Genomic DNA, 51,690 nt, shown 5'->3' on the forward strand with positions numbered 1-51,690 from the left:
TTAATTCCGGCTTCGGATTCCTCCAGTCCAGCCTTCCGCATGATGTTTTCTGCATATAAGTTAAATAAGCCGGGGGACAATATACAGTCTTGTCGTACTCCTTTCCCAATTTTGAACCAATCAGTTGTTCCATATCCAGTTCTAACTGTTGCTTCCTGTCCCACATATAGGTTTCTGAGGAGATAGACAAGGTGGTCAGGCACTCCCATTTCTTTAGGGACTTGCCATAGTTTGCTGTGTTCCACACAGTCAAAGGCTTTTGCATAGTCAATGAAGCAGAAGTAGATATCTTTCTGGAACTCTCTGGCTTTCTCCATAATCCAGCGCATGTTAGCAATTTGGTCTCGAGTTCCTCTGCCCCTTCGGAATCCAGCTTGTACTTCTGGGAGTTCTTGGTCCACATACTGCTGAAGCCTACCTTGTAGGATTTTGAGCATAACCTTGCTAGCGTGTGAAATGAGTGCAATTGTACGGTAGTTGGAGCATTCTTTGGCACTGCATTTCTTTGGGATTAGGATGTAGACTGATCTTTTCCAATCCTCTGGCCACTGTTGAGTTTTCCAAACTTGCTGGCATATTGAATGTAGCACCTTAACAGCGTCATCTTTTAAGATTTTAAATAGTTCCACTGGAATGTCATCACCTCCACTGGCCTTGTTGTTAGCCAGGCTTTCTAAGGCCCACTTGACTTCACTCTCCAGGATATCTGGCTCAAGGTCAGCAACTACATTGTCTGGGTTGTCTGGGATCTCCAACTCTTTCTAATATCAAAATACAATATAACTGTGTTCCCTGATCTTCTACAGAGGCTACTAATTTTGCTCCAAATGCAAAACTTCCAACAGCATGTTTCAAAAATTATGCTAGGGAATAGAGATAGACACAAATCACAAAAATGGTAGTTTGTTGTTTGTGGCTACCCATGAACCACAAACATTCTGTACTTAAAAAAAAAAAACAACCAAAGCATGAACAGGTTCATTTTTTAAAAAAGTTCATGTCCGGGGGTCAGGAAAACTAAACATCCACCCCCACAGCCTGCCCCTGTCTCCTTCTGAAATTCCAATGGATGAATGGTATAATGAAATATGGAATATAGTTATAAATTATAACTTAACTTGTAATCTAAAGGTTAAGAAAGGAGAGTTGAACAAGAATACTTTTTATGAAATATGGGGCAGATTCTTGGAATATGTATTAACAAGAGGAAAGGGAAAAGCTCCAAATCAAGAATCAATGCAATACTGGAGAAGAGAACAATAAAAGAAGAGGAAGAATATAGATGGAGGAAGAAGATTATTGCAAGAGGTCCTGTTTACGGTGGTGGGGAACACCATGAGCCTCGTGGCGCAGTGGTTAAAACGCTGTACTGCAGCTAAAACTGTGCTCACGACCTGGGGTTCAAATCCCAGGTAGCCGGCTCAAAGTTGACTCAGCCTTCCATCCTTCCGAGGTCGGTAAAATGTGTAGCCTGTATAATTAAAAATTGTAAACCGCCCGGAGAGTGCTTGTAGCGCTATGGGGCGGTATATAAGTCCAATAAATAAATAAATAATAAATATTGTATTTTGATTTGTGTATTTTATGTTTATTTTTATGTTTTAGTTAGGGAATTGATTCTATGGTCAAAATGTAAGATACTGAAACCCATCTGATGTAGTCTTGTTTTCCAGGGTAGAAAAAAAGTCTACCTGACAGTCCTTAAGGTTTCTGAAGAGTGCATCTTAACACGGTCCAGTCATCGCTAAGTGCATCCATTTCCTTCAACAGAGTACTTCTTCTCATAGACCTGATCATTACTGTCACGATCCTCAGCACCTAATACATTCGGTCCTTATCCTTTTAAAAGTGTATTTACAGTTAGTAAGCAGTTTACAAACACCAAGCATTTTTAGGCTCAAGTCATTTGTGGATTAGGACTGTTGACCGCATTAAAAGGTTTCCATAGACTGGAACTCAGTTACATGAAATCATTGTATAAACATTACTAGAGTTGCATTCGTCTTCACTGGAGTGCAGATCTGGTTCATCAGCTCTTTCTGTTTCTAGACTAGAATAGCTAAGTGTCAGACTTGATGATTTTTTGACTGGATTACTCCCTTGTAATCTAGTTCATATACAACAACACCAAATTGAGGATTGTCCAGAAGTTGCATTTGGTGCATAACTGGAGTCAGTCTAAAGGATTCTATACAGATATTGGAATTTGGTAAACATAAGGTACATCAATAGTGGTCAAATTGATAAACCAAGCTGAAATAAAATACATAAACTCAGTTTAAATATGAGGAGTAGAAGAGGTTTTCTAGCAACATATGAAAAGAATAGTTCATGCCAAGGAGCAGGGAAAACCTAAAAGAGAATACTGCAGAAAAAAAATTAGGTGCAAAACTGAAGAAACAAAATTGTGAGGGAAGGGTAGCTTCGACATTGCTTTCTAATTAAGTGGATTGGTCTTTGTGGAATGAGATTGCAAGAATAACAGGCTGAAAAGCCTTCTCCCCAAGGCGTGCTACAATTATCTCTTGCTGCAAATGTTTTCCAGTGTTTTCACATGTGAGGCATTTCTAGTTCCAGTGAGTCCTAAAGAAAGGATAAATAGGCCGTCATACCACTGCCATATTATGCCTTCTAGCTACAGCTCATCACTTCAAGGTACCCAATCTCATCCTGCTTAAGAAACAAACCAGGGTCACAACTGGTTATTAGTTGGATGACAGCCAATCACAGAATACCAGGAATTTTCAAGTAAAGGTAAATGACATTCCTACTCCAGATTCCAGAGATCTGTTGCAAATCACAGTGACAATACTGGGATAGGTGCACCAGTGAGCTAACTCAACACAATGCTCAAGCCCGCACTGAGCTGGACTTCAGTAGCGCGGCTTGCCTTTGCCTCCCTCTCTGGATAACACAAGACTCCTAGTCTCACGAGAAGGACATAGGGAGAGAGGGGGGAATGTTATGTTATTTAAGGGATGTTCCCCCTTCTCCTCACCCTCTTCCTTTCCTGGCATTCGGTAAGGATGGAGTTCCCCTGCTTGGTTCTTCACCAGCTGCGTCACTGAGCAAGGCTACGAGGAACAGCATTCAGGAAGCTGGGAGAGTAGCATCGGCTCCCTCCCGGGGTTTGGTTACCAATTTTGTTTTTCTTATACTTGAAATTTGTATTCAGTTTTTGTTAATTCATTCAAGTTTGAGTTACTGTTGCATATTTTATTGTTGCCGGGACTTAGCAGGGTCAAGGAAAGGCGGGGGTGGGGGCGTCTGCAGCTGTGCGGCTTGTGCAAGTTCCGTTTCGGAGTGATTGGAGCACAGGGACTTCGGGAGTTCCCCCCCCCCCAGTAATAGGAAATAAATAAATAAATTGTATAATATATAAAGAAATAAGCAGTAAAAAGACAGGAAGGAAGAAGGGTTGGCTTGAGCGAAGGGGTTTGATTGTAGGGCTGATGCTTGAGTCGGCATTCAGACTTACTGGGCGAGGTTCGGGTTGGCGTGAGGCAGCTGAGGTGCGGAACAGCCTCTTCCCGCTCCAACCGTTTGGCCACCCAGCCAGCCACATGGATCCCAGGCTGCTAGGATATGATTTTACCCTCTACTCTTCCACCTTCCTTTCTTGCAACGGTCAGTCTTTAGTATATCTTGGAGCAGAGCTGCAGATCATGCAATTGCAGTGTATGGGGGGGGGGAGATGCATTGGGGCCACACCCAGAACAAAAGTCAACAGGGAGAAGCTGGTTTGAGGCCTGGGGGTAGTCAAATTGGGGCCAGCCGGGTTCTCGTTGTCTCTAAGACCGTGAAAACTTGGGGCCAGTGACTCACCCATTTGTTGCGTAAGGGGTCTTTTAAGACCTCTGTGCTCAAGCCTGATTCCGCACTATGGCAGGACGCCCCTTTGCCAAAAGATGGCAAAATTGATTATGTTTAATAAAATGTGGTCCATGATTAACTCATACTGTCTCACATTTTTTCCAGTGTTGGGAGGGCAAGACACTTTCCTATGTTCCTAAAAGCTGAACTTTGCAATGCAAGTGTTTACTGAAAGCCATTCTGAACTGTGTGAACGAGTTTGTGGATTTTATGGGTTCCAGAAATGTTTGTCAATGTTTTCCTTTCATATTTTTGCCTCTCTGTCTACCTTTCTATTCATGCTAATTAATATATGAAATGGTTCCTCAACAAAGTACCCTAACTCTAAGAAAATCTTCCACTATTGGACTTTCCATAGAATGTGGCATGTATTCCACACCTGTTTCATTATCCATTTACCTACAATATTTCAAAACACTTTTTTAAACCTAGGAAACATGAAAATGCTGAAAAAGATTACATTAGACCATTTGGTTTGGGTTTATTGTTGGTTTGGCACAGTATTACTGAAACAGAAAAAATAAATCGATTAATTGAAAGCAAAAATATGCCATTGAGGCTATACCTCTAAAGAGCCAGCAGATTCCATTTTTTGCTAGGGCAGTCAAGTGGTGTGTATTTGAACAAAAAGAAGCCTTGAATTGATGGACTTAGTCACAGGCATGTGGGACATTATCCTCAAAGGGAAAAAAAAAAGGAAAAGAGAGGATCTTACTATCTTTAATTGGGTTGAAGCTATGGCAGAAGTAAGGAGAATCAATATGCACAAATTTATGCTTTGATTGTTTGTTCACCATAGATTTAATGAAGAAATACGTTTGAATAAAAACATTGCAAATAGGTTTTAATAGATACTCTTTTCCAGGTACAGATGGTGTGCAGCTGTAGAAGACCAAATGAACAATATGACTTCCATGTCCACAGTTCTGTTGCTGGGATTCTCAGATGCCCAAGAACTACAGATTTTACATTTCTTTTTGTTCCTAGTGCTGTATCTGATGGCAGTAACAGAGAATCTTCTCATCACCATTGCCATAATCGTTAACTATCACCTGCATATCCCTATGTACTTCTTCCTGCTCAATTTGGCCATGGTAGACCTTGGTTCAGTTTCAGTCATAGTCCCCAAATCAATGGCTGTATCCCTTATGGACGACAGGTCCATTTCTTATTCTGGATGTGTTGCTCAAGTTTTCTTTTATGTATTGTTTGCATCTTCTGCTCTAATTATCCTAACTATAATGGCACATGATCGTCATATTGCAATCTGCTACCCACTTGAGTATGAGAGAATTATGCACAAGAGAACCTGCCTTGAGATGGTGGCCATAGGGTGGATAGTTAGTATTTTTTACGCCATCTTGCATACAGGTGGCACCTTTGCAAATACCTTTTGTTCTAATCGTATCAGTCAATTCTTCTGTGAAATCCCACATTTATTAAAGCTTTCTTGTTCTGATATTTATTTAGTTGAAGTTGGGTTTCTTGCACTAAGCTCTGGTGTAGTACTAGCATGCTTTGTCTTTATTATCATAACATACCTGAAGATCATTGCAACTGTGCTGAGAATCCCATCTGTACATGGTCGGAAAAAAGCTTTCTCCACTTGCATTCCTCACCTCACTGTTGTCTCTTTTTATGTGTTGACTGCAGTCATTGCTTATGTAATTCCACCCAGTGATGTTTCTATGCATATGGCTTCTGCTGTAATGTATTCTATAATTCCTCCCACACTGAATCCTTTCATCTACAGCATGAGAAACAATGAGATCAAGGCTGCTTTAAGGAAACTCTTAAAATTGGTGTTTTTCTCTAAAAGGTTTACTAGGATTGTTTTCTAATCATCAGAGTGTACCTTTGTATGGTAAACATTTCTCTCTGCTAATTTTTAACTTGAGCCCTAGCATTTGGTGTTGAGGAGATACCCGTTTCTCGCAGGATTGTGCTCTGAATGTCCTTTATGCTTTATTGTTCACTTTTCCTACTGAGTCATTATCTGACATTCTTCATGGCTACCTGCAATACTTCATCCAAATGGAGAATCATTGTGTTATTTTAACACAGGAGGGTTGTTGCTGTTGTCTAGTTGTTTAGTCATGTCTGACTCTTCATGACCCCATGGGCCAGAGCACGCCACGACCCCATGGGCCAGAGCACGCCACGACATGGGTCAAATTCATGTTTTTAGCTTCATTGACACTCTCCAACTATCTCATCCTCTGTCATCCCTTTCTCCTCTTGCCTTCACACTTTCCCAACATCAGGGTATTTTCCAGGCAGTCGTCTCATGAAATGGTCACAGCATTGGAGCCTCAGCTTCAGGATCTATCCTTCCAGTGAGCTCTCAGGGTTGATTTCCTGCAAAATGAATAGGTTTGTTCTCCTTGCAGTCCAGGGAACTCTCAATTCAAAAGCATCAATTCTTCGGGGATCAACATTCTTCATGGTCCAGCTCTCACTTCCATACATCACGACTGGAAAAAACAGCTTTGACTATGCGGACTTTGTCGGCAAGGTGAGGTCTCTGCTTTTTAAGATGCTATCTAGGTTTTTCATCGCTTTCCTCCCAAGAAGCAAGCGTCTTTTAATTTCATGGCTGCTGTCACCATCTGCAGTGATCATGGAGCCCAAGAAAGTAAAATCTGTCACTGCCTCCATATCTTCCCCTTCTATTTGCCAGGAGGTGATGGGGGCGGTGGCCATGATCTTAGTTTTTTTGATGTTTATCTTCAGACCATTTTTTGCATTCTCCTCTTTCAACAAGGCTGTATATTATCCCATGGCTTATTTAACATATATGGAGAATACATCATGTGAAAGGATGTACTGGAGGAATCCCAAACCGGAATTAAGATTGCTGGAAGAAATATCAACAATCTCCAATATGCAGATGATGCCACTCTGATGGCAGAAAGTGAGGAAAAATTAAAGAACATCTTAATGAGGGTGAAAGAGGAGAGTGAAAACATCAAGATCATGGCCACTGGTTCCATCACCTCCTGGCAAATAGAAGGGGAAGATATGGAGGCAGTGACAGATGACCAGATGATCAGAGCCACAATCAGCTCCAGGTCTTGTTTTTGCTGACTGTATAGAGCTTCTCCATCTTCGGCTGCAGCGAATATAAACAATCTCATTAGAGTATTGCCCATCTGGTGATTTCCATTTGTAGTCGCCTCTTGTGTTGTTGGAAAAGAGTGTTTGTGATGACCAGCTTGTTCTCTTGACAAAACTCTATTAGCCTTTGCCCTGCTTCATTTTGAACTCCAAAGCCAAATTTTCCTGTTCCTTTTATCTCTTGACTTTAGCATTCCAATCCCCTATAATGAGAAGAACATCTTTCTTTATTGTTAGTTCTAGAAGGTGTTGTAAGTCTTCATAGAATTGGTCAATTTCAGTCTCCTCAGCATTGGTGGTTGGTGCATAAACTCGAATTATTGTGATTGTGAAAGGTCTGACTTGGATTCATATTGAAATCATTCTATCATTTTTGAGATTATATCCCATTAAAGCTTTTCCCACTCTTTTGTTGACCATGAGGGCTACTTCATTCCTTCTATGGGATTCTTGCCCACAATGGTAGATTTGATAGTCATCTGAATTGAATTCACCCATTCCTGTCCATTTTAGTTCACTGATGCGCAGGATGTCAATGTTTATTCTTGCCATCTCCTGTTTGACCACATCCAGCTTACCAAGGTTCATAGATCTTACATTCTAGGTTTCTATGCAGTATTTTTCTTTGCAGCATCGGACTTTCCTTTCACTTCCAGGTGCATCGGCAGCTGAGCGTCCTTTTGGCTTTGGCCCAAGCACTTTATTAGCTCTGCAGCTACTTGTACTTGTCCTCCACTCTTCCTCAGTAGCATGTTAGACACCTTCTGACCTGAGGGTCCCATCTTCTAGTGTCATATCTTTTAGTTTTTTGTTTCTGTTCATGGGATATTCTTGGCAAAGATACTGCCAGTTCCTGCTCCAGTTGGATCGCATTTAGTCAGAACTCTCCACTATGACCTGTCCATCTTGTGTGTCCTTGCACGGCATAGCCGATAGTTTCTCTGAATTACTCAAGCCCTTTCGCACAACAAGGCAGCAATCCATGAAGGAGATTACAAGCATACACCTACTGAAAATGCAACATCATACTTAACATTTAAAATAAGTAAACCAAACGTTAATGTTACTCCTTCAATGTTATTTTTACAAGATTAAATCCATTAGAGGTGTTCCCTCCCATCAGGAAAATAACATATTTCACACTCAAGCTCTGATTACAATGCAGTTTTCTATGTTCTATCCAAATGTGCTAACACCTTATAGAACAAAAAGATTCTGAGGCTGAAAATAGACTAACTAGAAAAAACGGATTGAATCGCCAATGACCACTGTCATAGCACATAATGCCAAGCTGTACAGAGGTTCAAAATAGTGCCCAATCTGGTTCTTTTCTACTCATTTTTCCAGATCAACTGTCATTTTGGATGGTACAGGACCATGCTTACCTCTGCACCATTTGTCTACCTGCCCTTTTCCCATTTCTCCCATTTGCCACACCCTTGCTCATCTCACAACTCCTGCCATAGCCATGTCTTGATTTTTACCCCTTTGTGCCACTGTGCACACATACAATTGTGTGATTCCATTTGTTAAAACCTGTAGTTTAAGCCAGTTATTAAAAGGGTACATCTGAAGTTTGTCAATAAATAACCTTTTCTAAGATTAAATAAAAAGAGGGGCTGGAAGAGGGCATTTTATTCCCACCTTGTGACTTTTTCTCCACTGGCAAAATGCTCATAGAACACACCAAAGCATAACAGAATAAAACATGCAAAAAGTATATCTACTTCAGCATGTGTTACAAGCAGAGACACATCTGTTTGTGACTAACTTGCAACAGATACATTTTCCTAGTTCACTGAGACACTGTCCAGGAGGCATACAGTAAGCATATTGCAACCTTCACTCAATGATTCTGGAATTTAAATTCACATTTATGCACATTTGAACATGGTTTTACTGATTTTATTTATTTTGTTCATAAACCGTTCCATTCAGGATGGTTTGGGGTGATAGACAGCAGATTAAAAGAGACAAATATTTAAGAGTTAACAATAAGTCAATAAAGGCTTATATGAAAAGAAAGTGTTTCATCAAAAACCTCAGACAGTAAGGGCATGTACAACTTTAGATTTAACTTCATCAAAAGGGTACCACAGCATACTAAGGATTATAAACCTGGGAGTCATGACTTCAAAACATTATCACCATAAAATACATTCAAGGGGAAAAAACTTTTTTCTTCATTGAGTGATCAGAACAAAATATGCAGTTACACACGAATGCATCCTCCTAGAGAGGATTGCTAACAGTGTTTTTAAGCAATAGGGAAGTCACTTGCAATAAACTTGAAAAGATTCACTATTTTGAACTAAAATAATACTAACACAGGCAATGTGATATTGTTACCTTGATGATCCTGCTCAATACAATCTAACTTCTAATTTAAATGGCATATGGAGTACATTTTTGTGGACAATGATGCAGTGGTAAAATTAGAAATGCAGACACTAATTGTGACAGTATCCATAACCATCACACTATAGAACAATGGTCCAGATATTCAGGTGACTTGATAAGTGCATATCAACAGGTGAGCACCTGTCTTCTGTATACTATCAGCAAAAGTCATATGTGCTGATGGAGATAAAGATATATGTAGATCCATTTAGGGCAAATTCACTGTTACATAGTTTGTATTACAACTGGGGTAGCTATCAACTATAACAGGGAAAATCTATTTCATTCTTAGCTACTATAAGGACTGCAGCTAAGCTCATCCCAGCCCTGGGGAGTGATAATGTCAGAGTTACTCATACACAAGGTTCCAGGCGCAGGAAGGACATTGCAAGGTCCTTGAGCTGCGGAGCCGTTTTTGCCCTCCCCGGTTCCAGAGGATGAAAGGCAGCTCCGGTGACATGATTAAAAGGGAGGGGGCTAGTGTTTATTTAAGGAAACGCTAGCTCCTGATGCGTCTTCTTTCTGTTCAGGCAGCGTAGAGGTTGCGAACAGAGCGAGTTTGATTAATTACATTAGATAAGTTTATCTAGTATTGGCAAATAAAGGGTGCAATTCATCAACAAGGGGGTATAATTTAATTACAGTATTTAAGTAAGAGAAGGGGAATAGTCCCATATTTAAAAAAAGAAAGGAAAATAAAAATAAAATTAAATAATAAATTATAATAAATAAATAAAATTATAAAATAATAAGACTATACAGTGGTGCCTCGCTTAACGAGCGCACCGTATAACGATTAAATCGCATAGCGATCCGTTTTTTCGGATCGCTAATGCGATCGCACAACGTTGTTCCAATAGGGAAAAATTCGCTTTGCGAAGACCGGTAAGCGTTTCGCTTACCGATCTTCACAAAACGACCCCCGCCGATCAGCTGTTCGGCGGCCAAAATGGCCGCCGGAAGCCAGGAAATGTCCTAAAATGGCCGCGCGCAGTGTTTTCGCGCCCTCGGTAAGCGAGGCGAGGGCGCGAAAATGGCTGCCGGCCATCCTGAAGCTTCGCTGAACGGTGAGTATTTGGCCTATTTGGAACGCATTAAACGATGTTTAATGCGTTCCAATGGAAATCGCTGCCCCGTTCAGCGATGCTTCAGCATAGCGAAGGTTAATCCAGAACGGATTAACCTCGCTATGCGAGGCACCACTGTATACAAAAGGGTTATAATTCACAGGTCATTAAGGACAATACAATTGATGTAAAGCTAATAATTACTATAATTTTGAAAAAAAGAAAAGAAGTCAAAGAAAATAGAATAAAATCAGAACAGGGCCATAAGAAGCCATCTACTGGGCAAAGAGCCAGGTGGACTGATTCTGCATAAACCCTTCATTGGGTGTAGTGGACTAATTTGATTAAACAGGATCAGGGATCATCTCCAAAAAAGCCCCAGGTGAATTTAGGTTAATACATCACTTATCTTTCCCAGAGGGGACATCAGTGAATGATGCCATCCCCCCGGAACTTTTTTCAGTGAGATACACCTTGTTTGATGAGGCAGTTAATATGATTAGGACTTCTGGAGTTGGCGCTGAATTGGCAAAGGCTGATGTTAAATCGGCTTTTAGAATTTTGCCCGTCCACCCATTGGATTTCAATCTTGGGCTTTCAATTTCAAGGGCAATATTACATCGATAGGGCCCTCCCTATGGGGTGCTCAATTTCGTGCTCAGCTTTCAAAAAGTTTAGCACCTTCATTGAGTGGCAGGTCAGGCAGAGGGCGGGCTGTAATTCTACAGCATACTACCTCGGTGATTTCCTTTTTTGAGGAAAAGCAAACTCCAGAAGGTGCCGATTGATTTTGGACAAATTCCGTGAACTGGTCCTTGAAATGGGTTTGCCCTTCACTGAAGAAAAAACTGAGGAACCAGCAATATCCCTTTCTTTCCTAGGGATTGAACTAGATACACTACAACAGACTTCAAGGCTGCCGAAGACAAATTACTAAACATTAGGACGATAGTGAGCAGATTAATAGGGAAGAAAAAGGTGACACTTAAAGAGTTACAGGAAATAGTAGGGCATTTAAATTTTACCTGCAAAGTCACCTTTTTGAGGCAACTCTGCGGTGCCATGTCAGGTTTAAAGAGGCCAATGCAGACAACGAGAGTTACCAGGGGTATGAGGGAAGATCTCACGGTTTGGAAACAATTCCTAGACCAGTTCAATGGGTTTTCCTTCTGGAGATCTGAACTTAGTTTAAAAGTGGATGTTCAAGTAAATCCTGACGCCGCTGGGGCACTAGGGCATAACGAGAGATTTGACATTTTTAGAATTCTTCCCAATTGTAGGAGCCGTTTGGCTCTGGGCGGAAGAATGGGCAAATACAGTAGTCCACTTTTGGTGTGACAACCAAGCAGTGGTGCACATCTTTAACAACCTGACATGACAATCAGAAAGGGTCATGGAGTTGGTTAGGGCTTTTACTCTGCTGGCACTGCAATTTAATGTAATAGTGCATCCCCGTCACATCCCAGGAATTGACAACAGGATAGCTGATGCTCTCTCATGCCAACAGATCGAGCGTTTCAGGGAGCTGGCACCAGAAGCCAGGGATCTGCCAGAGGTTCTTCCAGAGGAGGTCTGGCAGATTGGCGGGAAGAAGTGTCCAGAGCAATAGGTCTTGCATTGGCCCCAAGGACAAGAATGGTTTATTTAGCTTCGGGTACTGAGTTTTATGAATTCAGGAAGTCAACAAGGTTACAGCAAACATGGCCGGCTCCAGTGGAGGACCTCCAACAATTTATAATATCTTTACACAGAAGGGGCTTAGCGACAGGCACTATTCAGGGTAAACTTGTGGCCCTGGCATTCTACGCAAAAGCGAATGGGCACAGAGATTTTTCTGGTGACTTTCAAATTAGGAAGATGTTGGAGGGATGGTCCAGGGAAAGGAGGAGAGTGCAGGACAATAGGACACCTATATCCCCAGCTCTCCTTGAATGACTATGCGAACAATGGAGAGCTTTATGTAGGGTCCATTATGAAGCGGCATTGTTTCAGGCAGCAGCCTTGGTGGCCTTCTTTGGGGCCCTGCATATTAGTGAACTAGTGGCATTAGGTAAAGCGGATATTTCTCAAAAGGCATTACAACTGGGGGACATTATAGTTCAGGAGGGGCAGCTAAAAATTAAGATAAGGCAGTCTAAAGTGGATCAGCGGGGAAAAGGCAGGCAATTAGTCTTAGGGCAATGCAGCATGAAAAACTATCCAGTAAGGGCAGTACAGGAATTCAGTGAAATTAGTGGTCCAAAACTTAGGTACTTCTTCCAGCATGTAGATGTGTCACCACTCACAAAATACCAATTTTGGAAACTTACTGACATGGCGCTGGAGAGGATAGGTATAAAAAATATGAGATTCGGGACACATTCCTTCAGAATAGGAGCAGCCTCAACAGCAGCAGCCATGGGTTATAACGCAGACCAAATTAAACAGTTGGGGCATTGGTCGTCAGATTGCTACTGCAAATATATCAGACCTCTACCTAACATATAGGCAGGGGCTGTTTATATCATTTCAGGTGACAAGACACTGGAAGGCCGAAGGCACGTAATGATCATCAGCCACAGTTATGTTTATTGGGCGGCACATTATGCCACATCTTCCCCGTGGGGGAATGATTTGGGGCTTGGTGCCCATGCGTTTATTACATGGAAAGGCATGCGTGGCATGCATTGGATCCAGTTCAGCAGGATGACCTCTTTTGAGCATATGCCACCAGTCATCTTAGTAGTGCATTTAGGAGGCAATGATTTACCTAGATCACCTGGTAAGGCACTGATACTTGATATTCTTAGAGATCTTAAGAAGCTGAAGGAGAGGTATCTTGCCATGCGGATTGTGTGGTCCACGATCATCCCGCGTTTAACCTGGCGTGGAGCTCTGAGCATTGCCAATGTTAATAGGGCCCGCCGACGGGTCAATAGGGAAGTATGTAGAGGTGTCTGCAGCGGCAGCCTCGGATCTGTGATTAACCACCACAGGATCCAAACTTCCAATGCTGAATATTTTCGTAGTGACGGCGTCCACTTGTCCGATGCAGGCTTGGACATTTTTCTTGAAGATAGAAAAGGGGGCCTGCTTTCTGAGCTCAGACGGCTCGATGGCGGGCATAGGACTTAGCCAGGTCTAGTCCCTATGCTGTGGCGGGTAGTGTGGGGGAAAACTGGTTGTCTCGGTGTATCCCTTTGATAATTATGCTAAGCCAACAGCGCATCCGACCTCCCGGCTCTGCAGATCATGCGATTACAGGGCCGCCGGTGGGAAGATGCGCTGGGCCACTTTCGGACCGACAGTCATCAAATAAAGATGGCTCGAGGTCTGGGGTGTTTAACAGAGGTCGGCCGGGTTCCTGCTGTTGTCAAGACAGCTGGAACCGGGGGCCTGGGACTCGCCCATTGACTGAAAAGGGTATCATGGATGCCCTGCATCTCTTTCTCCACACTACTGCATCTCTTTCTCCACACCTCTGAACGGAGGTTCATGCCCATCTCCACTCAGAAACCTTATTGCTTTATCCTCGTATATATTGAGATTATCAGCTTAATTTTATTGGAGATTCACTTATGTACACATAGATATTCTTTCATGTTGTATAGTTTCCATTTTTGTTGCCACTTTTCTTCATCTTAAAATTATAGAATCATGAAGTTGGGAGGCACCTATAAGGCCATCCAGTCCAATCCCCCATGTAAGAATGCAAATCAAAGGATATATTCCAGGTGGTTGTCTACATTTCTCTTGAATGCTTCCAGTTTTGGAGCACTCACTACCTCTTCTCCTTATTCTTCTCCTTCTTTTGCTATTCAGTTTCCTGCATTCATGAGAAAAGAAGACTCTGGAAAAGATGCTGATGTTAGGAAAGTGTGAAGGCAAGAGGAGAAGGGGACGACAGAGGATGAGATGTTTGGACAGTGCTACCAACATGAATTTGACCCAATTCTGGGAGGCAGTGGAAGACAGGAGGGCCTGGCATGCTCAGGTCCTTGGGATCACGAAGAGTTGGACATGACTAAACGACTAAACAACAACAACAACATGAAGTGTTAAGTTTCCTGATAAAAATTAGCATAGAAAAATATATGAATGCAATATATACTGTAATTAAATGTTAACAATATAAAACCAGCAAGGTTTTTTAGAAGAAAAAAACAGCTTCAAGACTTTCCACAAGGCAGCCTTGATCTCATTGTTTCTCATGCTGTAAATGAATGGATTCAGTGTGGGAGGAATTATGGAATACATTGCAGCAACAGCCACATCCACAGCAGAAGAAGAATCACCAGGTGGCCTTGTATAGGCGAAGACTGCAGTTAACACATACAATGAAACAACAGTGAGGTGAGGAATACAAGTGGAAAGAGCTTTTTTCTGCCCATGTACAGATGGGATTCTCAGCACTGTCCGAAAAATCTTCACATATGTTATGATAATAAAGACAAAGCATGCTAGTACTACACTACAGCTTATTGCAAGAAATCCAACTTCAACTAAATAAATATTAGAGCAAGAACACTTTAATAAGTGTGGGGTTTCACAGAATAACTGATTGATACGATTAGAACAAAAAGTATTTGCAAAGGTGCCACCTGTATGCAATATGGTGTAAAAAACACTAAATATCCAACCGGTGGCCACCATCTCAAGGCAAGTTCCTTTGTGCATAATTCTTTCATACTCGAGTGGGTTGCAGATTGCAGTATGGCGATCATGTGCCATGATAGTTAGGATAATTAATTCCGATGTTCCAAAACAGAAACAAAAGAAAACTTGAGCAACACACCCAGAATAAGAAATGGATCTGTCATCCATAAGAGACACAGCCATTGATTTGGGGACTGTGACCGAAATGAACCCAATGTCTATCATGGCTAAATTGAACAGGAAGAAGTACATGGGGGTGTGCAAGTGGTAGTCGACAACAATGGCAATGATGATGAAAATATTCCATGTTACTGCTGTTAGATATAATGCTAGATATATGAAGAAATGCAAGATCTGTAGCTCTCGGACATCTGAGAATTCCAGCAGCAAGAAGGTGGGTGTAGACGTCAGATTTTTCATATCTTCTTCAATAACTGGATACTTTCTATACCAGGAAGAGAAGATCTATTAAAATTCATTCAGGATACTGTTATTCAAATGTTATTCCAACTGATCTGTGAAAGCTGTACATGGAATCAGGAGGGAGAAGACAATTATATTTCTGAATTGTAACCCTACTCATTCATTTTTACAGTAAGGAAATTTAAGGTAGTATACAGCACTGGTTCTTAACCTTGGGTTACTCAGGAGTTTTGGACTGCAACTCCCAGAAGCCTTCACCACCAACTGTGCTGGCTGGGGTTTCTGGGAGTTGCAGTTCAAAAACATCTGAGTAACAAAGGTTAAGAACCACTGGTATACAGTATAAGTTAAAAATGCATCAAATATACATATTGAAAAAGTAAGCCAAAAACCCTTTAGGAATAGTGAACAATACAGCTTTTAAAACTCCATATTTTTTTAAAAAAAGGTCAGTGTGACAATTCAGAAGCCCGACCAAAGAAATGTATTTTCCAATATAAAATGCAACTGACATATTACATGGGCATTACCCCCCACCCCACCCAGTAATAAAGACATGAGACAGATTGTTATAGAACAAAACATGAGCCACACTTTATTAAATATTAATTAATGCCTATAATGAAAATGGGGGTCCTGTGGTAGTATGGAACCAGGTTCTACAGAGGGGTCTCAATGGACCCCAACCAAGATAATGGGTGAGTCCCGAGCCCCAAGTTCCCCCAGTCATGAAGACACAAGAACCTGACTGCCCCAAATTTGACCACCCCTGGACCTCAAGCCCCCACCTCATTGTTGGCTGTTGTTCTGGGAGTGGCCCCAGTACATCTCTCCCCACCCCCAAGTACTGTAATCAAATGACTGGCAGCACTGGGAGATCAGATTAGCTATACGTTACCTGTGGTTGCCAGGGGACTCACCCAAACCTGTTCTATCTGCACTATCTGCCACAGCATAAGGACTAGCAAAGCTAAGCCCCATTCCCGCCATCCAGCCTCTCAAGCTCCAAAAGCAGGCCCCTCTTAAGATTTGTTGGGAATATTTCCAAGCCCATATCTGAAAGGTGAACACGCCATCATGCCAGAAAAGCTCAGGCCCACTCACACGGATCTCCAGGTGACCAATCACTGATCCAAAGCTATTGCGTACTGCTCTGCACACTTGCCTGTTAACATGTCTCCGAGCCGTGTTTACCTGTTGCATCTGACATTCATCCAGCCACACCAGCTGTGGGATGGCAGCCGACCAAATAATACTCATCACGGGATACCTTGCCCTCAACCGTCTGAGGTCATGAATAATATCCAAAATCAGGGCCTTGCCGTTTTCCTTCGCCAGATCATTGCTGCCCAACTGTATGAGCAATACATTGGGGGGGGATGCGTGCCAAATGCCGCTGCTCAACAAAATTGGCACCACAACATTCCACGGATACCTTTCCACATGATTTGGCTTTTAGCTCCTAGCCCCCCACGCAGACTTAGCCACATATTTTGCTGCCCAAAACACAAAGCTCTCCTTCTCCCATTCTGCGTAGACATTAGGGAGTGCTCGTACATATCTGCAATAAGATGTAAACGACCACCGCTCCAAATGCCTCAAACGCTTAATATCTTAATGTTTTAAGGCTCATAGCCAAGAGTGGCTGCAGTTGAAGCAGCCCCAATTCTAAACCAGTGAGTCCCGAACTTCAAGTCATGGATCCCCTCTTTACCTAACGCCAAGTCTGTCAATCTCCAGTACTGATATTTCATCAAAGGAGACCTATCATTACGTACCACTTCACGGATTGCTGCCTTGTCATTGTGAAGGGGCTTGAGTAATTCAGAGAAGCTATGGGCTATAGGAATGATGGAGGTGTATGCCTGAGGTAATCCAGAAGTATTACAAATTGTAGATTGCTGATTAAATAATGTTGGAAAGCAGATCACCACATCAGCTTGATGATCAAGAAAAACAGAATGGGAAGATGTTTGTGTGCATGGCCAGTGACTCTTTGTTTGAACAACTAGGGTGTGATATCCCTTCCATAACTGCCTCTGCTGCAACTTTAAAACAATGGCCTTAATACAACCTGCATCTTTCCTGACTTAAATCTAAGAAAGATGTGCCTGGTAAAATCCATCTTGCGAAGAACTTATGATTTTACATCTAAGAGAATCTTCCCTGGCCAAATCCATTTTGCCATGAACTTCTGGACTTTAAGTTCTTCACACTGGTACACACCTGACAAAGTAGATGGTCCCAATCCATGAGAGCTCACAAATTGTTCAAGGATTCTTTTGGTGATCTATAAAGGTATTGCCTACTCTTGTGTTTGTATGTATGTGATAAATGTCCCTATTGATGAGAGGAAAGCCACAATCTGGTATGACCCACCTCTTTCATCATTACACACTCATAACCACAAACTATTTCAATGGACAATTACTTGCAGGAGATTGATTGGATGCAATAATAGTTGTAAAGGTTCACACTGTTCTATAAATGTTATTCATATGTTGAACACCACATGAGATGACGTCTGAAACTAGCTTCCATCAGAATTCTATTTTCTTATGCATGTAGAAGAGAACTTGGGAATATCTCATCAAATATAAACCCAGGTAATTGTGGGAATAGTTGTTCTGTCAGAAAACCTTAAACAAAAACCTATTAGAAAAATCTCTCCTATTAGGGAAATGTTTTCTATCTGTCAAATGTGTTTCTAAGAAGAAGAATTTTAAATCTAGGAAAACAGTCAGTTATCAGCCAGATATACAGACAAGAGGAACAAACAGGTAGTTAGACGGATATATAGACAAAAGGAACAAGCAGGTACTTAGGCAGTTATAGAGGCAGGTGGACTGATTTCCAGGACATAAAATAACTCTATAAGCCACCAAAAGCAACCAAACCTCCCAGAACACCTTTGTATGGTTTGACATGAAAACTAACATTGTGAACTTAACTTTTGCCACCAGCTTCTCTTAGGACATACCCATTCTCACAGTTGTGTACTTACAATCTTTCAGGAGTGCTTGTCACAGGGTATGTCGCTGTCCTTTTCTCCCCTCACTAGAATCAGAAACACATTGTATGTGAATGTATTTGAGACCGACATTCATAGCAATAAATGTTGTGAAACACAGACTTATAAAGCTTTTATTGATTCTTGGGATTTTGTTCCCAAGAGTCCAACACACCTCATTGGAAAACATCATTGTTCCTCCCCTCAGTTCCTCTGCTCTCCCCTCCCCACTACATTGTTTTATTTTGTTCTATTTTTGTAAGAAACTTGAATGGTTCGTTAGCAAACACTGTACATTACTGCCAAAGATCTACATAAATACCGTTTTTTTAAATAAAACTGGGGATAGGAGCAAGGAATGATATTCCCATCATGCCACCTTGTGTCCAGCCCTTAACATGCCCATAGCACACCCACCTACACCACATAATCAAAATATAGAAAGAAGTATTCCTACTTGGGCATGTGTTACAAATGGAGTCAGACCTCTTTGTAGTGAATATACACCAAATACATTTTCCTTAATCTATTGCAATGGTGAAGTTCCAGCCCATGAGACAGATTATTTGTAACATTCTCTTGAAGATTGCGGAATTTAGGCTCACAGCTGTGTATCATTTTATATCTTTTTACTTATTTTATTCAAATTATTCCATACAAGAGATTTTAAGGTGATGGACAGTAAACTAAAATAGACAAATATTGAGAAGTTACAACAAAAATGGCAATAATAATAATAATAATAATAATAATAATAATAATAATAATAATAATAATAATAATAATAATAATAATAATAATAATAATAATAATAATAATAATAATAATAATAATAATAATTTATTGTCATTGTAAGTTTATACAAATACAACGAAATTCACAATGCCTGTAGGAAAATGCCTGTAGGAAGAGAAAGTGCTTCATTAAAAGCCACATACAGTAAGTTCATGTGAAATCTCAAAAGGAATAAATTTATCAAGACTATTCTTCAGGCATACTATGGGTTGCACTCCTGGGGGACTCTGAGCAGATCCTCAACACATGTGGAGCCACCAGAATACAAGTCCCAAGTTATTTAAATATGTTGTCACAAAAAGTTGATCCTGACCCCCTTAAAAATTAGCAACTTCAGAGGAGCAATGGCTGGCCACACATATTTTGTACCAGCTGCAGGTGACATTCATATATCCAGGGGAATGGTAGGGGTAATGGGATCAGCAGCCCAAAAAATTGGTAGAATGATCGCTCCGCCATGGTGCCGAGTTACCATGGTGGGGAGGCTTTGCTTTCCTGCCCAAAGAGTGGTGTTGTGGTTGTATTACACCGCTTTCCAAGGGGAGGAGGGATGGAGCCTTTAAGAAGGCTTTGGTCCTGCCAGCTCAGCTTCTTTGTCATTTTACAAGCAAACCCTCCCGCCTACCCTAAAGTTAGAATGAGATTAGCTGGTTTCCTATTGGAGCTGGATGGGAATTTTTGGCCTACATCCTAGATTGGCCTTTGGATGCGGGTGTGTTTTCCCCCATCCCATTCTTACCTAATGGGTGAGGTAATAAAATTTTAATTGCTATAGTTAAAGTCATTCTGGTCACAGCTGCAGGTAGTGCGAAGACAAGAGTTGGAGTGAGTTCTCACATGGTGTGAGAATTATGCCATCTCTCTGTCAGGTGGAACCAGTCAGGCATTGGATGAGAGGTGGATTTCCATAGAGGGACCTCCCAGCCAGCAGCCCACTTAGGGCCACAAGACTGAGAAGGTGGAGGTACCCTTAGCACAGAACACCTGAATGCATGCTGTATACAATGGACAGCACGATTCAAAAATAGGAGCTCCCCCTGATCTATGAATGGCCCAGACATATAGGCTACTCTGGATTTAGAAGTATATCGCACCACGGTCAGGCTCCCTTGTAGTTAGGGGACTAGTTTAAATAGTTAATAAAGTCGTGGCCTGAGTTTTAACCCAACAACCTGTGTCTCGCCTCTTTATTTCTGGGCTGGGGGAGCAAGGACACATATTGCCCACCCTTGTTGTACAAATGATCAAAATAACCAAGATTTTACTTAGCAGCTATGGCTAAATGCACATCCCTCCACCTGTTGTAAAGAAGGCCGCATGAAACTCGACGGTGGAGCAAGTGTGTACCCTATGCTTAATTGTATTTGCACAACAATACGTTCCTCAGTTCTAAAGTTACAGAACAGTGTAAAGGTTACAGTGGACCCTCGACTTACAGATGGCTCAACTTACAGACGGGCTCGACTTACAGACTTCTCTGGCTGCAAAATTTAGATTCGACTTGCAGCCAGAGAATCGACTTACAGACCAGAAAAAAACCAAAATAGAATAAAAATAGAATAAAAACCACTGGTTATGGGATTAATCGGTTTTCAGTGCATTGTAGGTCAATGGAGATTCGACTTACAGACTTTTCGACTTGCAGCCACCATTCCAATACGGATTAATTCCTTAAGTAGAGGGTCCACTGTACTACATATGTCATGCTGGAGGGTTTGTAAACCAACATTGTAGGAAATAATGATACACATGGGAAAATATGATACAATTTATTCTTAAAGAACAACTCTAATTATAGTTTTAAATCAACAATCTGAATTCAAGAGTTTCCACAAAGCTATTTTTATCTCTTTGTTTCTTATACTGTAGATAAATGGGTTCAGCGTGGGAGGAACAATGGCATATATCACAGCAAATGCTATATCCAGAGAAGTGGACGTATCACTCGGTGGCCTTGCATATGCAAAGACTCCACTGAATACAAACACAGACACTACAGTGAGATGGGGAAGGCAAGTGGAGAGGGCTTTTTTCTGAGCTTTAGTGGAAGGGATCCTGACTACAGTAGCAAAGATCTGCACATATGTTATGATGATGAAGATAAAGCAACCTACGGTTAGAGTACAACTTAGAACAAGAAGCCCGACTTCCACCAGGTATATATCAGAGCAGGAAAGTTTTAATAGCTGGGGGATTTCACAGAAGAACTGTTTGACATTATTAGAACAGAAGGTGATTGCAAAGGTGCCGCTTGTGTGTAACACAGCATTGAAAAGGCTTGCAGTCCATCCAGTGGCCACCATCTGAAGGCAGGCTCCCTTATGCATAATTCTATCATAATGGAGTGGGTTGCAGATTGCAACATGTCGATCGTGTGCCATTATAGTGAGGACAGTGAGATCTGACGATGCAAAGAAGAAATAAAAGAAAACTTGAGCAACACATCCAGGATAAGAAATAGACCTGTCCTTCATGAGTGACATAGCTATAGATTTTGGTACCATGACTGAAATTATGCCAAGGTCCAGTATGGCCAGATTGAGTAAGAAGAAGTACATGGGGGTATGAAGGTGGTAGTCAAGGGCAACAGGAATGATGATGAGAAGATTTCCTGTTACTGCCATCAGATACAATGTTAGGAACACTAAGAAGAAGATAATCCGTAGTTCTTGGACTTCTGAGAATTCCAGTAGTAGAAAAGTGGACATGGAAGAAAGATTGTTCATATTGTTTTTGACAATTGAATACTACCTGTAGAAAGAAGGACAGGAGTCTATTAATCCTCTAAACTGTTAATGATTCATACAGTGATTCAGTCAGTTCATTTTTAAAAGAATCCCGTAAGATCGAATCCACGCGACGGAGTGAGCGCCCGTTGCTTGTCCCAGCTCCCGCGAATGCGAGTAGATAAATAGGTAACATCTCCGTGGGAAGGTAAACAGCGTTCCGTGTCTAAAATCACACTGGCCATGTGACCACAGAAAGATTGTCTTCGGACAAACGCTGGCTCTATGGCTTGAAGAGCGGGATGAGCGCCGCCCCCTAGAGTCGGACACGACTGGACAAAAATTGTCAAGGGGAACCTTTACCTTTACCTTAGTGATAAAGTAAGAAGCTGGCTCAGATTCAGAACAAAAGTTGTGATGGTTCACATTGAAAGGGAGCCTTTACACTTTTACTGGAAGGAGAATAATTTCGTCCCATCCCACCTTCATTCTTTTATTTGTGACATTCGAAAACCAAGTCAGGTATCTGTTTTTTAAAAAAGAGTAAAGGATGATGGTATTAGGAAGGAGCAAGTGACAGTCAAAATAAAAATCACTCTCCAATAACACCATAATTTCAGAACCTCTCATAAAACATGCCAAGGATTAGAAGATGTACCTGCAAAATCACACTTCCTCCTCCAGTCTCCCACCGTAGCTACTTTCCACAGGAAAATAAGATGTCGCCTTCTCTGCCATCTTCAATCCAAAGCTAAAATATAGCTTGTAATGGGTATAGGTCCACATCTGTCAGCTTTGACAGGAAACTACTTAGCTTGAGGAAGTGCCCAAACAAATCCGCAAATTCCAAATTCTGTTTGAAACATTGACTAAATCTGATACACACGCCTAGTAGTTAAATACAAAGCCAAAGTTCAAATAGTTTATGCAAAGAGGGAATTTTTAAAGGAATAATGGAGCTGTATGCCTATGGCAACCCAGAAGTGCTACAAATTATACTGTAAGTCTGCAGAACACTGACTAAATAATGTTGGAAAGATGATCACCACATCAGCTTGATGATCAAGAAAAACATACATGTGATAAATATCCCTATTAATGAGAGGAAAGCCGCAATCTGGTATGACCCATCTCTTCTATCACTGTTATCCCATATGCAAAGACCATTTCAATAGATAACTATCTGAAAGAGAGAGAGTAGATGCAACAACAGTCGTATTAGTTCACACTGTTCTATAAGTGTTATTCATCTGTACAGGACCAAACCAGATGTCTTCTGAATGTTGAAATTAAACTGTGAAATAAGCTTTCCTCAGCATTTTGATTTCTCATGTCGGTATAACCATCCTTGGGAATATCTCCGCAGATACAACATACATTATGTGAGAATAATTACTTTTTCAGAAACCTCTGACAAAAATCCATTATCAGAATTCTTTTCTATTATCCATGATTTTTCTGTCTGTAAAATGTGCTTTTAATACTAATCATTCTAACTCAGGAAGAACAGGCAGATAGTCAGTCGGATATACAGACAAGAGGAACAAACAGGTAGTTATTCACGAAGGCTTTCACGGCCGGGATCTAATGGTTGTTGTGGATTTTTCGGGCTCTTTGGCCGTGTTCTGAAGGTTGTTCTTCCTAATGTTTTGCCAGTATCTGTGGCCAGCATCTTCAAAGGACAGCACTCTGAAGATGCTGGCCACAGAGACTGGCAAAACGTTAGGAAGAACAACCTTCAGAACACAGCCAAAGAGCCCGAAAAACCCACAACAATCAAACAGGTAGTTAGTTACACAGACAGAAAGATTTCCAGGACAAGAAAAAAATAATAAACAATTCTAGAAGTCACCCAAATCAACCAAACTACTCATAACATCTTCATATGGTTTGACATGAAAACTAGCATTGTGGGATTCAATTTTGCAACCATTTTCTCTTAAGGCATATTGTGACACTGCTGAGCATGCCCATTGAGCATGCTGTGTACTTACAATCTTTCAGGAGTGCTTCCCACAGAATGTGAGGCTATCCTTTTGTCTTCAGTAGAATTAGAAACACATTACTGTATATGAGAATAATAGAGACCAACGTCTGCAGAAATAAATGTTAGAAAAGACAGTCCTTTAAAGCTTTTGTTGATTTCTGGGATTTTGCTCCCAAGAGCACCTCATAATATCATTGTTCCTCTCCTCGTGTCTCCTCCTCTCCATTCCCCATTACATAATTTGCTTTCTTCTATTTTTTTAACAAACCTGAATGGTTCATTAGCAAGCACAGTACATTATGAATACATCACATTCACTGTACCTCTCACTGTGAATAAAATCTATGGCTATCCCTCTCTCGGAGGGTTTTTAAATGTGTAGAAGTAATTTCGGCAAACAATTTTATGTGAATGTACCAATTTACAGTTAATGAGGATGTTAAAGACATGCTAAGATGTGAAAAGAAGAAAAAGAGAAACAAAAAAAAGAAAGGACAAGAATTGATTCAGAAGGGTTGTTTTATTGCAACAGCAAAAAGTCCTTTGATCAGTCCAAGAATTATTCGAAACTGTAAATTTTGAAAGGTATAAGAAGGTGAATTAATAGAACAACACCCTTTTCTGTGGCATGTTTTGAATTATTCTGGAAAATGTGGCCCAGATTTGCCTGGGCACCTCTAGTTGCTGCTGAGATGGGCTCAACTGGACTCAGGGGCCCAGGAGAGGTATGGCAGCAGTTATGTGGTCTGGTAGAGTGAGAAGGGACACCTGCCAGAGACTCCCCTTTTGGCCCTAATTGTTTGGCAGGGAGTGGGATTCACACCCTGGAATTGCCTGACGGGGTGGGATTCACATAAAAGACTGCAGTGCAGTGGTTGGTTGGTTGGTTGGTTGGTTGGTTGGTTGGTTGGTTGGTTGGTTGGTTGGTTGGTTGGTTGGTTGGTTGGTTGGTTGGTTGGTTGGTTGAATTTGTACCCTGCCCATTTAGTCAACTGACTAAGTAATACATCTAAGCTATTGCTTTTCCCTCTTTTCTTCTTTTCCCTCCCTCCCTCCCTCTTTGGTTGAAGGATGTGTTGTTATTAGTTATTGCATGGGTTATAGTGGGGAGGGTTCAGGTGTTTGTCTACAATGTCCATACTCTCAGTCTTATCCCAACTTTGATGGTGGTTTGCGGCATTAAAGTTGGATACAGATGGTTCAAGGGCAAAGACATGGGGAGACTGGGGCAGGATCATGGTTTGGCCCAGTTCATGGCCTGTAGTCCCACCTCTTGCCCCAGGTGTATGAGAATAATGGAATGACATATGCTCAGGTGGTTTCCAGAAGATGGCTTCTGGTGCAGCATTCTGTGACACCTGAAGTGAATGGTGGTGGACATCAGGTGGCATTTGGACCTTTCAAGGCTTTGGATTCAATCCTCCAAGGCTAGCCAGAAACTGCTGCAGTAACCAAAGAACATGTGACCTTTGGATGCTGACTAGATACTCAGAGAATGATCCTTATGTCAGCTCTGTGTGTCCTAGCACATCTTTCATCTTAGCATTAGTGACACAACCCATATCACTTTTCTCTCTACATCACTGTACTTGCTCTTATGAGGACCCAAACTATTCAGCATCTGTTCATCTGATAAGTTGTCAGACAAAAATAAAAGAAGAAAAAAATTAAATAAAGAAGACAAAAACACTGTGGCACCTTAAAGACTAATGGCTATACTTTATTGTGAACTTTTGTGGACAAGTCCTCTTCCTCAGACAAGTTGCTAGGTGCCTCATTTTTTAAACATGTTATATGCTTGCTTTTAAAAAAGGGAAGTTTTCTCCAAGGCAGCCTTCAGACCACCTTCAAAATTTATTTTGATCTGGAATTTGAAGAAGACATGCTTCATAACCTGTTGCTTGCCGTTTGGTCTGGGAAGTGCAATTAATCTTTTTTTTTTTTCATTTCTCTGGATAGCTCAGTGGTTTAGGTTTGCCCACCCAGACCGAAATAATGAGACAGACACAGGTATATGGGGTAACTAGGGCGACAACTTTATTAACTTGTCTATAACTTTGACCTTTCGTTTTACAAGAGGGCCAACCATAGTGCACAAAACCTGGTCTGTAACTGGTGTCAACTTTGACCATTCCAGTCCAGACCACCCATTAAGTTCCTGTAGCGAAGGCGTGTTGTCCCACCATACAGCATGCCTCTGTGTTTCCACTCACTGTGTTATCCCAGGTCCAGTCTGTGCTGGCCTCCAAAACCTAAATGCTCAGCGTCCCCTGGGGTCCCCAGCTTCCCTCCTCTCGGCTAAAATTTCTGCTACTGCCATACTGAGAGGAGGGGTGCTTTATTTGGAACTCAACTAACCCTTGCCTTTAGCACTACCCGCCATGGCATAGGGAATACTTGTTGTGTACCATGCCCCCCCATCATGCTGAAAATTTCAGCCCTAAGACCCCCTTGTAAATCTGATAGAAATATATCTAACCACAGATCTGACAGCTGTACTCCATCCTCCCTATACAGTTCCTGCCGAGAACTGTCATCTGAGGATGAGTGCTGACTGACTCCGGACAGCCCTGCCAACCTCTCTGTTGACTCCCTTCAGGGCTCAATCAAATCGCCTGGGGTCACGAGCTCCTTTCCACACCAACTGTGGAATAATCGCTGACCAGACAATGCACATTTTGGGGCACTGTGCAGCAAAAGCTCTGAGGTCTGCAATGACCCAGAGGATCAGCGACAAGCCTGATCCATGGGTTAAGTTGTTGCCTCCCAAATGAATCAACAGAATATCAGGGGGCACCTCCGGAGAACTCTGGGACACAAATTCCATGAATCCGTCCCAGAGCATGCCTCTCTGCCCCCTCCACTCAACTGCTGCCACTCTACCAAGGCCCAGTGTGTGACCCCAACTGGTCCAACTGGCGTATCTGGCAGCCCAAAAACATAACTATGCCCGATCAACAAAACTCAATCTCAAGCCAAGGGCTTCTCCGGATCGGCAACGATAACAACAAAGCAGAAACAATGCAGCAGCGCCTAAAATTGTGGTAACGGGTGAACATAAGCACAGTATTTCTGTGAAGACCATCTGCCCACTTTCTTATTATCATTGATCACATACCCAAGGGTAGCTGCTGTAGATGCAGCACAGGACCAATCCTAAATTAATGCATTCCAAAACACCAGCCTTGTATCCCAACCTTGCATAAGGCTTGAGAAGTAACTTTCCAAAATTGGTATTTTGTTTAGTGCGACTTATCCTCATGATGCAAAAAACTTTCTCCTTCCTCACCTCTAAGTCAAAGATACTCCTGTGTAGCCTATACTGAACAGATCTCTACTTTGGAACATCGCCCTAAAAATAATACCTGTCCCTTGCCTAATTGGTCTGGTTTTGACCTTCTCAGGTGAATGGCAATCTGATGATCTGCAACCACCACATCCTTCCTCTGCAAAGAGGAAGGTGATGAGTCATATTTGGATGAGGCCACTAATTCACTGATCCTTAAAACACAATAAGTGTAGCAGCTCTAAACAAGCACACTTCAAATTGGCCATGACAGACCAACTCCCACGTACTACCAAGCTTGGCCAATATGTCCGGAGATATCAGTGTACAAGTATCAAATGTGCTACCTCGTTCTCTACTCCACCCTTCAATCATCTTCTGAATAAGCCATAGGATGGTGGCCAGTCCTGATTCAGTCCTTCATTTTTACAAAAATCACAATACTCCTTACATGCCCTGGTGTAACTACGGTGAGTGCTAGGTGCAACTGCAAGACTCATAGCTCTATTAGCTTCAACCCTCCAAGATTCCATATCTCGTCTAGCAGGACCTCCGCCTGAGCTTGTGCCCCCGGCACCGACGCCCTGAACCGGTCCATCTGTCGGTGGGACAGGGCATCAGCAATGGAATTATCAACCCCAGGGACATGTCGAGCCTGGGGAAAAGTGCAATCACCTCAAAGTGAGGGCCCTAACTAGCACCATCACCCTCTGAGACCAAGATGACAAGGAGTTAACAATGTGTACCACAGCCTGGTTATTTCACCAGAATGTAACAACAGAGTTAGCCCAGTCGGGTGCCCACAACCACAAGGCACCAACTATTGGAAAAAGCTCCAAAAATGTGAGGTCCCTGGTGACTCCCTGATCATGCCATCCTACCGGCCATATTCCTGCGCACCACTTACCTCTGAAAAAGATGCCATAACTATTTGACCCTGCTGCAGTGACATAACTCCTCCTGCCAAAATGAGATCCCATTGGATTCCTCCAAAAACATTATTCAAACTTGCAAATCTGCCTTCAGCGCTCTTGTTAGTCTCCTCCTATGATGAGGTCTTGTATGACCCTTCATGACATCATACAATATGTGCAGGAAAGGACAGCCAGAGGCCACCACTTTGCATGCAAAGTTAAGGTGGCCCACTATCTCTTGTAGCTGCTTCAGTGTGGCTTTCCTCTGCGCCATCAACCTCAGTAGCCTAGTTTTTGATACATCCAATTTGGTCTCTGGAAGCCTGGTACACTGCTGAACAGTATCTAACTCAATGCCCAAAAATGTCAACACTTGACAAGGACCCTTGGTCTTCTCCTCAGCTAATGGGACCCCTAGCTCCTTTGTCATTTCCTGGAAGAAAGACATAAGGCGGGTGCATTGTGATGTTCTGCATGTCCCACAGAATAAAGAATCATCTAAATAATGGACCACACCCACTGGGCTGAACTGTCTCTTGAGTTTCCACTCCAAAAAGTTGCTTAAGTGTTCAAAAACAAAACATGATATGGAACACCCCATAGGTAATGACCTATCCATATAGTAACTGCCTTTGAAAGCAAAGCCCAGAAGGTCAAAATCATTGGGATGTACTGGGAGGAGCCTGGATGCTGACTTAATGTCGCATTTCCCTAGCTCTGCCCCATCCCACGCATACGCACCATGCGCACTGCCACATCAAACGATATGTAGCATACAGTGCACAAGTCCTGGGGAATCTTATCGTTCACTGATTCCTCCTCTGGAAAGGACAAATGGTGAATCAATCTAAATTCACCAGGAGCCTTTTTTGGCACCACCCGTAGGGGGGATACCCGAAGGTGTGCAACAGGCGGGGCCTGAAAAGAGCCCAGCACCCTTCCTTCTACCATCTCTTTTTGAATTTTTGCCCTAACTATGTCCTCCTTCCCCCTAGATGACTTCAAATTATCTGATCAGTAGGCTACCCTAGTGGTAGGGACTGATTACCCTCTGGCAGAGCTGCCCTCACCAGTGAATTATATCAGGGACTGCCATGGGCCCTCCTGCACTAATTGTCACCCACCACAGTTTGGGTGAGTGCCCCTGGATTCTGGGCTGTGTCTTTTCTAGGCAAAAGTGAGGCCGAAGGGATTGGCACAACCTGGCTCCTGGTGCCCCATGGCCAAGCCCCTGCCAATTGTGTTGTGCCCAGTATTCTCACCTGACTGTGTCCTACAGAAGACCTTGATGGTACCTGAACCAGACTCTCTTCACTCTGCATGGGCTGGCCAACACTGTGTCTCCCATCTGCCTCCTCCTCTTGGGTTTGTGTGCCTGCAGATGATGACTATAGGGGGTCTGACTGCCGAGCTAATGGCGTAGACTCCTATGTTTCCTGCAGCTGAAAAGGAACCTGAAGGACTGAAGTGTTCTCCCTCTAAAATGGCAATACGAGATAGCATAATGTCACCCATTCCCTTTAATTCTGCAATCTTTGGGGCCTTGTACTCTCTGCGTGACCTCCTCACTGCCAAAGAGCTCCCCCCCACTGTAGCTTGAGCCCTCTCCCTTTCCAGCTGACTAAGTTTCTCCCACAAAGACCTAAAGTCTGGTAAGTCTTCATCATTTGAAGAAGAAATTACAGGTGACGAGCGTGCAGTAAAGTTATTATATAAATAAATAAATAAATAAATAAATAAATAAATAAATAAATAAATAAATAAATAAATAAATAAATAAATAAATAAATAAATAAATAAAAATACTACCCCTAAACCTCTATGACATTTTCTTATGCTTATTTGTTTGTTTGTTTATGCATTTATGTGTTTATGTATTTTAATATAAAAAACAACAACAAAAACACAACCACAAACAAATTAGATGGAGTCTGCAGAGGCTCTCAGCCAGCCCCCCCCCCCCAACAACTCCTCACCAGAGCAAGAAGGGGGCTCTGTGTGGTCCACGCGGTCAAAATTGAAACTGCCAGGACCCGTAGCAGTGCGATCGCTCTTCCAGCATTCCAGGAGGAAAAAGGAGGGCAAGGAAGACCTGGGCAGCCTTCTTCAAGGCGCACTTGAGCCCAGCCTCCTCGTCCGATATGACGCAGCCATGCTGTGTTGTCTCTGTCCGATCAGGAAGACAAAGACGCCCTGGCCCAGCAGCTCCACACCTCACAGAGAGGCCCATCGGACTGTGGAGCCAGAGGTTGAGAGTTCAACCCCCCACTGTGCCTTCTGTGAGTAGAGCTAGCCTATGCGCCATTTAACACAGTTTTACTTATTTTATTTTGTTAGTTTGTCCATAAACTGTTCCATTTAGGAGATGGGTTGATGGTCAGCAGATAGAAATAGACAAACATTCAAAAGTTACGATACAGCGAGTTATTAAAGGCTTATATGAAGAGAACATTCTTCATCAAATATCACAACCAGTAAATGCACATACAGCTTTAGATGAAATTTTACATTCATCAAGGGTGTTCTGGTGATATACAAAATATTGTACTTCTTAAGCAGACCCTGAACACATGTGGAACCAGCAGTAGTAGATTTCAATGGTCAAGCAGGATGAACAAGGAGAAGCTGTGCCCCCCAGTAGAGTTATTTGGCAATACAGAATGTGGCCTTCTCAAAAACTAGCAGCCACTACAGTACCTTCAGCAAAAAAGTTGTCTGCTGAAGCCACTACAGTACCTTCAGCAAAAATGTTGTTTGCTGATGGAGACAATGGCCGGAAAAAAGAGTGGCCATTGACAGTGATTGTGCAGGAACATTTTGTACACCATACACAAATTGGAAATTAACAACATTGGTACTAGGGAGTGTCAGGTATCATGTAACAGTGGCAACAGTAAAGGACAGCATGGATTTCCCTCCATAGATTAAAATTGGCTTTGCTGAGTGAGTACTTAAAATTATTTTCTTTGTCCAATAGTATGCTGAAAAACTAAATGTTACTTACAGTTATAATAATTTTTGCTTCCAAATGATGTGTTTTAGAAATGTATCCTCTCCTTTTTTATTGTGCCTTTTCAGACTGTAGGCTTCTGTATTTTTAGAATGCAATTAAAGAATCCTTTTTGGTACTTTAATGTACTTGTGATGGTCCTGTATTTTGGATTGATTTCTGACATAACTATTTGCCTGCAACTTTAGTTTTCATATATTTTTATGCATTTGTGCCTACAGTTTTTTTAAATATTTTATTTTTAACAAAGGGTGACAAAAAGGAAAAGGGGATTGAGGTTAAGGGGGAAAAGGAGAAACAATGACATACTAACATCCATTCTATACATACTGCCATGTCAAAATTCCAAATTGCTCTTTTTACTATTTTCTGCCTTCCAAATTTAAGTTCTCATTTCAATGTATGCTCTTTATATGATGTCTGTTGACTCAATCCATTTATAGAATAAGTCCTATCTTTCAATTGCCTTTTATAAAGGACAGTCCTTCATCATTTCTAATAAAATGTCTATTTCCGCTGTTTCCCGTATCTTCTCTATAAGATCTTCTTGTTTTGGTACCGTCGGACTTTTCCAATTTTTGGCATATAGAATTCTGGCTGCAATGACTATGTATATAACTATATACTCCTTTGTCTTCCTTTGGGAAGGATTGCGACGATTAAAATAAGTGTCTTGCCAAAAATTTTATTCTTATTTCAGACAATCCCTATCATATTAAAGCAGACCTTTTCCCAAGAACTTAATAAGATAATCATGAGATTTGTATGGCAAGGCAAAAAACCAAGAATTAAAATTAAAGCAATGCAAGATGCCAAACAGAGGGCTCGCTTTGGTCTTCCAGATTGGGTTCTGTATTATAGATCGTGTATTTTAGATTGGATAAAAGAATGGATAACTCTGGAAAATGATATACTCAACTTGGAAGGACATGATTTACAGCTAGGCTGGCACGCTTATCTATGGTATAAAAAGGATAAAGAGCAAAAGTATTTCAATGTACATATGATAAAAAGAGCTTTATTGGGAATGTGGAGAAAGATTATACAACAACTTCATCAAAAAACACCTGTATGGGTATCACCTATAGAGGCCTTTACACAACCTAATCTCATGACAAAAGCAAAACTTTTAAGATATCAAGATTTATTTTAAAAAGGATAGTGAATTAAGGTCTAAAGAAGAGCTAGAGTTACAGAATATTTACATAGACTGGTGGTCCAGAGCACAGCTGGAATCTAGATATATAAAAGACAAAATAGAAGGTTTCTACTCAGAACAAACGATGTTTGATAAGCTTTTACTAGGTTCAAAAGATAAAATAGTTAAGAAAATGTATAACTATCTCTTAGAAATCAAAATGCAAGATGAAATGGTTAAAGAATGTATGATTAAGTGGGCACAAAACATAGGGCATAATATTGATATTGATCAATGGTTGAAAATATGGCAAAATAATATAAAGCTTACAAGATCGGTTAATTTTAAGGAGAATATATACAAGATGTTTTACATTTGTGCCTACAGTTTTTCATAGCTCGGATGTTTTCAATATTTACAATGAACACAGGGTTGTGGTTTTTAATTAGAGGGCTGTAAAGTCTCATAGGCACCAGGTTCTCCGAACTAACAGTGATAAAGTTTAGACACTAATTTTGACAATATCCATAACCATCACATCATAAAAAGCTGATCCAAACACACGGGATAAATGCATATCAACAAATGAGGGACAGATCTTTTATAAGTTCAGCAAAAGTGTTACATGGTGATAGAGATAATGATACCTATTGATATAACGTGGCAATTGACAGTGGCTGGGTGGCCACATATTGTACCAGCTAGATTTTATAAATCAAGATTCAATTTTTAGTCCCAAATTAAATAATAATAAAAAAAAAGCCATTGACTCAGTGTCATTTTTAAAAGTATTGACTTACAGTTTAGCCACTGAAACAAAAGGAGTGTTTTCTACTTCAGACTACTATTAGATACTGGGCAAGAATTGTTAATCCTCAATGCAGGAATCAGGACCAGTTCAACCTCAAATACTGTGTATTATAACTGGGATAGCTAGCAACCATGTGCCGTTATATGGAGGGTTCACTTGTCATTGGTCCTCCTACACAAAAGGATCCAGGGTTTTGTCCGTGTGAGCCCTGACTCCCCTCCCCTCCTCTGTAGAGGCAGAACAGAAGTTCTTCTCTCAGATAAAATTGTACCTTTCAAGAATGCTAGAATTCAGGTAAAGACAGTGTGCGGAAAGAACACAATCAAGCATATAGGATTTAAGGAAACATTCAGAGAGGAATTATTGTGATAAATTTATGAAACCTTAAAAACAAAGTGTTAAGACTAAAGATAAAAATTAATAGAGAGAAACAGGATACAATTAGATGATCAGAAAACAACTCTAGAGGAAAACACCTATTTTAAAAGTTTCAACAAGGCAGCCTTGATCTCATTGTTTCTCATACTATAGATGAATGGATTGAGTGTGGGAGCAATTATGGAGTATGTCACAGAAAAAGCCATATCCAAAAAAGAAGAAGAATCATGAGGTGGTATTACATAGGCAAAGATTCCAGTTAACACATACAGAGAGACAACAGTAAGATGGGGAATGCAAGTGGAGAGAGCTTTTTTCTGGCCATGTACAGATGGGATTCTCAGCACTGCCAGAAAGATCATCAGGTAGGATACAATAATGAAGATAAGACATCCTAGTGCTACACCACAGCTTAGTGCAAGAAATCCAACTTCAACTAAGTAAATATTGGAACAAGAAGCCTTTAATAAATGTGGAATTTCACAGAAGAACTGATTGATACTATTAGTACAGAAGGTGTTTGCAAAGGTGGCACATGTGTGCAATGTGGCATAAAATACACTAAATATCCATCCAGTGGCCACCATCTCAAGGCAGGTTCTTTCATTCATAATAGTCTCATACTCAAGTGGGTTGCAGATTGCGATGTAGCGATCATGTGCCATTATGGTTAAGATAATAAAATCCAATGTTGCAAAATAGAAATAAAACAAGAGTTGAGCAACACATCCAAAATAAGAAATGGACCTGTCATTCATAAGGGACACAACCATTGATTTAGGGACTATGGCTGAAACTGAGCCAAGGTCCAGAATGGCCAGGTTCAATAGGAAGAAGTACATGGGTGTGTGCAGCTGGTAATCCATGGTGACGGCAATGATGATGAGAAGATTTCCTGTTACTGCTGTGAGATACAATGCTAGAAATACAAAGAAATGTAAGATCTGAAGTTCTCGGACCTCTGAGAATTCCAGGAGCAGAAAAGTGGATACAGATGTATGATTCTTCATATCGTCTTCCATGGCTGCACACTTTCTGTACCAGGGAGAATATCTATTAAAATTCATTCATGACTTTGTTATACAAAATGGTTCAAAATCAACTGTGAAATTTACCAGAATTATTTCATAAAATCAGTAGCAAGAAAACAATATTGTATTCTCGAAGGCTTTCACAGCCGGGATCTGATGGTTTTTGTGGGTTTTTCGGGCTCTTTGGCCGTGTTCTGAAAGTTGTTCTTCCTGATGTTTCGCCAGTCTCTGTGGCTGGCCTCTTCAGAGGACTGGAGTAGGAACTCAGCACGGACTGAGTTCCTACTCCAGTCTTCTGAAGATGCCATCCACAGAGACTGGCGAAACATCAGGAAGAACAACCTTCAGAACACGACCAAAGAGCCTGAAAAACCCACAACAACCATCAAAACAATATTGTTTCAGGACTGTAGCCCTACTGCACATTCTTGAGGCAACAGCAATATCCATATGGAAGTCTAAGGCAGCAGATACCATAATAAAAAGACATCAAGAACATAGAATTTGTAAAAAATCAACAAAAACTAAACTCAACTGAAAATGTTACAAGCCAACTATTAAAACAGCAAGTTTATGGTTAAGGTAATAGATAAGGTAACAGTTCAGAATCCCAAGTGAACAACCACCTTTTCAAATACTAAAACAAGACTAACAAGATGTCCTGGAACAGATATCCCACAATCAGGGTGCAACATGGAGAAAGCCATCATGACAACATGAGCTATGCCCCACTACATGGCTCATGCGAATGGCCCCCATGGCTTATCTTAAAGTGCAAAATAGTCTGCACTAGGAATGTGGTCTACATGGATCTGTCCTACATCATTCAAGATTTTGTGCAGAATTCCCAGGGCCATTGACTAGGAGAGCTAGTCAAATGTCATAGTTTGAAAAAGCACATCTGCACGCATGATGCACCAACTGCAATGCCTGGACAGCCTTCAAGTGTGCTGCCATGTAGGAACTGGAATACAAAATAGCAATCCAGTCCAGAGATGATCAAGTCTGAAGTGAGGCTATTCCAGTCCAGAGAGCTGATGGACCAAATATGCCCTCCATGGAAGGCATTTGAATTTCTAGTAATAATTTTAAAACAAAGAGGAGCCACAGATTATGTATCTATTCTAGCCCCATCATCTACAAGCCATTTTTCTTATTACTTCCACAGAGAAACACGTTCAGATAGAAACCTAGGTTTTGTTAGGGTTAAAATTCAGTGTATTGGCTCTCACCCAGCCGCCTGCAGTCACTAGTCCAGACCTTTCATATAGGAGAAAGAGAAGCAGTAATAGAAGACACCCTCAGCCTCCGGAAAAGACACATAATGAGCAGGGTGAACCAAAGTATTCTTCCCAAAAACCTAACAAATATTTCCTCTCAATCCATAGCCATCAGAACACAATAATTATAAATTCAATATATACAACTTTTCCTTTTTCATAACATTCAGAACAGAATGTGAACTTTGGAAGGCTTTCTTTTTTTATTATTTTCTCTGATTAATATAGCAACTCTCCAAGAAATTTAATAACTACTGCTTTGCATGTTCATGACTTTCAAAACAAAAGGTGAACCATGGAAGACATAGTTGAGATTAATAGAAGAACTGACAAAGAGTTTCTGACTGAACCTCCAGCTCCGAAATTAGATTCCCACAACCAAGAAAGTCCACACCAGGAGTTCCTTTTGTCGTATTAAACATGTGCTGTCACACATTTGCAAACCCCAGTGACCTCTAGCTCTTTTGGACAGTTGATCATCACAAATCATGATCCACAAAAGGCAGAAGCCAGAGAGCTTTCAACCTATGACTGTCCCTTGTGTGTAACAGCAAACCTTCCAGTGCTTCAGATACATAAGCAACTGCCATCCTGATTTGGGGGCATTTAATTCAGTTCACACATTTACAATGAGATCTCTAGGGTAAGATGTTGAGATTTTATGTCTCATCTCATTGCAATTGTATAGATTGTAGCAACATATCTTCCTAAATCACATTTCAGAGAGAGGGAAGGAGAGACCATTTACCTTTCAAGAAAGCATCTCTGTTCTTCTCAGGAGACCTTTTCATAAAGGTTTCATGAATTATCAGATCTGTTTGAACTTCCTGCTAATCCATATCTTCTGTGGCTCAGCTGTGTGAGTTTTTCATCACAGGATATCTTCGATGAAGGTCTACACATCTCCCTGTTTTAACATGTATTATTTGTGGTATTTATCAGAGAGTGAAAAAGAGTGCAGCAATAGAAGTCTCAAGAGAAATCATTGCTGTTTCTTTGCCAAATTTACTCTCAATGAAGACCAAAGTTCCAGCTCTTTCGCTCCTGGGAGAAGTGCTCCAGTGTATGGAGGTGAAACAGCATGACTGACTCTCCATCTCCCCTTAGGTTCACCTTCCTCCCTCCCACCCTACATCCCTGACCTAATTCTAACCTTAATCATAAACTTCAAAATGGCATTCTCATCCTCCCCTATGTATATGGTATCAGGTAGAAAGTTGATACTCTTTGGAAATCAACAGAAAGAATGACCTGAGTAGTATTATCATTCCTAATTTTTTTAACAAAAGAACAATAGTAGGTTTCACAAACTAAACTCCTACAAATGAACACTGCTTCACATTTGCTTCATCTACACATAGAAGTGAGTTATGCCTTGCCACTATATTACTAGGGCTGAAATCATATTACATATCTGCATGCATATCAATGCTTATCATAAAAAGGTAAAGGTTCCCCTTGACAATTTTTGTCCAGTCGTGTTCGACTCTAGGGGGCGGTGCTCATCTCCGTTTCCAAGCCATAGAGCCAGCGTTTGTCCGAAGACAATCTTCCGTGGTCACATGGCCAGTGCGACTTAGACACGGAACGCTGTTACCTTCCCACTGAGGTGGTCCCTATTAATCTACTCGCATTTGCATGCTTTCAAACCGCTAGGTTGGCGGGAGAATGCTTATCATAGCTATGAGTTTATATCATTATCTGAAGGATTCCTTCCATCACCACCCCATATAAGTAAATATCCTGTGGCTTCCTCAGGATCTGTTTTGGCCTTAGATGCCTTGGTATGGGTAAACAGCTTTGAATACTCAAAACACAATGCCAAAAGTTCTGATCCACAGCTGAGGACGTCATCAGGATTTATATGCATGCTGGTACACAACATTTCAGCCTATATGTAGCATTCAGTGTGTGCTCTGGGTCTAGAAATGTTTGGTTATTAGAAACTGGTTATTATCTGAATAGATACTTTAAGAAAGATAAAGGCCATTTTTTTTTATCTTGCACTTCTTTCTAGATGAACCAAAAAAACCCAGTTCTATAGATCCAAATAAGTGAAAAGCATGTTCTCAAGTAGAATACATTTTCAGTGGCCTGCTATCCAATACACAGTTTTTAAAATAAAAAACTAAGATTGATCCACACAATTAATTTTATTTATTTTTATTTATTTATTTTATTTATATCCCGCCTATCTGGTCGGTTAAGACCACTCTAGGCGGCTAACAGCATAAAATAGTATAAAAAAATTTAAATAGAAGAAACCTTAGGAGAGGGAGGAAACAATAGGAGAGGGAAAGGAGAGGGCAATAATTAAGAGAAGATAAAACAAATTTCTGTGTTTACAGTTCAATAAGTTTGCTAAATAATTTTTAAAAGAGCTAGAGGGCTCTGTTCTTGCTGTTAGAAAACAGTTGCCTGTTCATGGAATAAATACTTTTTTGTTGAATACTAGAACTTGTTCTTCTACGCAAACATTTTGAGAGAAGCCACACAAATCACCCCAACAGGCTGCTGGTTTTGCTGCAAGTGAAAACTTCTAACAGCATTTTCAAAAATTATGTAAGGAAACTGAAACATCTATGGTTTTTCCCCCAGTTATTTTGGTATTATGTTTAACTGGTAGTATGTATAATAGAAGTTGTTTGCTGTAGCCATGTGGAAGGGAAAGCATGGAGTAAAACACAAACCTTGCGTCCAGACTATTTTTCATTGAAAGGTTCTAGCCGCCTAGAGTGGTCGCAATGACCAGATAGGCGGGGTATAAATGAAATAAATAAATTAATTAAATAAAATAACAGTGTTATGGTGAGGTAATGGAATTTAAAGTGGTAAAATGTCCATTAACTCTATAATACAGCTGTGGTTCCCAGTGTTAAAACTTATAGAGTTCTTGAGCTCTAATTCCTAGAAACCATGAGAAATATCATAACTTCTTTGCTATGCTAAGTAAAGTTCCTGGGTATTACACTTCAAACAGATTTATAGAGCCAAAGTTAGGGTTAAGTAGTTTAAATCTGTTTTTCAAAGGGAGGTATATGCCCTTTTTCTTTTAAGGAAGGTGAGCATTGCAGGTGTATTCCTTCACAAATATCACATCATAGTTAATTTTTAAAATAATTAATGTTACTCCCTAAATATTATTTTTAATATTTAAAATAATAAGTTCATTAGAGATGAAAAATGATGTTTAACATCCAAGCTATAATTGCAGCTTACTTTGCCATGTCTACACCACAATTGGTACCACCTCATTAATACAGCAATTTGTTCTTGCTTATCTTTCACAGAACGATTCATAAATAATAACAAGAAAATGTAAAAGCACTGCCATCACTCTTAGCCACATTAAGAATCAAATTAAGGCTAAAATAGAGTTCAGACTAGACTACCTGTAAAAAAAAAAAAACAGAATTGATTAGCTATGACTTCGGTCTTAACACATGATATAAAACCATACTGAAGTTCAAGAAGATGTCTGATCAGAAAAGGAAAGAGGAAACTGAATTAGCTGGGAAGGCAAGATATGGTACATTGCCTTATGCCCAAGAATTTGGGCATCACTCTGGATCAAACCACGACCTACCAAAAAACAGTGTCTTAACACTGAACAGAAAGGTGCCACCAAAAATAACATACATTACTTTGGAAAATGGCAGGGTGAGGCTGGGGAGCATACATCCATGAACAATAAGAATAATAGCTTTGCTACTCCAGAGCAGGATATGCTAGTGCCATATGGTATAAATCAACACATGCCAAACAAGTAGATGTAGCTCATAATGAATCATATAGAATCATTATTGGCTGCTGGAAACCAACCCTCACTGAACACATCTATTATCTGGATGACATTGCCCCTCCTGACATACATTGAGTAGTGCTAGCAAATAATCAACAAAATAAGGAAGAAATTCAATGGATCATCAAGTCCAGCCCCTCTCAAGGAGGCACAATGGGGAACTGAACTCCCAACCTCTGGATCCCCAGCCAGATGCCTGAGCCATTGGTCAATCCAGCAGATGAACATAAGAACATAAGAAGAACCCTGCTGGATCAGATCAAGGGCCTACCTAGTCCAGCTTCCTGTTTCTCACAGTGCCCCCACCAGATGCCTCTGAGAGTACACAAAACAATTAGATATCTGTCTCCTGATACCCCTCCCCTGCATCTGGCATTTTCAGGTACCTTCCTTTTAAGCTTGGAGGTTCTACATCCCCATCATGGGTTGTAACCTGAGATGAACTGTTTCCTCCAGAAATGTGTCCAATCCCCTTTTAAAGGCATCTAGGCCAGATGCCATCACCACATCCTGTTGCAAGGTGTTCCACATACTAACAACATACTGGGTAAAGAAATGTTTTCCCTGGTCTGTTCTCACTCTTCCAACACTCAAATTGAGTGGATGTCCCCTGATTCTGGTATTACAAGAGAGGGAAAAGAACTTCCCTCTATCCACTTTATCCATCCCCTGCATAATTTTATACATCTCAATCACATCCCTCCTCAGGTGCCTTTTCCCTAGATTAAAGAGCCTCAAACACTGTAGCCTTTCCTCATAAGGGAGGTGCCCCCAGCCCAGTAATCATTTTAACTACTGCACCTTTTCCAGTTCCACTATGTCTTTTTTTGAGGCGCAACGACCAGATGACAGCTAAAATCCTTTTCTACAAATGATTCAAGCCAGAATTATTAAACAAGAGGATAGGTTAAACCTATGGAGAACAAAAACAACACACTGAGCTGAATAGATGAAGGACAAGATTCTGTCTGGAGTGTCTGGAACTCGTCAATGGACTTCCTAATTGAAATAGGAAGACCAAAGACTAATCACGTAAAATTGGGCTACTTGAATACAGCACATTTTTCATTGCGACTGTGGAGAAATTTAATCAAAGAAGCATTTATATGTGTGCAATTTACAGCCCACCACATGGACTAAAGAAGATCTAGTAAATAACTGAGATAGCACTATTGAAGTAGCCCATTTATGGTCAAAATCAGTCTAAGCATTTTAACATTTTAAATTTGTTTGACCATCATCTACCATATATGTCCATAATTTCAAATTGTGCAAAACTCTGACACAAATATATATTTCTTTCCTTTTCTCTCTATGTTTAACAGAAACACTGCCGACTGAGGTAATATAGAATTTCTCTTTTCCCTCCACATGTTTTCTCTGTGCACTTTCCTCACCCCTCCCATTAATCGCCCCGTTGCTTCTCCACTACCTGCTATTTCTGTGTAACCATTTTCCACTGAGGAAGTAAATTTGTCCATGAAAGCTCACATTAAACATAGTCTTTATTGTGCCACAATGTTTTGTATTCTTTATTTTTAATTTCCCTTCTGTTTTTGCCTGACATACTAGCAAAGAGTAAAACAACTACTTTTTCTAAAACTACTACCAAATTACACTGCATTACTTATTTTATTTATTTATTTTATCCAAACTCTACCATACAGGAGATTATGGGCTGATGGACAGCAAACTAAAATTGTTGTCATTTAGTCGTGTCTGGCTCTTTGTGACCCCATGGACCAGAGCACGCCAGACCCTCCTGTCTTCCACTGCCTCCCGGAGTTGGGTTAAATTCATGTTGGTCGCTTCGATGACACTGTCCAACTATCTCATCCTCTGTCGTCCCTTTCCCCTCTTGCCCTCACAGTTTCCCAACATCAGGGTGTTTTCCAGGGAGTCTTCTCTTCTCATGAGATGGCCAAAGTATTGGAGCCTCAGCTTCAGGATCTGTCCTTCCAGTGAGCATTCAGGGTTGATTTCCTTTAGAACGGATAGGTTTGTTCTCCTTGCAGTCCAGGGGACTCTCAAGAGCTAAAATAGACGGATATTAAAAATGTATAATAGAAATGATCAGCAAATGCTTATATTAAGAGAAAGTGCTGTATGAATAACTTAAAAAACAGGTAAGTGCATGTACAAACTCAGGTGAACTCATCAAGATGGTCCTGCTGGCATACAAAGGATCATACTCCTGGAAGACTACAAACGGATGCTGGACACATGTGGAACCACCAGGACAGCCTGAGCAGAAGATATCAGTGATCAAACTGGGTGAAAAAAGAGAAGATGCATCCTGCAGTATACTAGTCCTAAATCATTTAGGAATGTAGAGATGGAGTGGGGAATGTGAACAATCAAACATAAAGGATCTAGAGCAAATATTCAGAGAGGAATACCTATCACATTGATATAAGCTTAAGAGCGAAGAATCAACACTCAATTTGGCATAGACAATCATTCATGTGCAAAGTTGATAAAATTATTTCTTCAGACATTGATTCAGATGATGTTGTGAGAAAAAATGCACCAGTTTTAAAAGATTCCACAAACCAGCTTTGATTTCATTGTTTCTCATGCTGTAGATGAATGGATTCAGGGTGGGAGGAACTATGGAATATATCACACCAGAAGCCACATCCAGAGCAGAAGGAGCATCCCTGGATGGAATTACATGAGCAAAGATCCCTGTTAATACATACACAGAGACAATGGTGAGATGGGGAATGCAGGTGGAGAGAGCTTTTTTCTGTCCATGTACAGATGGGATTCTCAGCATGGCGGCAAAGATCTTCAGGTAAGTTATGATAATGAAGACAAAGCATCCTAGTGCTACCCCACAACTTAGTGCAAGAAACCCAAATTCAGTTAAATAAATAGAAGAGCAGGAAAGCTTTGATAAATGTGAGATTTCACAAAAGAATAAATTGACAGTATTAGAACAAAAGGTGTTTGCAAAGGTGCCACATGTATGCAATATGGCAAAAAACAAACTATCCACCCAAGAGCCACCATCTCAAGGCAAGTTCCTTGGTGCATAATTCTTTCATAATCAAGTGGGCAGCAGATGGCAACATGGCGATCATATGCCATTATAGTTAGGATAAGCAAATCTGAAGAGGCCAAAAATATATAGAAGAAAACTTGAGCAACACATCCAGAATAAGAAATGGACTTGTCATCCATAACAGAAACAGCCATTGATTTGGGGACTCTGACTGAGATGGAGCCAATGTCTATCATGGCCAAGTTAAACAGGAAAAAGTACATGGGGGTGTGCATATGGTAGTCAATGATGATGATGATGATGATGTCTATCCCTAAACATAAACATAAACCTTTCTCCTTTATGTTTAACAGAAACACTGCTGTTTGGGACAAAACAGAATACCTCCTCCCCTACTTTCTACCAGCCCTTCCCTCACCTCTCTCATTAGCCATCCCCTTGCTTCTCCATTAGTTGTTATTACTACTACGGGGGCACTCACTACCTTGGTGCATGTGCTCGTAATCTCAAGATTAGACCACTGTAACGCACTCTACATGGGGCTGCCTTTGAGGCTGATGCGGAAACTTCAGGTGGTGCAGAATGCGGCGGCCAGACTCCTTAGTGGTGTGAGAAAATACCATCATATCTCTCCTACTCTGGCCATGCTGCACTGCCTGCCCATTCATTTGCGCATTGACTTCAAAGTTTTAATGCTTACTTATAAGGACCATGAGACCTCGGGGCTAGGAACTTGCCCATTTATTTGGTAAGGGGTCCGTTGAGTCCTCTGTGCAAAACCTGATTCCGCACTTCATGGTGGGCAATAATAAATATTCAATAAAGTGTGGCCCGTGTTTATTGCATAATGCTTCTCTTGCGTCATTATTCCAGGGTAGGGGGACCAATAGTTTTTCCCACTCCATGGGAGTCAAATACAACAATAATGAATGAAATCACTATAACGTCATCATTTCCATGGTGTTCAAAAGAAGAGGTGAACTTTGGCAGGCTTCCATATACTGATTTGGCTCAAATTAATAAAGTAATTGACAAAGAATTTCTGGCTGAACCTCTAGCCAGGCTTCAGCCCTGAAGTCAATTTCTTGCCATCAGGAAAGATCATCCAAGGATTTTCCTTTGCCTTCTCAAACATGTGCTCTCAGGTAGTGTGGACGTTGGTGAAACTCAATGACCTCCGGCTCTTTTAGGCAGCTTCCTGTAACTACCACCATACACAAAAGGCAGCAGCTGAGAAGCTTCTACTGTACCTGCTCTTGACAGCAGCCTACTTTATACAATACATCCATAGATATATAAAATAGTGATCATCTTGATTTGCGGGTACTTAATGCAATTGGCACAACTAAATGGAGATCAATAGGGAAAGATGTTGAGACTGATTTCCAGTCTCATTGAAATGTATGTGTTTTAGGTATACTGTATATCTTCCTAAATCACATTTCCTAAATCACTTTATCTCTCTACTGCTCCCACTGTCATGTCTTGATTTTTTTTTCCATGTACGCCTCTGTGCCATATATGACTTTTAAAAAGTAAAATAACAAGAAGAGGCTGAGAGGAGGGCATGACATTCCCATCATGTCACTTTTGTCCACCTGCAAAGCTCCCACAGCACATCCGTTCACACCACAGCGTACCAGATTAAAACACAGAAAGATGTACATCTGCTTGGACATGTGCTATAATTGGAGGCATGCCTGTTTGCAGCTGATATTCAACAAATATTTTTCTCCCAGTTTATTGGGACACTGTTGTTCTAGTCCAGGAGATGTAAGGAGATTTGGAACATTCACTTGAAAATTCTGGAATTTAGATTCACATATATGCACCAATTAACACAATTAATTAATTAATTAATTAATTAATTAATTAATTAATTAATTAATTAATTTATTTATTTATTTATTTATTTATTTATTTATTTATTTATTTATTTATTTATTTATTTATTATTTATTATTTATTTCACTGATAAATTATTACATTCAGGAGATTTTGGAGTGATGGACAGCAAATTAAAACAGACAAATACTTAAAAGTTACAATAGAAACAGTCAATAAAGGCTTATATGAAGAGAAGTTTCTTCATTAAAAAAAACAGAAACAGCAAGTGCATATATAACTTTAGATACAATTATACTAATCAAGAGGGAACTGCTGATATACAAAAGATCATACTTCTTGGAGTATCCAAGTAGATCCTCGCCACACATGGGACCATGAGGCTTTCCATGGTCAAGCAGAATGGACAGTGAGAAGATAAACTTCAGTAAACTTTTTGGGAATGTAGTAGCAAAATGATGAACCTGGCCCATTCAAAAATGAACAGCCACTACAGACCCTTTAGCAAAAGTGTTACCTGTTGATGTAAATACAGATATATTCTGTTATATATAAACAGAATGACCATTGTCAATGGTTAAGCAGACACATTTTGTACAAGCCTTCATTTTCAAATCTGAAGCCCAGCAACATCCAGAAAGCCACACATTACCTATCCTTGTTGTAAAGCAGATGCAATTAAACCAAGTTCTGTTTAGCAGCTGTGGCTAACTGCATTTCATTCCACTTCTACATGTTGCAGGAAAGACCATGAGAAGCTCAGTGTAGGGATGAATGTGGGTCCTTTTTGCATTTAATTTCAACTGTGTGATAATTAATTGAAATGACTGCTTCCTTCTTTCCTTGAAATCCAGAGCTATTATAGCTCTCTTAATCTCAGTTCTGCATTTTTCTATCATGACTTTGAAGCATTTTCACCATATAATGCATGCAAGGAAAAAAGCACTTTTTTCTCTCACAATCAAACATTCATATTATTATTATTTATTCTATTATTTATTCTATTCAATTACACTTCATTCTGGAATTAAGCCTAAATGTGATAAACGCCAGCTGTGATGAACACAGACTTCTAAACTTTTTCCTAGGGGCCCATACAGTTTTATAGGGCTCTTAGAAGAACTTCAAGGCATCAGGCTCCTTAAACTGACAATGATAACATGTAGACACTCATTTTATAGTATCCATAACCATCACACCAGAGAAGGCTGATCCAAACGTTCAGGCGACTAGGTAAATGGACACCAAAAGCTGAGAACAGGGTATTTTATTCAGTTCAGTCCAAGTGTTAAATGCTGAGGTACCTACAGATACAGAGTGGCGATTGAACATAGTTGGGCAGCCACATTTCGTACCAGTTGCAGACATTCTATATGTCAACATCTTATTTCTAGTCCCAAATAGGACAGATCCATTAAATCAGTGGTATTTTAAAAAGTGTTCATATACCATTTAGCAATTGAAGCAAAGGAACTGTTTTGTACTTCAGATTAGTAATAGAAATTATTCTATTCTGGGCAGGAATTCTTAACCCTCCACTCAGGATCTATTCACCCTGACATATTTGACATTGCAACTGGGAAAGCTACCAACCATGTACTGTTATCATTTGTTATACTTCCTCCTACACGAAAAATTCCAGGTTTTGCCCATGTGGGCCTTCACTCTGTAGAGAATGAACAGTGGTTCTTCTCTCAGACAAAGCAGGTATTTTTCTGCTATGAAAATCTATGAAATCAAGCATAAAGGATTTGAAGAAACATCCAGAAAGCAATTTATGTGAGAGATCCATGTATCCTCAAAACAAAGTGTTGATGCTCAAGATTAAAAAATCGTAGAAACATGTGCATGGAAAGAAGACACAATTAGATGATCAGAAAACAACTTTAGAGGAAAACACCAATTTAAAGAGTTTCCACAAGGCAGCCTTGATCTCATTGTTTCTCATGCTGTAGATGAATGGATTGAGTGTGGGAGGAATTATGGAATACATCACAGCAAAGGCCACATCCAGAAAAGAAGAAAAATCACGTGGTGGTATTACATAGGCAAAGATTCCAGTCAACACATACAGAGAGACAACAGTAAGGTGAGGAATACAAGTGGAGAGAGCTTTTTTCTGCCCCTGAACAGATGGGATTCTCAGCACTGTAGTAAAGATCTTCAAGTAAGTTATGACAATGAAAACAAAACATCCTAGTACTACACTAGAGCTTAGTGCAAGAAGTCCAACTTCCGCTAAATAAATATTGGAGCAAGATACCTTTAGTAAGTGTGGGATTTCACAGAAGAACTGATTGATACTGTTAGAACAGAAGGTGTTTGCAAAGGTGCCACCCATATGCAACATGGTGTAAAAAAGACTAAATATCCATCCAGCAGCAATCATCTTAAGGCAGGTTCCTTTCTGCATAATTCTCTCATATTCGAGTGGATTGCAGATTGCAATATGGCGATCATGTGCCATTATAGTTAGGATAATAAAATCCAGTGTTGCAAAATAGAAATAAAAGAAAACTTGTGCAACACATCCAAAATACGAAATGGACCTGTCATTCATAAGGGACACAACCATTGATTTGGGGACTATGGCTGAAACTGCACCAAGGTCCAGAATGGCCAAGTTCAATAGGAAGAAGTACATGGGGCTGTGAAGGTGGTAATCCATGATGATGGCAATGATGATGAGAAGATTTCCTGTTACTGCCGCCAGATATAATGCTAGGAATAGAAAGAAATGTAAGATCTGTAGTTCTTTGACATCTGAGAATCCCAGGAGTAGAAAAGTGGACAAAAATGTATGATTCTTGATATTGTCTTCCATGCCTCCATACCTTCTGTACCAGGAAGAGAATGTATATTAAAATGCACTCATGATATTCTTATTCAAAAATGTTACCAACTTAACTGAGAAATTTACTAGAATTACTTTATGGATTCAGTCCCTGGGAAACAGTATTGTTTCAGGACTGTAGCCCTACTACACATTCTTGTGGCAATAACAATATCAGTAAGAAAGTCTAAGGTAGCAGACACCATAATAAAAATACATCAAGAACACAGGATTAAAAAAAAAGCTTAACTAAAAAAGTCAGAGGTGACAGTTCAGATGCATGAGTAACTTTTTCCAATTCAGGAAATTCCACAATCAGGGTGAAGCATAAATAAATCCCTTACTTCCATCATGACATAAGCTATGCCTATTTCATGCATCATGGGAATGGCCTCCATGGCTTATCTTAAAGTGCAAGATAGTCTGCACTAGGAATGTGGTCTACATGGATCTGTCCTGCATCATTCAGGATTTTGTGCAGAATTCCCAGGGCCTTCGATGAGGCTAGCTAGTCAAATGTCATAGTTTGAAAAAGCACATCTGCATGCATGATGCACCAACTGCAATGTCTGGACAGCCTTCAAGTGTGCTGCCATGTAGGAACTGGATTACAAAATAGCAATCCAGTCCAGAGATGATCAAGTCTGAAGCGAGGCTATTCCACTCCAGGGAAAGTCAGAGCTGATGGACCAAATATGCCCTCCATGGAAGGCATTTGAATTTCCAGTTAATAGTTTGACTATGACTCTATTCTAGCCCTATCATCTAATGTCATTTTTCGTATTACTTCCACAGAGAAACACCTTCAGATAGAAAACTGTGTTTTGTTAGGTTTAAAAATCATATTGGCTCTTACCTGACTTCTTGCAGTCACCAATCCAGAACTTCCAAAAAGGAGGAGGAGAAGTAGTAATTTAAAAAATCCTCTTCTTCAGGGAAAGGTGTGTATTGCCTAGGGTGAACCAAGGTATCTTGGCTGAAATATCACAAGCATTTCTTCCTACTCCATAACTGTCAAAACATCATAATAATTTTAGTAAGTACTAGTTTAACTTTTCATAATACTCAGAACAAGAGGTGTACCTTGGAAGACTTCTGAAATCTTATTTGGGTCAGACTAGTCAAAGAACTGACAGAGAATTTCTGGCTGAGCTTCCAGACAGACTTCAGCTCTAAAAATAGGTTCTTACAACCAGAGAAGGTTTGTACACCCAGAGCTCCCTTTTTTCATATCAAACATGTCCTGTCAGGCTGTGAGGATGTTTGCAAACCTACCTCTGGTTCTTTTGGCCAGCTTCCTGTGACCAAAAGAATCCACAAAAGGCAGCAGCAAAGAGATTTCCAAGCTTTTAGAGTAACCCATTTTATTTTGGCAATAATTTTTTTATGCAATCCCTACATTGTTTCAGCAACTCAAATAAAGCAGCCAGAATCAGCTTTGGTTGTATTTAAATAAATTCACACAATTGCAGGGAGATCTCTAGGGCAGGATGTTCAAATGTCATGTTTCCTCTCATTGCAAATGTATGGATTGTAGAAACATATCTTTCTATATCACATTTCAGAAAGAGGAAAGGAGAGAACGTTTACCTCTTAAGAAAGCACATCTGTTCTTCTCAGAAGATCTTTACATATAAGTTCCATGAAAGAAGTCACCAGATTTGTATGAACTTCCTGCTAATCCATATCATCTGGGGTTTGTGAGACTGTTGTTAAAAGGGCATCTTGAATGAAGGTTTGCATGCCTGTGTGTTTTAACATGCATTACTTCTGGTATTTATCACAGAGCCAAAAAGCATGCAACAAAAGTCCCAAGAGAAATTATTGCAGTTTGTATACTGAAATTACTCTCTAAGAAAAGCAAAGTGCCAGGTCCTACACTCATGGGAAGATTACTCCAATCTACCTGGAGATGGAACAGTATAATATGCTCCTCTCCATCCCTTGATACATACTTAGCTTCATCCCTCCCACCCTATCCCTAAACTAACCATAAATCTATTCTTAAGCATAAACTGTTCTTCTCTTTGTTTAATAGAAACACTACTATTTGGGACAAAATAGGATTCTCCTCCACCCCACCACCATTTTCTACCAGCCCTTCCCTCACCTCTCTCATTAGCCATTCACTTGCTTACCTCATAATACTGCAATCTCTTGAAATTTTCCCCGTTTTTCCACACATAGTGATGTGTGATGTCTTTCTTAAAGCTTTTAATTAAAATCTAATAAATCGGTTTGCTGTTCTTGAGGCACAGCCATTACCCGAAGGAACCACCAGGAGCGAGGCTGAGGGTGCTGCATCAACACCTAAGCCGTGGCATTCTGAGAGGGGAAGAAGGTCTTCAATTCCAGCGATGACTGCATCAACAACCGAATGTCAGGAGGCCCAAGAAGAGGTGATCAAAGTCTGCCCCGACAGTCAATATACCAGGGATGGTCCAAGCTTGGATTCAACATTTTCAGGTGAATGGTTCACATATGCACAGACCCCCACTTGGCCTTGGGCCAGCAGTGGTCAGTTCAACAAGACATCATTTGCACCTTAGACTACACAAAATGTGGGGCTTCCTGGCATAGTATGGCCATACACCACTCCACAACTTAGTGGATGGGGCATGCCATACCCCACTTTAGCCCTAACAGCTCAAAACAACACCACAGCTAGTGTAGGGGTGTGGCCTTACTCTTCAGTAGCCAATACGGGCACTAACACCATTATGTTCTGCGCTCTTCCATATGGTGATTACTCCATGCCTTTGGGGAATCACCTCACCCCAGCAACTAAAGAAAAATATGACAGAATTGATATGTTGATTTATTTGATCTATTAAACAGATATGTAGAAAAGAAGGAGTTAGATAAGGAGGATGAAAAAGAAAAAGAGAGGCGGAGGCGAAAGAAACCCAAAAGGAATTGGGCAAACTGGCTGCCAGGTTTTTTAATCTATGCAGGTGTGAAAGTCAAAGCTCAACCATGGAGGGCTCAACCGCTATTCCAATATTTAGATACAATATACAAGGCATATATTGATTTCACTGGGATGGTGTGGCTTCTTTATGATGAAGCATTCAGGATGCGCAGCACAATTCACCCCAATATGCACTGGGTTGAAACCCAGCCTGGATTGTGGCTGCACCACATGACACCTGCTAGGCCAAACATAGGGGAGAGATTTGATAGTGGACACTTGATGAAATGGTGAAATGCAATATAAAATCAGCATTTTGACTTTTGCCCATGTATCCCAGTGACTTTAACTTGTTAGGATTTCAGTTACAGGGCCAATGGGTTGTTCAGTATCATGTGCTGCATTTGAGAAATTCAGCACATTTATTGAATGGAAACTGAGGTGTACAATGGGCTGTAAGTCCATGGCCTTGATGACTACCTTTTCTGCAGTAAACAGAATTCAGTAAAGTGTAGTTTCATACTAAAAAGTGTCAGGCATTAGCAAAACAGCTTGGATTACTGCTAGCTGAAGAGAAAACTGAGGGGCCTACCACATCCCTCACCTTCTTAGGGATTGAGTTAGACACAATTCAGCAGGCATCAAGACTGCCTGATGATAAGTTAAGGATCTTAGGACTAGGATAGCAACACTTTTTCAGAAGCATAAAATGTTGCTGAGGGAGCTTCAACAAATAGTGGGCTACTTGAATTTTGTGTGTAGAGTTGTGTCTACAGGGCATCCATTCCTCAGATGATTGCACACTGCTATGCAGGGTCTTCATTGTCCATAGCATAGGAGAGGGGAGATAGTGTTAAAAGCTGAATTCCAGGTTTATTCTGATGCAGCATGATCTTTGGGATTCAATATTTATTTCAAAGGCAGGTGGTGTGCAGGCACTTGGCCTGAAGAGTGGCAAAAATGGTACCACTAGAGACTTAACATTTTTAGAATTTTTCCTTATAGTTGGCGCGCTTTGGCTATGTTCTGAAGAATGGGCAAATTCAGCGGTCCATTTCTGGTGTGACAACCAAGCTGTCGTTTATATTATAAACAACCTCACATCGCATTTGGAACGGGTCATGACATTCGTTAGGGCATTTACTTTGCAATTTAATATCTTAGTGCATTCCCGGCATGTGCCAGGTCTGGAAAATAAGATAGCTGATGCATTGTCACACCAACAGGGAGCTAGACCCCAGAGCCAAGGTGTTTCCCAAAGTGCTGCCCCTGGGGGTCTGGCAAATTGGCGTGAGGATGCATCAAGAGCAATAAGTTTGGCTCTGGCACCAAGGACAAGGCGTGAGTAAGGAGTTCCAGGAATTTAGGAACATGTTCAACGCCGAGCCAGAATGGTCGGCTCCAGTGGAAC

General features: G+C 40.7%; 5 protein-coding genes and 1 pseudogene across 6 annotated transcripts; 1 reads left to right on the plus strand and 5 right to left on the minus strand.

The window, feature by feature from the left end:
• The first annotated feature begins 4,735 nt into the window (after nt 1-4,735).
• Nucleotides 4,736-10,128, plus strand: LOC110070905 (olfactory receptor 14J1-like). The gene has a single exon (XM_078378099.1). The coding sequence runs from the start codon at nt 4,770-4,772 to the stop codon at nt 5,712-5,714; it is 945 nt and encodes a 314-aa protein (XP_078234225.1). The 5' UTR covers nt 4,736-4,769; the 3' UTR covers nt 5,715-10,128.
• A 291-nt stretch (nt 10,129-10,419) lies between these two features.
• Nucleotides 10,420-18,925, minus strand: LOC110071461 (olfactory receptor 14A16-like). The gene has a single exon (XM_078378098.1). It carries the CDS (start codon nt 15,510-15,512, stop codon nt 14,553-14,555), a length of 960 nt encoding a protein of 319 aa, XP_078234224.1. The 5' UTR covers nt 15,513-18,925; the 3' UTR covers nt 10,420-14,552.
• Nucleotides 18,926-20,735: 1,810 nt separating this feature from the next.
• Nucleotides 20,736-30,185, minus strand: LOC110071350 (olfactory receptor 14A16-like). Its single transcript, XM_078378100.1, has one exon. It carries the CDS (start codon nt 22,044-22,046, stop codon nt 21,126-21,128), a length of 921 nt encoding a protein of 306 aa, XP_078234226.1. The 5' UTR covers nt 22,047-30,185; the 3' UTR covers nt 20,736-21,125.
• A 1,256-nt stretch (nt 30,186-31,441) lies between these two features.
• On the minus strand, nt 31,442-37,151 carry LOC110086444 (olfactory receptor 14I1-like). Its single transcript, XM_078378101.1, has one exon. The coding sequence runs from the start codon at nt 34,635-34,637 to the stop codon at nt 33,669-33,671; it is 969 nt and encodes a 322-aa protein (XP_078234227.1). The 5' UTR covers nt 34,638-37,151; the 3' UTR covers nt 31,442-33,668.
• Nucleotides 37,152-38,042: 891 nt separating this feature from the next.
• LOC140708261 (olfactory receptor 14A16-like) lies at nt 38,043-42,926 on the minus strand (annotated as a pseudogene). The gene has a single exon (XR_013537616.1). The product of XR_013537616.1 is annotated as an olfactory receptor 14A16-like (transcript).
• A 2,592-nt stretch (nt 42,927-45,518) lies between these two features.
• Nucleotides 45,519-49,268, minus strand: LOC144583697 (olfactory receptor 14I1-like). The gene has a single exon (XM_078378102.1). The coding sequence runs from the start codon at nt 47,357-47,359 to the stop codon at nt 46,409-46,411; it is 951 nt and encodes a 316-aa protein (XP_078234228.1). The 5' UTR covers nt 47,360-49,268; the 3' UTR covers nt 45,519-46,408.
• Nucleotides 49,269-51,690: the final 2,422 nt, after the last annotated feature.

This window comes from Pogona vitticeps, chromosome 6 (assembly GCF_051106095.1).
Source record: "Pogona vitticeps strain Pit_001003342236 chromosome 6, PviZW2.1, whole genome shotgun sequence".
Lineage (NCBI taxonomy): Eukaryota > Metazoa > Chordata > Lepidosauria > Squamata > Agamidae > Pogona > Pogona vitticeps.

Coding starts and splice junctions, on each gene's coding strand:
- LOC110070905 (XM_078378099.1), top strand. CDS start 4,770: ATGAACAATATGACTTCCATGTCCACAGTTCTGTTGCTGGGATTCTCA.
- LOC110071461 (XM_078378098.1), bottom strand. CDS start 15,512: ATGAAAAATCTGACGTCTACACCCACCTTCTTGCTGCTGGAATTCTCA.
- LOC110071350 (XM_078378100.1), bottom strand. CDS start 22,046: ATGAACAATCTTTCTTCCATGTCCACTTTTCTACTACTGGAATTCTCA.
- LOC110086444 (XM_078378101.1), bottom strand. CDS start 34,637: ATGAATTTTAATAGATATTCTCCCTGGTACAGAAAGTGTGCAGCCATG.
- LOC144583697 (XM_078378102.1), bottom strand. CDS start 47,359: ATGGAAGACAATATCAAGAATCATACATTTTTGTCCACTTTTCTACTC.